The following is a 72,089-nucleotide window of genomic DNA, read 5'->3' on the forward strand; positions in this document are numbered from 1 at the left end:
TCAAAACAGTGTGAGTTCAGCTAATGTAAGTTCGTTCTATATACAAAACAGTGCGGGTTCAGCTAATGTAAGTTCGTTCTATATTCAAAACAGTGTGAGTTCAGCTAATGTAAGTTCGTTCTATATGCAAAACAGTGTGAGTTCAGCTAATGTAAGACCGTTCTATACACAAAACAGTGTGAGTTCAGCTAATGTAAGTTCGTTCTATATACAAAACAGTGTGAGTTCAGCTAATGTAAGTTCGTTCTATGTACAAAACAGTGTGAGTTCAGCTAATGTAAGTTCGTTCTATATACAAAACAGTGTGAGTTCAGCTAATATAAGTTCGTTCTATATACAAAACAGTGGGAGTTCAACTAATGTAAGTTCGTTCTATATACAAAACAGTGTGAGTTCAGCTAATGTAAGTTCGTTCTATATACAAAACAGTGTGAGTTCAGCTAATGTAAGTTCGTTCTATATACAAAACAGTGTGAGTTCAGCTAATGTAAGTTCGTTCTATATACAAAACAGTGTGGGTTCAGCTAAAATGGTTTGCAGCATTACTTCCACAATAGGATCCGCTTTCTACTGTTTCTCCGTTTCTATTCACTATAATGTAAGCATACGCTATGGCAAAGTGATGTCTCTTTACACCCATTCGAAGAAGGCTTTACGAGAATACTCTCAAAGACATAGAATGCTAAATAAGATGGCTCATATGCTTTAGCATTATTAATAAATTTCACAGTATATCCCGCAGGTGGGAATCTTAGTCTTGTGATCATCATTGGGTGCTCAGCAAGCGTTGTCTTGTTCTCACAGGCACACAAATTTCCATGCAGTTTTCCATGCTGCATGGTTCTTTTCATTTCCGCCGCAGGATAGTTTCCTTAAGCAGTTAATTAGAACACCACGAGGAAGAAAATATTTTGGATTTGTTGTTAACTAATAAAGAGGACACAATAAGCAACATTGAGGTTGGGGGTTCATTAGGTAACAGTGATCATAAGGAAATTATATTTAATATTAAATGGGAGGATAGAGTCAGCAGAAACAACACTTAATACCTGACTTCAGGAAGGCGGACTTCGAGGGTTTAAAAAAGCAGCTGCAAAGGCTTAAGAGAGTAAGATCAGAAGTAGCTGAGAGCTTAAACCATAGGGTTCGTTATGTTGGGAGTATAGAACGTGTAAGAATTCCTTTTTCCTGGAGTTCACCATTGGAATACGCGTTCACCTGGGAGGCTCTCCAACAATGTTTGATCCACACACCTCACGCCGCCGAGCAGCTCGTCACGCTGATAGCTGGGTCACGACACTTATTGGCTGGCTTACCTCACGCCGCCGAGCAGCTCGTCACGCTGATGGCTCGGTCGCGACACTTATTGGCTGGCTTACCTCACGCCGCCGACACTCGCCGCTCCATCCTAAGCGCAGATTACTCGCCACACACATGTACACACGCACACGCATAGCTGACTGACTGGTCACTGGAGGACGGGGACAGGCGGGGTGATGCGAGGTTTAACGTGATAGAAAATGCTCGCTTCTAATGGTTAACTTGCCTAAACAAATGATAACTTTCCCTCAGCACTGCATAGAGAAAAAACATTGAGGAATGTATACAGTGATACTTTGTAACGCGATGTGAAAGTATGAGTGAAGGAATATGATGGGATTATTAGTACTGTAAAGGCAGAATATTGAGTACGTCACATGAAACAAAAGCGAAACAGCCCAGCGTCGCTGTGGTGCTGTGCGCAGACGCGGCGGCTGCGTGGCGGGCGGCGGGGCAAGGCTAGGCTGAGTGGTTACCTGCTGACCAGACAGGTGCGAGGCGGGGGGCTTTACCAGCTAATCAATTTCCAATCAATAAGTCATGATACCTGCCACTCTTTACACACACCCGCCCCAGTGAGTCTGATCACTACTTAAACTTTGAATAAATGAGGGTAATTCAGTCTCCCTTGACAGTGAAAAGCAGCTGGCGAGTCACTCCGAACCCTTTTTCGGATCCTTGAGCGACGCGCGGGGCTGATCGAGCACCACGACCTCTCATGCCTTTTATTATTATCATCATTTTTTTAATTGGCACATTTTCTTTCAAAGCAGAAATACGCGTCACTATCCGCGTATAAATAAGTATCGACAAGTTACCCGGAATGAGGAGGCCCGAACCGCAGCCCTGTCAGACCGTGAAGCCTGGCAGCGCAGCGCTCTACCAGCTGCGCCACGGAGTGGTGTGTGTGTGTGTGTGTGTGTGTGTGTGTGTGTGTGTGTGTGTGTGTGTGTGACCTGAGTTGTCAGATGACTGTTGTGTGTATTTTATTGGTGTACGTATTTTAAACTTACTGTATAGTGCATTTCTAGCATTTCATCCTTCAATCTGGCGCCGACTCATTGGCACCGCCACCGTTGCCAGATTATCGTACTCAGAGCCTCATATTTACCGGTTTCTGAGCCATAGTTGTGCCAGAAAGCACGTAATAAACCATTTAACGCTAACTAACAGAGAGAGGCGGTTATTGGGGTCGGGGAGGCGGTTTTGGGTTGAAATCGGTAAATACTCAAAACTGATGACAATCTATGATTCGTGCTTAACCACCACTATCAGTCAACTGATCGGGGCAGGGCACGTGACTTTGCCAACAGAGGCCGCTCCGCCCATAACACTTCATACTAACTGCTCCACCACACACAGCACCGAGGGACAGAGAGTGCCACGAGAGCCACAGAGCCACCAGAGGCCAGTAGGTGCCACGAGAGCCACACAGGGCACCAGAGGGACAGTGAGTGCCACGAGGCCTGGGCCTGGAGGACCAGTGAGTGCCACAGGGAGCCACACAGAGCCAGAGGGACAGTGGGTGCCGAGGCCACACAGAGCCACTGGGGGACCGTCGGGAGCTACACGCACCAAATAATTGCGGGTGCCAGTGGGAAGCCCAGTGTGTGAGGGCAGTGTAGGGGCGGGGTGTGAGGCAAGGCTCGGCGAAGAGGAGTAGAGAATTAAGAAGAGAAGAGGAGAAGGAAAAACAAGAAGAGCAAAAAAGAGAAGAACGGAAAAATAAAAGGACCTGACACATACAGTAAAGACAGAGTACAGACAAACTGGGCTATTTTGACCCCCAATGAGTCCGTCTAGAGGGTAGGTCAAGTCCATCATGGGTGCCGACGCCATGCCCATAGCAGTGATAAGCTGGAGCTCTTCATGATTGAGTGGGTGCAGTGATCTCCCTTCATCGTGTGGGGTCCGAATAAGGGCTGAGTGATGACTAGACTCTCTCATCATCACCACCACCACAGTCATCATTACCGTATCATCACCACCACCACCACCACAGTCATCATCTTATCATCATCACCATTATCATCACCATTATCATCTGTCACCACCATTATTATCACCATTATCATCCGCTTTCATCATCACCATCATCTTCCATTTCATCGTACCACCACCATCACCACCATCAGTATCACCACTATTATCATCACTTTCATCATTTCCATTGTCATTACCACAATCATTATTTTCCATTATCATCACCACCACTATGACTATCATCACGTTATTATTATTATTATATTAATATGTATGGTGTCCAGCCTTTTTATTGATATTTCTCAGTCTTTTACCACTGCTCCCAGACTCATCAATGATCTGCAGGATAGATGGGCTCGTTACGTTCCTCAGTTTAGCCATTATACTTTTTACTGGGTAAAGGTTTAAATTGTGGTGGGGCTTCGTGGTGCAGTAGTTGCTTTTCTGACTCACAACCAGGGAGGCTCAGGTTTGATTCCCTGGGCGGAGTGAAAAATTTGGGCAACCCAGAGTTTTGTGTCGTCTTCCTGGATCCTGTTCCTTATATAATTCCTTCTCCTTCTGTCTCTCTCGGCATATGACCACAGATGTTGACTAAACCAAACTTTCAAGCGTTTCACCTTGTACACTTGCGAGATATATAGCACGCGTGCTCATGCCTGTTTAAGTATGTGCTCAAGTATGTGATCTTTGTGTTTTTCAACACCAGTAATCCTCGTTGTGCGGGGCTGGTTAGAACCCCCGCGATGAGCGAAAAATCCGCAAAGTAACGACCTTATATTTATTTTATTATTATGAATTTATATATTATGAAACATATTTGTACTTATATAATCCGCATATCTGTGAATTTCTCCTCAACCCATGTGAACAAGGTCACCTTTTCTAGTTTCTCCGAGAGATTCAAAAAGTCAGCCCATTTCACTGAAACTCATCAATTCTAGTCAAGAAACTCGTCAATCTTTTTCCCATATCAGTTATACTCGTGTGGTCGATAGAGTTTATGTGGTCACAAGAAAGAAGAAAGAGCGTATCAGCTGTTTGGATTTCAGTGCTCTCCACGTGTTTTATTCCAGCACCGCAAAGGTTCACGAGAACTAGATAAACCTGGAATACTTATTTTGAGGCAAGATAGTCTGGTTCAGTGCAGTCATTACTCATCATGTCTGGGTCCTCACTGCCAATTTCTCAGCGAGCATTCCCAACGGCAGCAAGCTGTAACACACTCTCCATTTGTCCTCGGAAGACTAACAGCTGACGAACCAAAATGCTATGGTTGCTGAGCCAATCAGCGCCCAGATTCCAGAGTGGTGCTCCTGGTTTGGTCGCCTCCATCCATCAGCCAATAATTATTGCCGTGTACCAATCACACGTGGGTAAACTAGCTCAAGCGGAAGGGCTTCCATGTAGCTGCGTTTACATACATGCGAATCTTTTCCTATGCATCTGCTGTGCACGCTACGTATTTTATTTCAATTTAGTATTATTTTTAACCCAGTAGCAGGGGATCATGATTCTTAATGAACCCTCTACAGCAGAAAGTGAGAAAAATCACCCCTCACACAAACCAATTTCATAATATATATATCAGAAGTATGTTGTGATCAGTTTATGCATCATCTATTTTGAGGTTAAAATCATGGACAAATTTCCATTCAACATACACAACTAAGCTTTCTTCTGACCACAAATTTGACCCGTCGCTACCACAGTAAAACCACAAATTTGGCCCGTTTAACCCGCTACACAAGCAATACAAACTTGGCCCCGTCACTGTTACACAGCAAAATACAAATTTACTGGCCCGTCAACTGCTACACAGCAAAGCCACAAATTTGGCCCGTCGCTGCTATTACAGCTAAGCCACAATTTGGCCCATCGCTGCTACAGCTAAGCCTGAAACTTATCACTGTTACCCCAGCAAAGCCACAAATTTGGCCCGTCCTTTGCTACACAGCAAAGCCTCAAATTTGGCCCGTCGCTGCTACACAGCAAAGCCACAAACTTGGCCCGTCACTGTTACACAGCAAAGCCACAGATGTGGCCCGTCGCTGCTACACAGCAATGCCACAAATGTGGCCCGTCGCTGCTACCACAGCAAAACCACAAATTTGAAGCCCGTCGCTGCTTACACAGCCAATACAAATTTGGCCGTCGCTGCTTTACATAAACCTGAAGCCAGGCCCGTCACTGTTACACAGCAAACCACAGATTTGGCCCGTCGCTGCTACACAGCACAAGCCACATTTATTTGGCCCGTCGCTGCTACACAACAAAGCCACAGATTTGGCCCGTCAGCTGCTACACTGTAAAGCCACAAATTTGTTACGTCATGCTGCTACTGTAAACCCTACAAATTTGGCCCATCGCTGCTACACAGCAAAGCCACAAATTTATTTGGCCCGTCAACTGCTACACAGCAAAGCCACAAATTTGGCCCGTCATGCCACACACACAGCAAAAGCCACAAATTTGGCCCGTCGCTGCTACCGCAGCAAAAGCCGAAATTTGGCCCGTCAACTGCTACACATAAAAGCCACAAAATTTGGCCCGTCCGCTGCTAGCGTAAAGCACACAAACTCAGCCCGTCACTGCTACCGGGTTAATATGTTCTTATTAATACTTTCTATTTTTTTATATTGTTTTACAATTTTTTAGGCTAGAAAATGCTTCTTTACTGCAAAATAAGTTAAATAATAAATATATTAAAATGCCTCTATACCGCAAAATCCCGCGATATAGCAAAAATCCATAAACTGATACTAAATATTTACAGTCTTAAAATCCACGATACAGCGAGACCGCGACAAGTGAACCACGCGATATGGCCTGTATATTATTACTATATTATTTTATAGAGTCATACCTCCGGTTTACAGAGGTTCAATTCGTTCGGAGATTTTGCTTGCAAACCAAAATGTAGTGCTGACTTGCTTGCCTGATGGGTGGAGCCTACACGCAACTCACTCTGCCAGGGGCACCTCTTTTTGTGCCGACTGGATTGGGTGGCTCTTCCGTCTCTCGCTGGTCGTGGGTTTGGTGATCGGTCTGACAAACTTCTTTCCTTGTCTGGATTAATTTCTCGTGTGTTTCGTTACACACGGTGGCCGTGTCAGGGAGTGTAGTAAAGAGAAAATTCTGGCATTTCAAAAACACTCATCAGCTTGAACAAATTTTCCCATTGAAATTAACCCAGGGTGGTGGTGGCAGCAGGGATATGATTCTTAATGAGTCCCTCTAAGCGAAAAATGAGAAAAAAATCACCCTCCACCAAAACCATTTCATAATATATATATCAAAGCATTTCTGATCAGTTTATGTATCATCTATTTTGGGGAGTTAAAATCATGGCTTTTCAAATTTGGCCCGTCGCTGCTACACGGTTAAAGTGAATCCAATTGATGCGTCCCATATCCCAAAAATATTAACGCAAAATCATAAATCATATTACTTGTTACTTGTTTGTTAATACATAATAAATAACATTTTCACCCACAAACAGCAATGATAAATAATATAAATGATATAGTATGATAATATGAATATAAATGATATAGTATAATATATAAATAATATAGTAATAATATAGTGCTGAAAACACAAAGATCACACACTAGACTGCCGAGTGGCTTAAAACTACCCATATGCTGTCCAGAAGACCACCTATCAACCCGGACTCTAGATTCTAGGATTAAAATGAGCTCCGGGGGGCAGCATGAGCCAGTGCATGATGGCGCCACTATAAACACTTGCCTGCGTCACAACGGGCTGGGCCATACCATCAGACCCCTCCAAACAAGCCTACCGGCATGGGGTGCTACCTTTGCGAGTGTACAATGCAGACTGAAAGGAACGCCACTGAGGCTTGCCCACCCGTTCCTGTTGTGAGCATAGTATCCGCCGTTCCTGTTTTCTCCTTTGCAGCACCATCCCTTTTAACCATCTTTCTGGGGGACATTGTTAACCTGGTAGCAGCGGGGATCATGTTTCTTAATGGTCCCTCTAAGTGAGAAAAATGAGAAAAAATCATCACTCACACAAACCATTTCATAATATATATCAATGCATTTGTGATCAGTTTATGCATCATCTATTTTTGGGGGTTTATATCATGGCACAAATTTGGCCCCTCGCTGCTACTGGGTCAAAGCACAAAGACTGCACACTGTAGGGCTGAAAACATTAAGATCGCACGCCAAAGCACAAATGCAATCGGACACGAGTGCACGGATATTATCTCTACGAGTTTACAACGCGGACTGAGACTAGGGTTGCCAACTTGCCACCCTTTCCTTAAAATACAGAATGCCATTTGTTCCGTATTTGGCTGTCTGAATGGTTAAGCAGATAAAATTCACTATTTTAAAACTAGTGAGTGCATTTTTGGGGGAACCACAAAACCAGTCCATAAAATTATGTCATGTGTCATCGGGGGGCTTCGTGGTGCAGTGGTTAGCACACTCGGCTCACAACCGAGAGAGCCCGGGTTCGAGTGGAAAAATTTGGGCGGCTTTTCCGATACCCTATGCCCCTGTCCACCCAGCAGTGAATGGGTACCAGGTATTAATCGGGGATTGTGTCCCGTCTCCTGGGATCTGTTTCCTTCTCCTATAATTCCTTCCCCTTCTGTCTCTCTGGCATGTGACCACGGATGTTGCGCCGACTAAACCAAACTTTCCAACTTTCAAGTGTCGTCCTGAAATACTTGTAAAATACACGTCATAACGTCCCTCCCCCTCTCCTCCTGCCTTCACCAGCAGCGGCTGTCAGTCATGGCAGGCTAGAGAAATTTTAGGGTTGCCACGCGTTCCTTAAAACATGGATTCGTTCTGTATTTGAGACTTGGATGTTGTGTTCCTCATTTTTCTGAGCTCAAGGTGGCAGCCCTGACTGAGACTATTCTCATTGTTCTCCTCTTTGAGCACTCTCGTCTTGCAGCGAGCAAAGGGAACACACGCTCATGTCTTCAACTTGTACGAAAAACCACGCCAGTCCTCGTTGAAAGACTGACTTAGTCGGTTAGGCTGACGTCACCAAATAGTCAGTCAATCGGCGTCCTCCCCTCCCCTTCATGAGCCGTCCACCGCCAAGGGTCTGTGGTACCCCCTCAGAGGGACGTACGCTCTTGACCCCAGCGGCCTCCATATAGCCTGTGTCTTCCAACACTTTCTAGCTTATTCTGGTCCTAAAATTTAGAATTCTGTGCCAAATCAGTTCAACTATTACCAACATTGCATACATTTAAGAAACAGTATAAACAGTATATTCTTGGTCAGTACTGATAATCTAATCTAATAGCTAATGTATATAAGTGGATTATTATGTTCTATGAGGGGTGAATATGTATTATGTAATGATTTTTTTTTACAAACATGCTGCCCAAAAAGCAAGATCTGCTTTAAATGGGCTGCTTACAAATTACTAAATTCATTTATCCTTATTAAAAACCATATTTTGTAGGCATAGTAAAGTGTTTCAAGTGTTTTGCCACCCTTGAGGTGTCGACAAATTTATATATATATAAAAAAAAAACAAAAAAAAAACGTACTAACAGGCTGCTCATATACCAAGTCACCGCCAAGTCAAGGCATGTTTTGTGATCTTTTTTGCCCATAAATCAACACTCGTTAAACCAAGGACTATTATTATTATTATTATTATTATTATTATTATTATTATTATTATTATTATTATTATTATTATTATTATTATTATTGTTGTTCAATGTTTGTTGACCGTTCTGTTTTGTTCCAGGGTGATCCAGGTGGTCTTGGTGATAACGGCCATCTCCTGCTGGCTATTGTAAGTGTGTGTGTGTGTGTGTGTGTGTGTGTGTGTGTGTGTGTGTGTGTGTGTGTGTGTGTGTGTATTTACCTAGTTGTAGTTTTATAGGCCTGGGGTTTACGCTGGTGTGGTCCCGTCTCCGTATCTACATTTATCCACCTTTTCCTTAGAGCTTTGCACACGCCTCACCGATACTACATCCTCACTTAGTCTGTTCCAAACCTCAATATTTCTTTGTGGGAAGTGATATTTCTTTATGTCTTTCAAGCATCTTCCCTTCCTCAATTTTTTACTATGTCCTTTTGTGTTCCTGGTCGTAATTTATTCTTTTAGTAGTAACATCGTATGGCGTATGCATCTCATGTGTGGGGGGGCGCCACTCACACAGCTCTTCTGGACAGAGTGGAGGCTAAGGCTCTTCGTCTCATCAGCTCTCCTCCTCATACTGATAGTCTTCTACCTCTTAAATTCCGCCGCAATGTTGCCTCTCTTTCTATCTTCTATCGATATTTCCACGCTGACTGCTCTTCTGAACTTGCTAACTGCAAGCCATCTTCACTCTTTCATCCCTCACGCTGTAAACTCTGGAACAATCTTCCTTCATCTGTATTTCCTCCTGAAACTCTTTCAAGAGGAGGGTATCAGGACACCTCTCCTCCCGAAACTGACCTATCTTTCGGCCACCTCTTTGGATTCGGCTTTTTTTTTATTAATGTTTGCTTTTTGTGTGCCCTTGAACTGTCTCCTTTGCTGTAAAAAAAAAAAAAAAAAAAAAAAAAACTCCTCGTTGTCTACTTCCATTTTGCTCAGTAATTTGTAGATTTGTATTAGGTCTCCCCTTTCTCCTCTTTGTTCTAGTGTTGGTAAGTCCATTTCCTTTAGTCTCTCCTCGTATGTTAATCCCACTAGCTCTGGAACCATTTTTGCTGCCATCCTTTGTATTCTTTCTAGCTTCTTTATGTGTTTCTTCTTATGGGGAGACCACACTGCCTCTGCATATTCCAACTTTGGTCTGATCATAGTGGTAATTAATTTTTCATCATATCCTTATCCATCTAATGAAATGCTAGTCCTATATTTCTCACCATGTTATACGTATCACCAAATATCCGGTTTACATGACTCTCTGGCTGTTTGTTATCTTGCATAATTATGTGTGTGTGTGTATATTTACCTAGTTATATTTACCTAGTTGTGACATACGGGAAAAGAGCTATGCTGGTGTTGTCCCGTCTCCATATCCTCTCTTATCCAACTTTTCCTTAAAATCATGAATGTTTCTTGCACAAACCACCTCCTCCTCCAGTCCATTCCACAGCTCAATGCTTCTGTTTGGGAAGCTAAACTTTTTCACATCTCACCTACACGTGGTCGCCCTCAACTTCTTTCCATGTCCTCTCGTTTCTCTCTCGCTCCTCACACGCAGGTCCTCTCTGTCCAGATTCTCCACCCCGCTCATCACCCTGTACACCGCTATCAGGTCTCCTCTTTCTCTTCTTCTCCATGCTATTGAGTCTGTGTGTCTGTGTCTGAGTCTGAGTGTGTGTGTGTGTGTGTGTGTGTGTGTGTGTGTGGCTGTGTTTACCTGGCTGTACTTACCAAGTTGTATTGACCTAGTGTTAGTATGCATGGCCTGAGTCTCTCTAGACCTCCCTTCATTTCTCTTCACTGTGATAAGTGTTTGTTCACACAGCTACGTTATACCAGGGGGGCTTCGTGGTGCAGTGGTTAGCACACTCGGCTCACAACCGAGAGAGCCCAAGTTCGATTCCCGGGCGGAGTAGAAAAATTTGGCCGGCTTTTCCGATACACTACGCCCCTGTCCACCCAGCAGTGAATGGTACCAGGTATTAATTGGGGGTTGTGTCCTGTCTCCTGGGGTCTGTTCCCTTCTCCTATAATTCCTTCCCCTTCTGTCTCTCTCCGACATTTGACCACAGATGTTGCGCCCACTAAACAAAACTTTCCAACTTTCTGTGTTGAACCAGCCAGCAATGGACACAAAACTACGAACAAGTTGCTTCAAATTGGAAACTGCTCTGGTTTCAATAATTTATAAAACTCAGATTTCCTTCTCTACATTTGTCTTTGAATCTGTCAGCTGCCTGGAGGTTGCGCCGACTAAACCAAACTTTCCAACTTTCCCCGTTTCGCTCTTCTTCTTTTCCTTCTTGCGTACTCTCTCCTCCCTGATGTCGGTGATTGCAATGAAAAACTAACAAAACACCTTCACTTTCAATCACACCATTCATCGACAGCCCCAAAACCTGCCCTCCTTGCCCTTCTCACCTTTACTCTCTATCACACCATTATATCGACAGCCCCAAAACCTGCCCTCCTTGACCCCTTCCCTGCTTCCTGCTCACCCCTGTCTCTGCCCCTCAGTTGGATGCTGGCGTATATGCACCAAATGAACCCGCTCATCGGGCCCCAGCTCCACAACACAACCATCCTCGCCATACAGTACATTTCGGTAAGTGACTGGATACCTGCCTTAGTCTGGTAACACTGGATGATGTAATTCCCCTCTTGGTTTGCTGCAGGATTTTGGGCATTTCCAGGAGTAGTTTAATGGTCCTGCTGGTAGTTTGACCCTTCCTCTGTACCATGAACCTAAGAAACACTCTTTTGACAAGGCTTTCGTAGGAGTTCTGGGCATTTCCAGGAGTAGTTTTATGGCCCTGCTGGTAGTTTGACCCTTCCTCCGTACCATGAACCTAAGAAACACTCATTTGACAAGGCTTTCATAGGAGTTCTGGGCATTTCCAGGAGTAGTTTTATGGCCCTGCTGGTAGTTTGACCCTTCCTCTGTACCATGAACCTAAGAAACACTCATTTGACAAAGCTTTCGAAGGAGTTCTGGGCATTTCCAGGAATAGTTTTATGGCCCTGGTGGTAGTTTGACCCTTCCTCTGTACCATGAACCTAAGAAACACTCTTTTGACAAGGCTTTCGTAGGAGTTCTGGGCATTTCCAGGAGTAGTTTTATGGCCCTGCTGGTAGTTTGACCCTTCCTCTGTACCATGAACCTAAGAAACACTCATTTGACAAGGCTTTCGTAGGAGTTCTGGGCATTTCCAGGAGTAGTTTTATGGCCCTGCTGGTAGTTTGACCCTTCTTCTGTACCATGGACCTAAGAAGCACTCATTTGACAAGGCTTTCGTAGGAGTTCTGGGCATTTCCAGGAGTAGTTTTATGGCCCTGCTGGTAGTTTGACCCTTCCTCTGTACCATGGACCTAAGAAGCACTCATTTGACAAGGCTTTCGTAGGAGTTCTGGGCATTTCCAGGAGTAGTTTCATGGCCCTGCTGGTAGTTTGACCCTTCCTCTGTACCATGAACCTAAGAAACACTCATTTGACAAGGCTTTCGTAGGAGTTCTGGGCATTTCCAGGAGTAGTTTCATGGCCCTGGTGGTAGTTTGCCCCTTCCTCTGTACCATGAACCTAAGAAACACTCTTTTGACAAGGCTTTCGTAGGAGTTCTGGGCATTTCCAGGAGTAGTTTTATGGCCCTGCTGGTAGTTTGACCCTTCCTCTGTACCATGAACCTAAGAAACACTCATTTGACAAGGCTTTCGTAGGAGTTCTGGGCATTTCCAGGAGTAGTTTCATGGCCCTGCTGGTAGTTTGACCCTTCCTCTGTACCATGAACCTAAGAAACACTCATTTGACAAGGCTTTCGTAGGAGTTCTGGGCATTTCCAGGAGTAGTTTCATGGCCCTGCTGGTAATTTGACCCTTCCTCTGTACCATGAACCTAAGAAATACTCATTTGACAAGGCTTTCGTAGGAGTTCTGGGCATTTCCAGGAGTAGTTTCATGGCCCTGCTGGTAATTTGACCCTTCCTCTGTGCCATGAAACTAAGAAACACTCATTAGAACCCAATTGAGCCCCTCTTTGACCTTTAGAAATAGCTGGTGTGAGAACCAAAAGTGTCTTATAATACTGACCTTAGAGTGTAAAGTTAACTGTTGTGTGCTGTTATGTGTGTTAAGGCGGCTTTGCACCTGGCAATTCCTGGCCGGCAATACAGCCGCCACGATCTAGCAGCTAGACCGGCTGTGTGCTCTCGGGAACAAGTACGTTCACACGTGGGAGGAGCCGCCATCAAGACGTAAACTGCTAGTAAATGCAAGGGCATGAATTCATCCCAGACACCCCAAAAGGCTACTACCATATATTAAAACCACAATGAGTTTGGTCCATTAGCCTAATATTGTAGAAATGCCTTAAGTAAACGAGTTTTACCTTCAGTAGTACTGATTGATTGATTGTTCATTGTTGCATTTAACAACAAAGGAGAAGGGAGGAACATGCCATCCCAGGCATTACATAGTGTGATTATATAATACACGGAAATAATCGTTCCTTAATTACCTCCTTCGATATCTCGCAAAGAGACAAACATTTCTCGGATGTTGCTGCCACTCTCTCAAAAGTTGTTTTGCGTAGACTCAGCTTCTCCTACAGCTTATCTTGTGGCTCCCACAAGTACCTATGCTGCCTCACTTCTTCTAGTAACGCCACCTCGGCCTCCCGGCTCCAAATCTTGTTGTCTGTATCTGTCATTTCTTGTTTTATTGGCGCCGACATGTTGTACTCAGCCGCCAGTCGGCAATACAAGACGGACGCGCTCAGCTGCAGAAACCTTGCCGCGAGAAGGGCTCCCAGACCCAGACCCAGACCCAGACCAAAAATGCAGCCGCGCCCGTATTGCCGACTAGGAATTGGCAGGTGTAAAGCCGCCTTTAGAGGAGGAGGATGTTCTGGATGGCCGAGAAAAAAAAATAGATAAAAATAATGCTTCAGAATTCATGAGTACATTAATTTTGGATGATACAAAACATAAAGTCCATATTAAGTAACACCAATGTGAAAGAAAAAAAAATCATTAAAAAGAATAACTAACTAACTAACTAAATAAATAAACAACAACACTACTCTATTTAGGAGCAGTAAGTAGCGGGCTTTTTTTCATTATTGTTTTCTTTTTCTTTTTATGCCCTTGCACTGTCTCCTCTGCTGTAAATATATATATATATATATATATATATATATATATATATATATATATATATATATATATATATATATATATATATATATATATATATATATATATATATATATATATATATATATATATATATATATATATATATATATATATATATATATATATATATATAGATATATATATACCTCGTCAAAGTTCACAGGCCAAGATAGTTTTCCAACCGCCGAAGTCGCTCATTCATTCTTTATTTACAGGATGAAACCCTAAAACGTCCCGCGCGTGAGTGACGACCCAGCCGTCCACACCCTGCCACCATCGCCAAGCCCTCGGGACACTAACTGCCATGTTGCGCGCGACGGTGTGGCTCTCAGGGCGGTGGCTGTGTTGAGGAGACGCTGCTGGTGGTGGTGGTGACCTGTTGGTGGGCATGGTCAGCTCTTTCCACAGCCCGTCAACTGGCTCTGGGTATTCATCTATTGTCTCCGTATGCTAAATTTATCCCGAGCCCAAATTACATGACGTCGTTTTCTATTTTTTTCTGCTGTATTAAATTCTATAGTGGAGGCGGTGGTGGTCTGGCACTCTCTAAATGGCCCATAAACTGGCTCTGGGCATTCATCTATAGGCTGCCCAAATTACATGACATCATTTTCTATTTTTTTCACTGTATTCACTTCCTATGTGATGGTGGTGGTCTGGCACTCTCTACATGGCCCATCAACTGGCTCTGGGCAATCATCTATAGGCACCATATGCTAAACAAATCCAGTGCCCAAATTACATGACATCATTTTCTATTTTTTTCTGCTGTATTCACTTCTATAGTGGTGATGGTGGTGGTCTGGCACTCTCTACATGGCCCATTAACTGGCTCTGGGCACTCATCTATAGGCACCGTATGCTAAACTAATCCGGAGCCTAAATTACATGACGTCGTTTTCTATTTTTTTCCGCTGTATTCGCTTCTATAGTGGTGGTGGTGATGGTCTGGCACTCTCTACATGGCCCACCAACTGGCTCTGGGCATTCATCTATAGGCGCCATATGCTAAACCCATTCAAGATGAGAGTTTCGAGACGCCTCTTCGCCTGAAATTGACCTCTCTTTTGCCCTCTTGATCGTTCTTTCTTCTTTTTCCCTTTATTTTCTTGTCATAAATAAATCCGTAAAAAAGAACAACAAGGTCATCTGCTTACCAAACTCTCACTCTGCCCAAAACTTATCCTTTCTGCCTTTCCTCTCTTCCTAAAGCTCCTCTTCCATTCCCTAAATTCATCATCATCATCATCATCATCTTCTTATAAATAAATCGGTTAAAAAGAACGGCAAGGTCGACTGCTTATCAGACCCTCACTCGATTCAAAACTTCATCCTTTCTGCCTTTCTTCTCTTCCTAAAACTCTTCCATTCACTAAATTACCCTAAAAATTGAAAAGAGGAAAAAAAACTCAGCCAGAAGTCTGTCCCCTCTTCCACTGCAGTAGGACATGTGGCCATATCCTCAAACCCTTTGGCTGCCCAGCATGTCTTTCCTAGGAGTTTTGGGCGTTTCCAGGGGTCGATTAATGGCCCTGGTGGTAGTTTGACCCTTCTTCTGTGTTATGATTGTGAAAAAGCACTCATGAAAACCCGACTGATCTCTTTTTTGACCCTTGGAAATAGTTGAATACCGACCCCGATTGCTTAGGTGACATAAGGGGGAGTAGCCGTGAACATTACCTTGGAGTGTGGGTGATGGAGGGGCCAGGCTCATGGGACAGTTTAGTGTATGGTGACTATGATAACTTAGTGTACAGTGACTGGCATTCCTGTAATGTAGAGATTGTGCGTGTGTGAAGTGTCTGTGTCTGGTAGTGTGTGGCGCTATACGAGGGTCCGAGGGAACATGTTTTTTTAAATGCCACCTTTCCAGCCAGACACGTGCCTTTCTTTGGGTTTTCAGAGGCTGTGTTATGTCAATTTTTGGGTATAACTTTTTAACAGTGAGTCGGATAAGGGTGTTGATTTGGCAAAGCGTGTGTCAGACCTTGCTCTATGCACAAAACAAGTCCCATTGGTCTCAAATTCATAAATCCATTGAAATAACGCCTCCATTCAGTGCATTTCTGTTTAGGGATCTCCTCATAATGTGCCCCTGAACTGACCCCTTCACCTCTCCAGCCAGACACGTGCCTCTGTGTGGGTTTTCAGAGGCTGTGTTATGTCAAGTTTTGGGTATAACTTCTGAACAGTGAGCCGGATAAGGGTGTGGATTTGACAAAGTGTGTGTCAGACCTTGCTCTGTGATGATTTAGTAACAAGATGAGGATAGTTCATGCACTTGTAAGGGGAAACACAGTCTTTCTAATGCCACTTCATCCAGAAACGTGCATTTTTGTATTATTGATTTTTTGGGTATAACCTCTTAACAGCGAGTCGGATAAGGGTGTGGATTGGGCAAAGCGTGTGTCAGACCCAACGTTGCCAGATTGTCGTACTCAGTCACTTATATTTCCCGACTTCCTACCCCAAAACTGTCTTCTGGGCTCCAATAACAAAACTCATTTATAGTTATCATTAAAAGAGTTAAATCCTGATGTTTCTTGGCAATAGTTAGGCGTCATAAACTGGCAAATGCCATGCTCTGAGTACAAAGACCTGGCAGAGCCTGTGTCAGACCTTGCTCTATGCACAAAACAAGTCCCATTGTCCCAAATCGATAAATCCCATTGAACTAACGCCTCCATTTACTGCATTTCTGTCTAGTGATCTCATAATGTGCCCCTGAACCCCCATCACAGACACGTACATATGCTCATAAACGTCCCATCGCCCCCAAGCTCATAAATCCCATTGAACTAAAGCCTCCATTTGGCTCAATTTTATTAGCTACTTGTCTGGCATTAAATAGAGGGTCTGCTAAGGGCCTTTGAGGAATACAGTCACAGGTTTTTGGGAAGAATTTCTAGGCGCGATTTCCTTGCTTAAATCCCTTGGCGTTGACCGGACCATGCCGCCGACAGCCTCTAGTATAGCATGTCCTCGTCCGGGTGTGATAATAGAGTATACTTAACCAGGCGTGGGGCGACAGGGGAGCGTACTTACAGATAGATTATGGCATTCGCGAGCCTCTCCGTCATCGCACGCCTCATATATATATATATATATATATATATATATATATATATATATATATATATATATATATATATATATATATATATATATATATATATATATATATATATATATATATATATATATATATATATATATATATATATATATATATATATATATATATATATATATATATATATATATATATATATATATATATATATATATATATATATATATATATATATATATATATATATATATATATATAGGTTTGAAAGACTTGTTCTATTGTGAATAGTTATTGTATAGTTGATTCATGTGCCTTCAAGATATGTGGGAAAATGATAGTTAGACATGCACTCTATTTTATGCAGTCGAAGAGTGGTGTTAGTAAGTATATATATATATATATATATATATATATATATATATATATATATATATATATATATATATATATATATATATATATATATATATATATATATATATATATATATATATATATATATATATATATATATATATATATATATATAAAGACCAGCTTTGTACTGTCCCTTCCCTTCCCTTCTCCTCCTCCTCTTCCTCTTCTGTTTCTTTCTGCTCTTCTTCTTTCTCCCTTCTCCTCTTCCTCTTCTTCTGTTTCTTTCTGCTCTTCTTCTTTCTCCCTTCTCCTCTTCCTCTTCTTCTGTTTCTTTCTGCTCTTCTTCTTTCTCCCTTCTCCTCTTCCTCTTCTTCTGTTTCTTTCTGCTCTTCTTCCTTCTCCCTTTTCCTCTTCCTCTTCCTTCAATTCCTCTTCCTTTCCCTTCCCTCCTCTTTCTCCCTTTTCTTCCTCCTCTTCCTGTTCTTCAGTCTTCCTCCTCCTCCTCCTTATTCCTTCCTCCTCCTCCTCCCTTTTCCTTCCTCCTCCTCCTCCCTTTTCCTCCTCCTCCTCTTCTTCAACTTCCTCCTCCTCCTCTTCCTTATTCCTCCCTCCCCCATCTCCCTTCTCCTCCTCCTCTTCCTCTTCTGTTTCTTCCTTCTCCCTTTTCCTCCTCCTCTTCCTCTTCTTCCTTAAATTCCTCTTCCTTTCCCTTCCCTCCCCTTTCTCCCTTTTCCTCCTCCTCCTCCTCCTCCTCCTCCCCCCTCTTTATCTCTCCCTCCCTTCTTCCTTCCGTCTCCTCCTCCTCTTCCAATCAACTTGTTTCCAATGACATTTAAAAGGTCACTGTCAAGGGTCATAGCCATATTTTTAAGCCGTGAACGGGAAGAAACACAAAGGACTTCAACGGTGTTTCCGTTCGTCGAGCTCCGTTGGTTCGACAGTGATTTTAATTATGCCGCGTTTACGTTCGTGTAGTACCGTCATCGCGTCTTTCAGTCTCTTGTAACATTAGAAGGACCAGAGTCATCACCGGCTCTTGTCTTGTCTCTTGAGCCCCACCCCATCTTCTTACCCTCCCACTCTCTCTCTATGCTAATATTAAACTCCCTTCCAACTTCCTCACTTGGCTCAGATTGTGTTGTCCCTTGAGCCCCACCCCACCGTCTTTCTCCCCCCCCCCCCCCCTCTCTCTCTCTCTCTCTCTCTCTCTCTCTCTCTCTCTCTCTCTCTCTCTCTCTCTCTCTCTCTCTCTTACTCCCCCTCTCTCTCTCTCTCTCTCTCTCTCTCTCTCTCTCTCTCTCTCTCTCTCTCTCTCTCTCTCTCTCTCTCTCTCTCTCTCTCTCTCTCTCTCTTTAAGAAAGGAGACAAAAAAATACCAGGTAACTACCGACCCATTAGTCTAAATTCAATTGTAGGTAAGCTACTCGAGAGCATAATTAGAGACAAAATTGTGAGTTACCTCGAAAGCCACTCATTAATTGGGGATTCACAACATGGCTTCCGTAACAAAAGATCCTGCCTGTCAAAGCTACTGACCTTTTATAACGATCTCTTCTCAATTTATGACGTAACCAAATCAGTGGACGTAGTCTATCTTGATTTCCAGAAAGCGTTTGATAAAGTCCCACATCATAAATTATTTTATAAATTAAAGCAAATAGGCATTGACGGTCAAGTAAACCAATGGATCGCAAATTGGTTGAGCAACAGACAACAAAGAGTAGTGATTGACGGATTTAACTCAGAGTGGGCGCCGGTCACTAGTGGCGTCCCTCAGGGCTCGGTTCTTTGCCCAGTGCTCTTTATTATTTACATCAACGATGTGGATGTTGGACTCAATAATCGCATTAGTAAATTTGCAGACGACACAAAGATTGGTAGCTCGGTTCTCACTGACGATGACAGGCAAAGCCTCCAAGAGGATTTGCACAAAATTTCAGCTTGGTCGGATAAATGGGAGATGCCCTTTAACGTAGACAAGTGCCAGGTCCTTCAAGTTGGAACAAAAAATAAGAAGTTCGATTACGAAATACGCGGCGTTAAACTCACAAGTGTTCAATGCGTTAAGGACCTGGGGATTAAAATTGCATCAAACCTCAAATTCTCACATCAATGCGTCGATGCAGCAAATAAAGCGAACAGAATGTTGGGCTTCATTAAAAGAAACTTTTTATTCAAAAATAAAGATGTAATACTTCCGCTCTACAATAGTTTAGTCAGACCCCACTTGGAATATGCGGTACAGTTTTGGTCTCCCCACCATGCAAAGGACATTGCTAAACTAGAAGGTGTTCAGCGTCGAGCAATAAAAATGATCCCTTCCTTGCGCAACAAATCCTACGAAGAAAGGCTTTCCACCCTTAACATGTTCTCTCTTGAGAAACGTCGCCTCCGAGGAAAACTGATCGAATGTTGTAAAATACTTAATGGTTTCACGAATGTAGGCAGAACAAAATTGTTTATGATCGATGACACTTTGCGCACGAGGAACAATGGCACAAAACTCAAATGTAGACAAGTAAATTCAGACTGCACCAAATTTTTCTTCACCACCGTTGTAGTGCGAGAAGGGAATAAGCTCCCACCATCAGTGGTCCAGTGTAACATGATTGACTCCTTTAAAAACAAGCTCGACCGTCACTTCCTTGAACTTGATATTAACTAGAGTAGAAAAGCAACGTTTTGGAGCCATCTGATTAATGTAAAATCACTTAGGTTTAAGGACAGACCAGTAGTCTGATTTTCTATGTAAATCTATGTATGTAAATTCTCTCTCTCTCTCTCTCTCTCTCTCTTTCTTTTATATACAGATTACACGTTTATATTACAGAGTTCAATGTAGTGCACATTACACACAGTTACAGTGTTTTCAGGCCAAAGGAAACATGTTTAGTGTTCCCTATCTGAAGGCCCAACTCTGATGCCTGGGCATTTCATGACGGCAGCCACGCGTTCACCAGCTCCTTGAAGCACTGCACAGTCGTGTTCTCCAGGCATTGCTGCAAGGCAAGCAGTCCATTCCACCAGGTTACATAGGTGTTGATGAACTGCCTCTGGTGATGCCACGTTCTGCAGCGGGGCTGTAGCAGCTCTGCGGGAACTCGGGAGGCTGACCTGGTGGCTACCTGGGCTCGCCGGAGGGGCTGCCTCAGAGCCTGGAGGTGATGGACCCGCTGATGATGTATTTTGTACATCACCGTTAGCCCCGCCATGTCATGGCAGTGCTGGAGGCTGCAGAGCCCCGGATGCTGCTGCATGCTGCCGCTGTCCCTGATCAGCCTCGCTGCACGGCCCTGTACCTTGTCGAGGAGGACGAGGTGTTTGTGAGCCGTGCCTCCCCACGCCAGGCACGCGTACTCCAAGGACGAGCGAACCTGCGCCTTGTAGAGGATCTGAAGCTCCTTGCTGTCAAGAAGCCATGACATCCTCCTCAGGGATGCCAGCTTCCCCGAGCCCTCTCTGGCGAGTCGCTCGATGTGGGATTTGAAGGTTAGCTTCCTGTCGTAAGTAACCCCCAAAATATCCACCTCTTCCTGGGACGCCAGTGCCTTTCCTTCGAAAGCCAGGGGCAGGGGCTCACTCGACCTGGAGACAGTGAGCAGCTGAGTTTTGTTGGAGGCGAATTTCACCTGCCCCAGGCCACGATGCGGCTCAGAGTGTAGTTGAGCTCAGCTGTGGTGCGAGCCTTCTCTGGATCGTAGCTGTGGGTCAGGGTGATGTCATCTGCATAGGCCTGTGTACTGGGTATTAAGTTTAATAGTTCATTTATATAAATGTTCCAGAGCAGAGGGCCTAGGCAGCTTCCCTGGGGAACACCTGCTCGGATTGGATGCACCTCCGACTCTCTGCCGTTGAGTACCACTCTCCCTCAGGTAGTCAGTGAAGAGTTGGAGGAGAGGCCCCTCGACACCTGCAGCGCGGAGTTTTTCGATGATGGCTTCATGCCACAATGGCAGTGGCCCTTCCATGATCCAGGGCAGCACTCCACTTTGAGGTCAGCAGCAGGTGCAGGTCAGAGGCCAACTTACCCTTTCTAAACCCGTATTCTCTCTCTCATCCCATAGTTAGTAGGTTAGTCAAGACCCATTTCCTATCAATATTATTACTTTCCCTTGCCTTGCCTTAAAGTCTCTCCCTTTTAATATCTCCCTCTTTTATCAGTAAATTTCTTCTGTTCTTTATTTCTTTTCCTTCTCTCATCTCTCTCCTTCCCTTACCTCCTCTCTCTCTTTCTCTCTCATAGGAATATAACTCACACATTACAAATTAACTTTTTATTAATAGAAAAACACACACACACATATACATACATACACATAGTAACATTGATAAGGCTATGTGGGCAGTATGTTAGCTAGGGGGGGCGGGGGGTCCTTCATGTGGCTGTGGGGGGTATGCGTCTGTGGGGGGGTTGTCAACATACCATGGGGGGTACATCCGTGGGGTCCTGTGAGCTGTGGAGAGAGAGAGAGAGAGAGAGAGAGAGAGAGAGAGAGAGAGAGAGAGAGAGAGAGAGAGAGAGAGAGAGAGAGAGAGAGAGAGAGAGAGAGAGAGAGAGAGAGAGAGAGAGAGAGAGAGAGAGAGAGAGAGAGAGAGAGAGAGAGAGAGGGGGGGGGCTCTCTTTCTCACCTTTCAAGTCTCTCACTCTCTATGATCAAATGTATAGAATTATGCATATGTTGTATAATATCATTATATGTATATAATGTATGTTATATGGACTAATAAAAATGGATAATATAAAAAAAATAGGTGTTTGTCTTATGTGCCTGTGTGTGTGTGTGTGTGTGTGCTTGTTTCTTCTTCTCTTCTTCCTCTTCCTCCTCTTGTTCTTCTTCTTCCATTCTTCCTCCTCCTCCTCTTCTTCTTTTCTTCATGTTGCCTCTATCATCATCATCTTCCTCCTCCTCCTCCTCTTCTTCGTCCCAGCATCAACACACACCTGAGGAAAATAACTTTATTAATGGGGAGAGAGAGACCAAATGAGGAACAAGATACAATAACAGGAGGAGGAGAAACTATGCTAAAGAAGAGAATTATGAAAGACAGAGGAAGAAGGAAGAGAAAGAAGAGGAGGATGTAGAGTGAGGAAGGAAGGAAGGGAGATAACCAAATGGAGGGAGGAAGGAGGTAAGTGGAGGAAAAGGGAGAAGAAATTGGAAGGAGAGAGAGAGAGAGAGAGAGAGAATGCTGAAGTTATGGAAGGAAGAAAGAGACAGACAGACAGAGAAAGAGAGAGAGAAAAGTTATGGAAGAGAGAGAGAGAGAGAGAGAGAGAGAGAGAGAGAGAGAGAGAGAGAGAGAGAGAGAGAGAGAGAGAGAGAGAGAGAGAGAGAGAGAGAGAGAGAGAGAGAGAGAGAGAGAGAGAGAGATAATAATATTACATAGAAAAACAACACACACACACACGGAACTGAGATTTGCCTGCCTGCCTATATATTGACAATGTATTATAGTGGTCTGGTGCTGGGCCAGTCCACAACACCACGGGCTGCCAGGCCTGGTAAGACCCACCGCTGTTATCATGCACTACACTACCAAGGTACAGCAGACCCTGGATATAATTGGCTAATTGGGGGGGGGACTTAGTCTGTTATAAGCGGAGGAAATTTAAAGATACAGGGCCGGTCTTACAGTCACCCGTTTTCGTTCGCTACGAAAGCCTTCCGCGTGCGATCAGGTCTTACAGTCGCTCTCAACGGCTGCTTTTCAGTCGCTCGCGAACGAAAAGTCGGCATTTTGGTTAGAAGATTTTGGGGAGCGGTTGAGGTGACAAAAACGAGATTTGTATCCAATAAATTCAGTAATGAGTAAATCTGCAGTGATACATATCATTGCAGATTTACTTTTTTTAATTTATTGGATACAAATCTCGTTTTCGTTCGCTGCCCAATAAAACACTTGTACAATAAAAATAAAGGTGTTTTGAATAATTATTTGCCTTATATATGCTTTCTGCATGCTAGGTATGTCATATGACATACCTAGCATGCTGAAAGCATATATGAGGCAAATAATTATTCAAAACACCTTCATTTTTATTGTACAAGCGTTTTAATGGGCAGCGTATTGTACACCGCCAGCACAACAGAGTCTGTCTTCTCAGCCGACGCAATGGATATTTTTGCTAAGTATATTTAGTGTTTTATTTATCTATTGACATTTCTATTTGAAAAAGTTGTGTAGTTGTCTTCATGGCTCATATGGGTGTGCTAATTTGGTTAACAAACCATTGCATATACCTGTGGATTAGTGGCACTCAGTCAACATGAATTATATTATGAGATATTAAGAATACTTAAGCCAGCCACCCAAAAAGCATTCAAGGTATAATGGAACTATTCATAATAGCTGCTCCCAGGCAGAGGGGGAGAAACAACACAGAACTATAGAATTACACCCATCACGGGTGGTCACCAGTTTACTTCTGATATATTTTTATGTACTAATCAGTACGACTCTCTGTGTTATGAATAATTAGATAAGAGGTGATAGGCTACTGTCTTTCAGTGAAAGGTAACTATTTTAATTCTGATAGATTATTAGTTAAAGGGCATTAGGTTACTAATTATGTACCTATTGTCATTGAGTGTAACAAGGCAGGGAGATGCTGAGGAGGGTGTGGGCCCCAGGAAGGCAGCACCGGGCTCCTCCAGCGTCCCCGCGGTGGTCACACGGACCCAGCAGCTTGGCCAGGCACCTCATTTTTACTTCAAGGGAGTTCAGTCTGTAGAAAGGAATGTGCTTTTGAGTCGTATTTTAACCTGGTAGCAGTGGGGATCATGTTTCTTAATGGTCCCTTCAAGCAAGAAAAAAAAAAGAGAAAAAATCATCATCCACTCAAACCATTTCATAATATATATCAGAGCATTTGTGATCAGTTTATGTATCATCTTTCATGGCACAAATTTGGCCCGTCGCTGTTACCGGGTTAAAACATTTCAGGTTCCCATTACGACTATTTCCCAAGGCTACAGAGAAGATTAACCAGGTTTTTGTGGTTGATTTTCCAGTCCAGCGTGCAGACCTGGGTGTGTAAAACCATCACCAGAATCACAAAACAACCCAGGACAAGCCCAGGAACTTTTACTGTCATGCCCCGAGAGCTTATTTTATCTTTTTTATTTCCTCCACATGACGTCTGTGTGTATCGAAACACACGAGAAATTAATCAAGCCAAGGAGAGGGTATTCGCCGGCTGCCTGGGATTGAACCCACGACCAGCATGACGGGAGAGCCACTCCCTACCGAGTCGGCCAAAGAGGTACACCCCGCTCGCCAAGTGGGTTATGGGAGGCTCCCTTATCAGGCCTAGTCACTGCACTACACTACGAGAGGCTTTTTAAACAGTGAATTGAGAACGTGAAAGAAATACCGGCTTTTGTTATGACTGAACCTTTTAATGGAAGAATATCACTTGGTATTTATCATTCTTGGCCTTGGTTGAAGACTAAAATATATACTGCCTTTCCTTATTTCTTTATAATTGGATTTAGTTCATGGTAACATCCACAAACTCCATGATTCAAACTTTCCTTGAGTTTCCATCTCACACAGAAGTCTGATCCGGCAGATGTGGACTTACAAATGCTGACATGAACAATATTTCCCGTGTACGTCAATGAAGACAGAAAGCAGTACTCATCATCACCATCATCACCATTGTTTAACATCCATTTATTCCCTATAGTGAGGTTGGACGGGATATGAGCCTCCTCCACTGTTGCCGGTCCATAGCCATTTCTTCCGTGATGTTCAGCCTCTTCGTATCTTCCTTCACCACCTTTCTCCATGTCTTCCTTGGCCTTCCTGGCGGTCTTCTGCCCTCTACCTCAAGTTCAGTGCACGTCTCAGTACCCACTCCTTTAATTTATCTGCTTTGATGGCGAAGAATTCCTCGGTGCAGTGACACGACCTCCACGACCTTCACCTTCACCTCGATCTTGGTTGAGTGTCAGCTTCTCTTGGCACAGTGCCGGGCCAGACAGAGAGCTTTTGATACAGGTTTTCTTTTCAGAGAAAGTTGTGTTAATCATCAGATTGTTTTCATTGTACATAAATGATACAAAAAAAATCTGTGTATATTTACGAAATGGAAAATAAAGTAAACTTCACTTCTAAGAAAACAGAATAATTAGGCTTTCAAAATGATAAACTCTTATTTAGCGACTGAAAAATTAAGTTACAAATAACATGGTCATATAGAAAGCTTCCCTCATTAAGTTTTGTTTATGATCAATTAACTTTTTCTTTATCTGCAAATGATGTTTATATTTCACTTGATGAGATACTTGCTGCTGACTGCTAGCAATGATGTTATCAATGCGTGGGGGTAGGCGGTGGCTGAGTGGTAGCGTGCTGGGCCCACATTCACCGCGTGATGGACGACGCGGGTCGGATCCCCACGCTATCATCTCGGATTTTTCAGCCACCGCCGAGTGGCTTAAAACTACCCACATGCTGTCCTGAAGACCACTCATCAACTTGGACTCTAGAAGAAACCGTCAAAGTGAGTCAAGAACGAGTTCCGGGGGGTAACATGAGCCAAGAGAAGACAGCGCCACTATAAACACTTGCCTGGGCCGTGACGGGCTGGGGCCGACTACCATCCAGGCCCCTGAAGAGAGCCTACCAGCGCAATAGGCGCACACGTAAAAAATAAAAAATAAATAAAAAAAACTTGATAAACTGACACGCATGTCATCTTCGATCCTTAATCTTGACCTGTATTTAATTTTCAGTACTGTCATGGCTGAAAAGGTTGATTCACATAGGTAGGTGGTGGTGAAAGGTAACAACCCTTTCATAGCTGCTCCATGAGAAATCGTGAACTCATGAAGACAATGAGCCCAGAAGGTTTCAAGTGGCATTGCACTGAATCGAGTCTTCATGGTACCATCAGATGATAGGCCAATGAGCTCCTCTAATAATTTTGACTGTGAGGCTTCTGGGAGCTTCATCTCAATATCCTCAATGAAGGGCTTTTCGATCCACTGGTAAGAAGCAGCCTGCTCCTCAGTTAGCTCAGGGAAATAGCTGTTGAAATTCCCCAACAACTTTGCCATATAGTGGCTGTGCAGGGCAGGGTAGGTGTTGGCGAGGTTAGTGCACGGGGCCCCAGCCTTGTCTCTGTACTGGGTGAGATGCACTATGTACCTTGAGGCACTGAGGCTCCTTTTGACCTTGAAAATCTCTTCAAAATCTTGGAATACGTTGAGGTACATCAGAGGTTTTTACCACATTTCCGTCCACCTGGCACTCACTAACACAACCTGCAGCTCCAGGTCTCGGTGGCCACATTTCCTTCGTGCCTTCTCCAGCACTATGAGGATTTCCTTAACTTCAGAGGGAACTGCTGCAGTGTGACATCTATATCATCAAACACTAGACAGCAGCACCTCTTCAGGGTGGTAGCTGCCCCCTGCGGGCTGCCCGTCAACAAGTGCAGGAGGCAGGGTGCTGTGGTGACCAAGACGTCACAACCACTGCAGAGTTGCCTGCCTGTGCTGACCTCCTCCTCGTGTTCACAGCCTCCTCAAGCTGTCATGATCTTGAAGGGTGCACTGGCTGGCAGGAGGGTGACCACATACTCTGCCACACACATGCCACTGCCAACCACTGCACACCACCACCATCACTGGGCCAATCCCTGGGCTGAGTCGCTCACTGATGAGCTTCCATATATCCAGAATGGTGGACAACAGAGGCACAACACAACCCATTGTCTTCCCATAAGACTCCTCACCAACAACAACAGCCGAGCGCCCCTTGGCAATGACTGGCCAGGTGTGGGCCTGGAGACCAATGGTTTTCATTCCCCTCTTGAGGAGTGCACTGACAATTTGATCATTAAGAGCTGTGGACACCATGTGTTTGTTTTTGATGACCTCTTCCTCTGAGACACTGTGCTCGCCAGCCATGAACACTTGGTACAGCTTGGTAATGTTGGGTGCCTCAGGGGGAGTGTCCTGCCTGACAAGGGCTAGGCTGGAGGAACACTGCTCAGTCTCAAAGCCCTCGTCAATCACCAGGAAGGATGTAAATAAAGGCTCACATACTGCATCACTGTTGACGGTAGCTTCCCAAGGGTGACTTTCCTCTGGGAGGTCTTCTTCTTCATGGTCCAACTCTTCCATTAAGTTCTTTGTGGCATCAGGTCCTGGTACTTTAAATTCATCACAGAGACCTGCAGCCACTGCTTTAATTTCTGCATATCTAACAAAGTCATTCATATAATCAAGTGGCTTCAAGTGGACTTTCTTGGGTCTGCTGCTTGATCCAGAATACGCTTTGCAAAGAGGCCTGGAGGACAACACTGAAGTCTTCTCCCCTGTACAAGCAGCATGACTGGTGAAGCTTTCCTCACCAGACAAACTACTAATGGTGTGTCTCTTCTCCAAGGAGTCGTGCTAACTACATTTTCACCTTTCAGCTCACCCCTGCAGGAAGGTTTGCATAGATATCACGCTTTCTCTTGAGCGTTTGTAATGCCAAAGTTTAGTTAAGTACGGGAAAATGTAAATTAGGGAGGAAAAGTAGTGTTAAGTATTATAAGTAGATATAAATTCCACCCAGCAACAGTCCTGGTGACACTTATATCTACTTATAATACTTAACACTACTTTTCTTCCCTAATTTACATTTTCCCGTACTTAACTAAATTTTGGCATTACACATTCCCCTCGGCTGCTGAAGTGTTTTCAAAATCACACAAAGAAGTAAAGAGAGCACCTTGCTGGAATCCTGCTGAAGCCTGATCTCCATTCTGGCCAGCAGCAGCAGTATTTTGTAGCCAGTTTTATGTAAAATGTCTCCTGGTGAGTGTAGTGCTGCTTGTGTGCATGACTCAGTTAACCCGGTGGTGGTAGCAGCGGGGATCATGTTTCTTAATGGTCCCTCTAAGCGAGAAAAATGAGAAAAAATCACCCCTCACACAAACCATTTCATAATATATATCAAAGCATTTGTGATCAGATTATGTATCATCTATTTTTGGGGGTTTATATCGTGGCACAAATTTGGCCCGGCGCTGCTAAACGGTACAGCCACAAATTTGGCCCGGCGCTGCTAAACGGTACAGCCACAAATTTGGCCCGGCGCTGCTAAACGGTACAGCCACAAATTTGGCCCATCGCTGCTACCGGGTTAAACATACCTCTTGGGAGATGGTCCAGGGGGGAGCATCAGTGTAAAAAACTGGTCCTGTCATTTCATCAAATCAGCAAAAAACTATCAATCCATCAAATTTTACAGATGTTTTCATTTTGTCAAAAACAGCTTTTTACCCTTATCCCATCAGTATGTCAACAGTTTCATATCATTTCAGTGCATCAAAAGTGAGAAGTCATCAATACATCAATAAATCCAGATGTTATCAAAGCATCAAATTGTCAAAAGTCATCAAAAAATACAAAAAAAAAAAATCAGAAGTTATCAAAGCATCAAAAGTCTAGTCCATGATGATACTATGCGGTATTACGACTTTGACAACAAGACACCATCACAACGTTGATAGGCTGACACCCTTGGAATAGTCTGTTTTGTTTATATTCCCTGCATGTTCGCGTATCAGTAATCTGTCAGCAGCAACACTAACCAGTCTCAGAGCCTTAATTAATTGGTTCTTCATTCCAGTTCTTGATTCTTGGTCCAGGCTGCTCTCCTCACCCACAATATAAGGCACGGGTGAATGGTCTTTTCTGGTGAGTCTCCTGAGTTTGGCCGCCAAGAAACATCTCCTTCATCCAGGGGTGAAGAGGTGATGCTGAACCCGGTGGTGGTAGCAGCGGGATCATGTTTCTTAATGGTCCCTCTAAGCGAGAAAAATTAGAAAAAATCACCCCTCACACAAACCATTTATAATATATATCAAAACATTTGTGATCAGTTTATGTATCATCCATTTTTGGGGGTTTATATCATGGCACAAATTTGGCCCGGCGCTGCAACACGGTAAAGCCACAAATTTGGCCCGTCGCTGCTACCGGGTTAAGGGTTTTGTTTCACCTCCACCTGCTGTATTGGCCCCAGCAGCCACTTCCCTCCTGGCTTGTGGTGGCTTGACATCCTCACACCTGCAACAGTCATCATCATCATCATCATCAGCCCAAGCTTCACCTCCTGCCAAAGTGTTGCCTCTCACCGGCTGTCACTAACAAGGATTGGAACTTACAAAGAGTCTGTTGGAGAAAATCCTGAGCTGCTTTTGCCTATTCGAGAATGCAAGAGGATTTTCAATAGTAGTTTTGATGAAAAATATGCATCTTTAACCCCTTGACTGCAAATTTCCTACCAGAAGACCTCACCAAGCCACAGGAATGGAACAAAAAGTGGCTGCTACAATTCAATGAAGAAAAATGTAAAGTCCTGCACCTTGGGAGGGGGTATCCAGCACACCAATACCACATGGGAAACACTCCACTATCCACCACAGAAGCAGAGAGAGACCTGGGAGTACATGTTTTCATGGTACCAGTGAAAGCCAAATCCGTGCCCATCGCAGCAGACAGGTTAAAGATGCTTTATATTATAAGTTTTCCCAAGGATAATTTCCAAAAAAGCTCAAGGCTTCTCACCTGGATAAGTTGGAAAGTTTGGTTTAGTGGGCGCAACATCTGTGGTCATATGCCGGAGAGAGACAGAAGGGGAAAGAATTATAGGAGAAGGGAACAGATTCCAGGAGATGGCTGGGACACAACCCCCGATTAATACCTGGTACCCATTCACTGCTGGGTGGACAGGGGCGTAGGGTATCGGAAAAGCCGCCCAAATTTTTCCACTCCGCCCGGGAATCGAACCCGGGCTCTCTCGGTTGTGAGCCAAGTGTTCTAACCACTGCACCACGAAGCCCCCGCTTCTCACCTGGACATTGAAGTGTTCCTCGGGATACTCTCGGTGCTCCCGATGACAAGGGTGACGGTGGCCTGCTGCTGTGCCTTGAGGGAGAGCTTTCAGGGAGACTCCTCGTCACTGCTGAGGGCGCCGGCCTCTGTGAGTCTGCTCCCAGACAGGCGGCAACCTTGGAAACATTTATAGAAAATAAGAAGATGCAGAAGAGGCACTACTGGCCATACTTACAAGTACCATGTCTGTTTTGTTTATATTCCCTGCCTGTTCCCTTATCAGTAATCTGTCAGCAGCAACACTCACCAGCATCAGAGCCTTGCTCCACCTGGGCACTCTGAGCCTGTGTCTGCACCACTGCACAGCCTTCAGACACCAGTACCACCACAAGACCTTCTGTCAGCCAGTCTTTGGGTGTCTCAGGGAGGCCGCTTGCCTTCAGCCGGGGCACCAGGCCGCCCAGCACTCCCTGGCAAGGCTCACGGCCAGCCTGTCGCTCACACAGCCCGAGAATAAGGAAATAATCAGAATAAAAATATAATAACATGGAAACAAATACCTCACATACACAGTTTCTTAGTTTGCTCACTAACTAAGAGTGAATTTTCATATTCTTGTCAAAACATTCAATCATCATACTTTAGGAACACTTTGTGGATATCCATGTCATGCACAATGATGTAAAATGATACAACTAAATATTTACTGCAATATCATAGTGAGACGTCAACCAAACATGAATCAATCAAGAGGTTATCAACGGAACATGACAATGGATCTGTAGTGACCCTCTAAATCTTCCCGTTTTCTTCACCTTCATTTCTTCAGTCTGCCCTTTAACTCACCACGTTCTCTTTCTCTTCCGACTTCTATTACACACACGCCTATCTCATCCTCCACATTTCATCGGGTCGTGGATCACTACATCGTACACATATACCAAATCATCACCTATATTATAACAAACTCACCGATGTACATAATTACACCAGGCTGCCGCTACAGATCCATGCGCACCCTCATGGTTGAGGCCGACCGCCTCAAACTCCATCTCGGTGACTTCCCACATGCTGACCCAACAAGGCTTGCAGCGGCCGGGCCCAGCGCTGGAAGTCTCCGCAGAAGAAAGTCGAAAACAGTGTTTGTAGAAAGAAGAAACATATGCTGCAACACCCACAAGCTTACCTCTTTATGTTTCCATGAATATACTGGAAACAAGAATGGAAACTAATTCAATCTTGCTAAATAACTGTTGAGCAAGCCCTTCAGTTCGGCAGAGAATGCTGCAACAACCACAAGCTTACCGCTTTATGTGTCCATGAATATACTGGAAACAAGAATGGAAACTAATTCAATCTTGCTAAATAACTACTGATCAAGCCCTTCGATCGGCAAAGAATTGGAAAAAAGAAAAAATACACTCCCAAACCCCAGTGCTTGGTCTGCTGGAGGATCCTGCTGATCACTGTACTGCTGAACAACAACCAAACATGACAACCTTTCATTCCTCTCAAACGACAAATTTCACATCAGGGTCACACACTAATGCACATCCCATGCAAGAAAATGCCATTACATTACTATGTTTAACTCTTGACCTCACCAAGCTACAGGAATGGAACAAAGTGTCTGCTATAATTAAATGAATAAAAATGTTAAGTCCTGCACCTTTGGAGGGGATATTCAGCACACCAATACCACATGGCAAACACTCCACTATCCACCACAAAGGCAGAGAAAGCCTTGGGAGTGTAAGTTACCAGGCTACCAGTGAAGGGATATCCAGCACACCAATACCACATGGCAAACACTCCACTATCCACCACAAAGGCAGAGAAAGCCTTGGGAGTGTATGTTACCAGGCTACCAGTGAAGGGATATCCAGCATACCAATACCACATGGGAAACACTCCACTATCCACCACAGAGGCAGAGAAAGACCTGGGAGTGTATGTTACCAGGCTACCAGTGAAGGGATATCCAGCACACCAATACCACATGGGAAACACTGCACTATCCACCACAGAGGCAGAGAAAGACCTGGGAGTGTATGTTATCAGGCTACCAGTGAAGGGATATCCAGCACACCAATACCACATGGGAAACACTCCACTATCCACCACAGAGGCAGAGGAAACCTGGGACTATAAGTTGCCAGGCTACCAGTGAAGGGATATCCAGCACACCAATACCACATAGGAAACACTCCACTATCCACCACAGAGGCAGAGGAAACATGGGACTGTAAGTTACCAGGCTACCAGTGAAGGGATATCTAGCACACCAATACCACATGGGAAACACTCCACTATCCACCACAGAGGCAGAGGAAGACTTGGGAGTGTATGTTACCAGGCTACCAGTGAAGGGATATCCAGCACACCAATACATGGGAAACACTCCACTATCCACCACAGAGGCAGAGGAAGACTTGGTAGTGTATGTTACCAGGCTACCAGTGAAGGGATATCCAGTACACCAATACCACATGGGACACACTCCACTATCCACCACAGAGGCAGAGGAAACATGGGACTATAAGTTACCAGGCTACCAGTGAAGGGATATCCAGCATACCAATACCACATGGGAAACACTCCACTATCCACCACAGAGGCAGAGAAAGACCTGGGAGTGTATGTTACCAGGCTACCAGTGAAGGGATATCCAGCACACCAATACCACATGGGAAACACTGCACTATCCACCACAGAGGCAGAGAAAGACCTGGGAGTGTATGTTATCAGGCTACCAGTGAAGGGATATCCAGCACACCAATACCACATGGGAAACACTCCACTATCCACCACAGAGGCAGAGGAAACCTGGGACTATAAGTTACCAGGCTACCAGTGAAGGGATATCTAGCACACCAATACCACATGGGAAACACTCCACTATCCACCACAGAGGCAGAGGAAGACTTGGGAGTGTATGTTACCAGGCTACCAGTGAAGGGATATCCAGCACACCAATACATGGGAAACACTCCACTATCCACCACAGAGGCAGAGGAAGACTTGGGAGTGTATGTTACCAGGCTACCAGTGAAGGGATATCCAACACACCAATACCACATGGGACACACTCCACTATCCACCACAGAGGCAGAGGAAACCTGGGACTATAAGTTGCCAGGCTACCAGTGACGGGATATCTAGCACACCAATACCACATGGGAAACACTGCACTATCCACCACAGAGGCAGAGAAAGACCTGGGAGTGTATGTTATCAGGCTACCAGTGAAGGGATATCCAGCACACCAATACCACATGGGAAACACTCCACTATCCACCACAGAGGCAGAGAAAGACCTGGGAGTGTATGTTACCAGGCTACCAGTGAAGGGATATCCAGCACACCAATACCACATGGGAAACACTCCACTATCCACCATAGAGGCAGAGGAAACCTGGGACTATAAGTTACCAGGCTACCAGAGAAGGACAAATCCCTGACAGTTGCAGTGGACAGGTTAACCATCAACAGTCCACTACAGGATTATGGCCTTTCCTAGGATGCTCTAACTCTCCTGTCATGTTAGTATATTCCTCCTTGTTCAGGCTAATGCTCTGATTCCACCTCTCCGCCTAGCTCTCTGTCTGGTGTTAGTGTGCTCCATCCCGCCCTGGCAAAGGTTATAATTCCATCTGTCCACCTGGTTCTCTGTCTGGTGTTAGTGTGCTCCATCCTACCCCGACAAAGGTTATAATTCCACCTCTGCACCTGGTTCTCTGTCTGGTGTTAGTGTGCTCCATCCTGCCCCGGCAAAGGTTATAACTCCACCTCTCCACCTGGTTCTATGTCTGGTGTAAAGTGTGCTCCATCCTGCCCTGGCAAAGGTTATAACTCCACCTCTCCACCTGGTTCTCTGTCTGGTGATAAGTGTGCTCCATCCTGCCCTGGCAAAGGTTATAACTCCACCTCTCCACCTGGTTCTCTGTCTGGTGTTAGTGTGCTCCATCCTGCCCTGGCAAGGGTTATAACTCCACCTCTCCACCTGGTTCTCTGTCTGGTGATAAGTGTGCTCCATCCTGCCCTGGCAAAGGTTATAACTCCACCTCTCCACCTGGTTCTCTGTCTGGTGATAAGTGTGCTCTATCCCGCCCAGCAAAGGTTAAAAAAAACTTATAATTTCACCTCCCACCCTGGTTCTGTCGGCCCTGGCATCTATAATTCCTAGCAAGTCACTCTCTTAGAGTCAACAACAACAACAGGTATAACACACACAAAAAAGTATGGGGTGAGGGGAACAATCCATGCTGTGCTGCATATAATATCAATTAAAACAGCCATAAACATGTACACTTCCATATTTGTAACTTTTGGGGGCTAAATTTGCTCAGCATAAATGCAGCTTGCCATTTCTCCTTCCCTTGCTCCAGACCATGTTGCACTGACTTGTTTTTTTGTTCCTTTGAATAATGAATATGTAGGGAGTTACTGTGGGCCAAACTGTTGGTGGACTGCAACAACTACCGTGGTATTACACCGCTCAGTGTGCCAGGCAAGGGGCTTGCCCACCTATTGCTGGTGCATTCGCAGCCAGCTGCTGAAGCTGCAGAGACCTGAACAGTGTGGGTTCACGCCTGCTAAGTCAACAACTGACCGTATCCTAGCGTACTGGTGGAGCACCAATGTGAGTTTGAACAGGGGATGCTTGCAGCTTATGTCCATCTCAAGAAAGCGTTTGACTCAGTGCATCGCGAGGCACTCTGGGATCTTCTGCGACTCCGTGGGATTCCTGCGAGGACTATTGGTCTGCTGACTGGCCTGTATTATGGGACAGAGTGCTAAGAAGTGTGTGTGTGTGTGTGGGGGGGGGGGGGGCTTATACATTGGCAATACCAGGGTCCTTGTTTTTGTTGATGATGCAGTAATCCTGGCGGAGTCGCTGGAGGTTTTGGTGATGGCTCTTGAGGCACTGCACAAGGAGGCAAAGTCCATGGGACTTCAGGTCTCCTGGGCCAAGACCAAGGTACAGGTGTTTGGAGGCTTGCTGGATGACACAGTACTGTCTATTCATGTGTGTGGCGAGGACGTAGAGATCTCAGAAAGTTTCACGTATCTTGAAAACGTAGTTTGTAACAACGGTGAGTCTCGCCAGGAAGTCTAACGGCGGATTGGTCTGGCCCATGGTGTTATGGACTCGCTCAGCACGAGTATATGGCGTTGTCGGTACCTGTGCAGAAGGACAAAGATTCGGATCTTCAAGTCCCTTGTGCTCCCTGTCTTACTCTATGGTTGTGAGACATTGACAATAAATGGGGACTTGGAGAGGCAGCTTGATGCCTTTGGTAATAAGTGTCTACGCAGAATCATGGGATATCGCTGGAATGACTTTGTGTCAAACCAGCAACTACTCCGCGAGACTGATTTGACATATATTACCTTACCTGCATAGCTATAGTTCGTCAATGCCAACTCCGGCTATACGGGCATGTGGCACGTTACCCTGAAGCTGCTCCTGCTCATCGGGTTGTCTCTGTAAGAAACAATCTTGAGTGGAGGAGGCCAAGGGGACGCCCACGGAGTTCATGGATTTGTTGGGACCCAGAATATGGACAAACAGAAGACGACCATAGCAGCACAGTTAATTAATAGAGACCCCAATCAGAGGCAAATACCGAGTGGAGATATGGAGACAGAAAATGTAAATATGATAGGAGAGGGAAGGAAAGCAATTAGTCAGATATACAAAGTTGTAAACATCTGATAAGCACTAACACTACTGAGAGGTTATGGAAAATACCCAGACCCACATACAGAAAACAGATACCCAGTAGGCGTGGTCAGGAAGTGTGGATAACCATTCAAGAGGACTCTAACATGTCACGTGCGGTGTGACGAAATGCTATAAGCGAATAACTGAAAAGAGAAGTCACTGTGGGAGTGTCTTAAGAGTGAAATCACAAATAGTAGGAGAAGTAAACAATATAACATAATGAGCGAGCCAATGGTTGTTGACAGGAGGTATTGGCTACTGGTTATGTAGAAAATGAAGGCGTGTCAAAGATGTAGTTCCGCCTCAAGCAAGGAAAAATGTGACCTAGACAACAGTGATATGGGCAGACCGAGCCTTGCACTCGCTTCAAGCAGACTTGCTACTCACTCAGCTGAGAATGGCTGTTGTAGGAGATGTGTTGTAGGATTGTGAGTGGGACAGGATTGTGATTATTTGTTTGCGATGTAAAGCAAAGGTATAAACCACTGGGTGTGGTATAATTTGGTGCTTCCGTGAAATTGTAGTAGATTATACTATAGGAATGTTTTATTAGGATGTGAGGAGAGTACTTAAATATTGTGATGTATGTACAGAGAAACAAACCACTGCCTGTGGAATGACGAGTGTTATTAATTATTATTGGCAACAACTGAGCACAAATTGTAGTATTATGTTTAACGACATGTCATTTGTCATATGTTTTATCCATTGCTGAATATGCCAGCGTTATGATCGTCTGAGCATAGAATATTGCGTAAGGCAATTACTTTCATTTAATTTTAAATAAATGTATATTTTCTTTTTCCCTTGTTTATCCCCGAACACCAGTCTCCAATAACAACTTAAGCCGGATCATGCTACCAGGGATACGAGACGGTGAGATCATTTATGGAGTAATTAATGAGTGATAAAAGAGTTGTTTTAATACAAGCTAATGCAAATGAAATAAAAAAGTAAAAATTAAAATACAGGAAAAGAAGGATCCAAAGGCTTGAGCAAGTCAATAGATCTTTCCAGGAGGTACTCATTTTTTTTTTTTTTTTACAGCAAAGGAGACAGATCGAGGGCTTAAAATAAAAAAAATAAAAAAAACACGCAACTAACTGCCCCTAAAAAGATTGGAGAGGAGTGGCTGAAAGAGAAGTCAACTTCAGGAGGAGAGGTGTCCTGATACCCTCCTCTTGAAAGAGTTCAAGTCATAGGCAGGAGGAAATACAGATGAAGGAAGATTGTTCCAGAGTTTACCAGCGTGAGGGACGAAAGAATGAAGATGCTGGTTAACTCTTGCATAAGGGGTTTGGACAGTGTAGGGATGAGCTTGAGTAGAAAGTCGTGTGTGGCGAGGCCGCTGGAGGGGGGGAGGCATGCAGTTAGCAAGTTCAGAAGAGCAGTCAGCATGAAAATATCAATAGAAGATAGAAAGAGAGGCAACATGGCGGCGGAATTTAAGAGGTAGAAGACTATCAGTAAGAGGAGGAGAGCTGATGAGACGAAGAGCCTTTGACTCCACTCTGTCCAGAAAAGCTGTGCGAGTGCATGGAGCCCCCCCACACGTGAGATGCATACTCCATACGAGGGCGGAGAATGCCCTTGTATATGGATAGCAACTGTGCAGGGGAGAAGAACTGGCGGAGACGATACAGAACGCCCAACCTCGAGGAAGCTGATTCAGTAAGAGAGAAGATATGAGGTTTCTAGTTAAGATTTTGAGTTAAGGATAGACCGAGGATGTTTAGTGTTGAAGAAGGTGACAGCTGAGTGTTGTCGAAGAATAGGGGATAGGTGTTTGGAAGATTGTGTCGAGTTGATAGGGAAGGGGGCCTGCATGGAGACTCGCCAGGGGGGACCTGGGCTTGGCGTCATAAGGTGGGCGCAGCGACGTGCCCCCCAGCGTATGCCCCCACTGATTGATTGATTATAGTTACAGCAAGTGTGTAGCATTGGGAAAATGAACCTTATGCACAGGGGTTCCAATCCCCAATACCCGCCCATGAAATTTCAAGTGGCCGTTGGGGTCAGTAGGTATAGTCTTTCGACTCTTCTCGGGCTTGGATGGCAAGTGGGGGCTCCCTCACCCCCCTTCTCAGAACGCATGGGATTGGCTTTGGGTGGGTGTGGCTTGGCCAATGGGAATACCATAAGAAAGGAATTCACTTTTCCTACCCTGGCTACCTTATTCCTTTTCCCACTGGTATTGTGCTTTCTTTGCTCATATATATATATATATATATCTATATATATATATATATATATATATATATATATATATATATATATATATATATATATATATATATATATATATATATATCCCCCCCCCCTCCCCTTGGTTTCAGTATAGACCTACACAAGTGTACATGTATTTACAGTCTGAGTCAGCGTGAGGAATCGCCTGATGACCGATGGCACCAATCACGAGGCCACGCGCCCCGCCTCCAGCCTCCTGTAGCTGGCTCTCCTCCTGCTCCGTGTCTACCAAGCATGGCGGTCACCTCAACCAAAGTCCCCCAGCTGTTGCCACCCACAACAGCCAGAGCTTCGCCCACACACGGTGGTGCCACACAGAGCTTGTGTTGCAACATGTGCATTTCTTTCATTTCTGCTTTAAAAATTTGATCATATTTTGATAAAAAATGTTCAGAAAAATTCATTGAATAAAGGTTACACTTCCTAATCTGGTGTTTGCAATAGCCTGAACAGGCATTAACAGGGCCCTGAAAAGGTATGGGAATGTCCTGAAAAGGTAGCACACACACTGCAATGAGGCAGCAAGAAGGTCCTGCAAAGGTCACAGATACATTGCTCCACAACCTTTCTTGGAGTGGACAAAAATCTGTTCCCACAACGCTTCACAGAGTCCCAAACAACATACTGGAACCATTCATAACGTTCTGACAACGCTGCGGCAACGTGATGTTGTTTGCCGAGTGTTCTCAGACGCTTTTGGCCCACAGCAACCATTTCTGAAGGCCACAAAGGAGATCCGTCGGGTCTTCACGTTCATTTTTTTTTTTTTTTTTTTTTTTTTTTTTTTTACAGCAAAAGAGACAGCTCAAGGGCACAAAAAAGTAAACATTAATAAAAAAAAAAAGCCCGCTACTCGCTGCTCCTAAAAAGAATCCAAAGAGGTGGCCGAAAGATAAGTCAGTTTCGGGAGGAGAGGTGTCCTGATACCCTCCTCTTGAAAGAGTTCAAGTCGTAGGCAGGAGGAAATACAGATGAAGGAAGATTGTTCCAGAGTTTACCAGCGTGAGGGATGAAAGAGTGAAGATGCTGGTTAACTCTTGCATAAGGGGTTTGGACAGTATAGGGATGAGCATGAGTAGAAAGTCGAGTGCAGCGGGGCCGCGGGAGGGGGAGGCATGCAGTTAGCAAGTTCAGAAGAGCAGTCAGCGTGGAAATATCGATAGAAGATAGAAAGAGAGGCAACATTGCGGCGGAATTTAAGAGGTAGAAGACTATCAGTATGAGGAGGAGAGCTGATGAGACGAAGAGCCTTTGCCTCCACTCTGTCCAGAAGAGCTGTGTGAGTGGAGCCCCCCCACACATGAGATGCATACTCCATACGAGGGCGGACAAGGCCCCTGTATATGGACAGCAACTGTGCAGGGGAGAAGAACTGGCGGAGACGGTACAGAACGCCCAGCCTCGAGGAAGCTGATTTAGTAAGAGATGAGATATGAAGTTTCCAGTTGAGATTTTGAGTTAAGGATAGACCGAGGATGTTTAGTGTTGAGGAAGGTGATAGCTGGGTGTTGTCAAAGAATAGGGGATAGTTGTTTGGAAGATTGTGTCGAGTGGATAGGTGGAGAAACTGTGTTTTTGAGGCGTTGAAGGACACCAGGTTCTTGCCCCAATCGGAAATAATAGTAAGGTCTGAGGCTAAGCGTTCTGCAGCCTCCAGCCTTGAGTCGTTAAGTTCCTGAAGGGTGGGTCTTCTATTAAAAGAAGTTGAATAATGCAGAGTGGAGTCATCGGCGTAGGAATGGATAGGACAGTTCGTTTTGGAAAGAAGATCATCAATGAACAACAGAAAAGAGTGGGAGATAGGACAGAACCTGTGGGACACCACTGTTAATAGATTTAGGGAAGAACAGTGACCGTCTACCACGGCAGAAATAGAACGGTCAGAAAGGAAACTGGAGATAAAGGTACAGAGAAGGATAGAAACCGTAGGAGGGTAGTTTAGAAAGCAAAGATTTGTGCCAGACCCTATCAAAAGCTTTTGATATGTCCAGCGCAATAGCAAAAGTTTCACCGAAACGGCTAAGAGAGGATGACCAAGAGTCAGTTAAGAAGGCTAGGAGATCACCAGTAGAACGCCCCTTGCGGAACCCATACTGGCGATCAGATAGAAGGTCAGAAGTGGAAAGGTGCTTTTGAATCTTACGGTTAAGGATTGATTCAAAAGCTTTAGATAGACAAGAAAGTAAAGCAATAGGACGGTAGTTTGAGGGATTGAGCGGTCACCCTTCTTAGGTACAGGCTGTGTGAAGGCATACTTCCAGCAAGAAGGAAAGGTAGATGTTGACAGGCAGAGGCGAAAGAGTTTGACCAGGCAGGGTGACAGCACGGAGGCACAGTTTTAAGGACAATAGGAGGCACTCCATCAGGTCCATAAGCCTTCTGAGGATTGAGGCCAGAGAGGGCATAGAAAACATCATTTTGAAGAATCTTTATAACAGGCATAAAGGAGTCAGAGGGGGAATATGCCCAGAATCGTCCAGAGTGGAGTTTTTAGAAAAACTTTGAGAGAAGAGTTCAGCCTTAGACAAAGATGAGACGGAAGCGTTGCCGTCAGGACTGATGACTGGAGGTAAAGATGAAAAAGTCAAGTTGGAGGAGATGTTTTGGCTAGATGCCAGAAGTCACGGGAAGAGTTAGAGAAAGCAAGGTTTTGACATTTTCTATTAATGAAAGAATTTTGGTTAGTCGGAGAAGCGATTTGGCACGATTTCGGGCAGAAATGTAAAGTTCATAATTAGCATTAGTTTGAAGGCTCTGGTATCTTTTGTGAGCTACCTCTCTATCATTGACAGCACGAGAACAAGCGTGATTAAACCAAGGCTTTTTAGCGTGAGGCGGAGAGAAAGAACGAGGAATGTATGCCTCCATTCCAGAGACAATCACCTCTGTGATGCGCTGAGCACACACAGAGGGGTCTCTATCCTGGAAGCAATAATCATTCCACGGGACATCGGACAAGTACATCCTCAGGTCGTCCCACCGAGCTGAAGCAAAATGCCAGAAGCATCGCCTCTTCGGTGGGTCCAGAGGATGTACAGGAGCGATAGGACAGGATGCAGAAATAAGATTGTGATCGGAGGAGCCCAACGGAGAGAACAGTTTGACAGAATAAGCAGAAGGGTTTGAGGTAAGGAAGAGGTCTAGAATGTTGGGCCGATCTCCAAGACGGTCAGGAATACGTGTAGGGTGCTGGACCAACTGCTCTAGGTCGTTGAGGATAGCAAAGTTGTAGGCTTGTTCACCAGGATGGTCAGTGAAAGAGGATGAAAGCCAAAGCTGGTGGTGAACATTGAAATCTCCTAGGATGGAGATTTCAGCGAAGGGAGAGTGGGTCAAGATGTGCTCCACTTTAGAATTCAAATAGTCAAAGAATTTTACATAGTTGGTAGAGTTAGGTGAGAGATAAACAGCACAGATGTATTTAGTAATAGAATGACAGTGAAGTCTTAACCAGATGGTGGAAAATTCAGAAGAGTCAAGGTCAAGGAGCAGAAGCCTTGTCAAACTATCACTGGGCTCATAAAGCTGCCCATGGCAATACAAACACAGCCTCTACGAAAGCCTTTTGTCAGTGGGAGTGTGAGCCCCAAATGTTTGAGAATGTGGAACACCCCCCCTGGCAGTCCCTCCCAGCAGGCCTTCATGCAGGCCCCTTCCCATCTTAAATACCTTGCGGCAGGGTCCATGGAGACGCGGAATCTGTGAGCTTCGTGGGCATTCCCTCAGCCTCTTCCACTCTGAAACAGCCCGGTGCGCAGGGTGGGTAGCGTGCCACATGCCCGTACAGCTGGAGTTGGCACTGCCTGACCATGCAGGAGATATCTGAGGAAAGACAACCTGTAAGGAGGAGGAACTTGGAAGCTGCCACATGTCTGAATAACTACGTCTTGGTCTGAAGTGGCATTGCTTGGTGAGGGAGAGCTTGGAACACACATGCAAAGCACAGAAGGTCTCAAATTCTCCACCAGACAACGAGGAGAGGACAGGAGAGGATGAGTCAGATGGACAGATGAAAAAGGTGACAAACAGTTTAGAAGCTGCCATAGATCTGAACTGACGTGAAGGAGAGCTTGGAAAGGAGAGAGGAAGAGGTGAAGGAGGAGGAAGAAGGTAAGTACAAAGTTGAGGAATAGTAATAACATGGAGAGAGAAAGGAGGAAAATAATGGAAATAGAGTAAAAAAGAAATACATACGATAGATGAAAGCAAAGAGATAATAAGGAAAGAGTAAAGCATTGATGAGAGAGAGAGAGAGAGAGAGAGAGAGAGAGAGAGAGAGAGAGAGAGAGAGAGAGAGAGAGAGAGAGAGAGAGAGAGAGAGAGAGAGAGAGAGAGAGAGAGAGAGAGAGAGAGAGAGAGAGAGAGAGAGAGAAACCACAACACAATACCTGATACACTACCAATAAATCACTGTATAATCTATTCTAAGGTGAGAGTAATCAAAAAGTCATCGGTTACTAATCCGTTACTGGCCACAATAGTAATGGAAATAATCGATTACTGAAGAAAAATTATCGCCCATCACTAGTTATCACTGCATCTGTTTTCACCCCGGAGATGAGCACTGAGGCCGCGCGCACCTCTAGACTACTCCCCCTAATCAACACAGGCTATACACGTGAACAAGGTAACCACTATCTATTATTACCCCAGAGATGAGCACTGAGGCCTCGCGCACCTAATCAACACAGGCTATACACGTGAACACTATCTATTATTACCCCGGAGATGAGCACTGAGGCCTCGCGCACCTAATCAACACAGGCTATACACGTGAACACTATCTATTATTACCCCGGAGATGAGCACTGAGGCCTCGCGCACCTAACCAACACAGGCTATACACGTGAACAAGGTAACCACTATCTATTATTACCCCGGAGATGAGCACTGAGGCCTCGCGCACCTAATCAACACAGGCCATACACGTGAATAAGGTAACCACGTGTAACTATTTTCCCCTCAAGTCAACTATTTCCAAAGGGCAAAATAGAGCCCAATCGGGTTTTCGTTAGTGATTTTTCAGGCTCAAAGTACAGAGGAAGGGTCACACTGCCACCAGGGTCACAACACAACCCCTGGAAATGCCCACAACTCCTACGAAAGCTTTGTCAAATATATCTTTTTAGGTTCACGGTACAGAGAAGGAGTCAAACTACCACCAGGGTCACAAAACTACCCCTGGAAATGCCCACAACTCCTAGGAAAGCCTTGTCTAATGTGTGCTTTTTTGTTTCACGGTACAGAGAAGGAGTCAAACTACCACCAGGGTCACAAAACTACCCCTGGAAATGCCCACAACTCCTAGGAAAGCCTTGTCTAATGTGTGCTTTTTTGTTTCACGGTACAGAGAAGGAGTCAAACTACCACCAGGGTCTCAAAACTACCCCTGGAAATGCCCAAAATCCCAACGAAAGCCTTGTCAAATATATCTTTTTAGGTTCACGGTACAGAGGAGGGGTCAAACTGCCACCGAGGTCACAACACTACCCCTGGAAATGCCCATGACTCCTAGGAAAGTCTCGTCAAATGTGTATTTCTTTAGGTTCACAGTACAGAGGAAGGGTCAAACTACCACCAGTGTCACAAAACAACCCCTGGAAATGTTTACTACTACTAGGGAAGCCTTGTCAATGTGTGTTTTCTTCTTGCACGGTACAGAGGAAAGATCAAGCTGTCACCAGGGTCACAAAACTACCCCTGGAAATGCTTACTACTACTAGGGAAGCCTTGCCAATGTGTGTTTTCTTATTGCACGGTATAGAGGAAAGATCAAGCTGTCACCAGGGTCACAAAACTACCCCTGGAAATGCCCAAAATCCCTACGAAAGCCTTGTCAAGTGTGTGTTTCCTTAGGTTCACGGTACAGAGGAGTCAAACTGCCACCAGGGTCACAAAACTACACCATACCTTAACGTTCCAATACTTACTACTGACAGGTACTACTTACGTCTTCCCTCACACGACTCCTAAACCAATCAATACGTTCTTAATGACACAAAGACTGACAGGTGATTCAATTTTACCTCAAACCACTAAAAAGATCATTGCACTGTTCATTAACTTCATACTGACAGGTGTTGAAATCTTAATTACCTCACACGACGATCAGCGCAGGTAACACACACACACACACGCACACACACACGTACCTTCCCTCCTCCTCTCTTTACGTCCAGATAGCAAATAGCCAGTCCTTCTTCCGCTCTCTGCCTCCTCCCCCTCCCTTCCTCCTCGTCCTCCCTCCTTTCCTTCTCCTCTTCCTCCCTCCCTTCCTCCTCCTCCCCCTCCCTCCATTCCCTTGTTTCCTCCCCTTTTTATCCGTTCATAGTTAATTAGTTAGGTAGTTAGAGAGTTAAGAAGTTAAGTAGTAGTAGTAATAATGGAGGTGGTAGTCTGTATGTGTGTGTGTGTGTGTGTGTGTGTAATTCACCTCTTGGTCTGCTGCGAGTCTCTCTCGAGACAGCCAGCCGTTCCCCTACGGAAGAGCACAGAGCTCGTAGTACCGATCTTTGGGTAGAACTGAGACCACTCACACAACACCGTGACAACGAGGTCACAACTCCTTGCCTGACGTCGCGTACCTACTCACTGCTAGGTGAAAAGGAGCTACACGTGAAAGAAGATAAACCCAACTTATCTTACTCCGGCCGGGGAATCGAACCCCGGTCCTTACGGTTGTGAGCCAGACGCTCTACCCCTGAGCTACCGGGCCATGTGTGTTTGTGTGTGTGTACATGGGTAAATTGTTATGTGCGTAAGTGTATGTGCGTATATTTTCATGTGCATGAATTTCATGTCCGTTAATATTAAATATTTTATGGGCATAAATCTGAAAGAGAGAGAGAGAGAGAGAGAGAGAGAGAGAGAGAGAGAGAGAGAGAGAGAGAGAGAGAGAGAGAGAGAGAGAGAGTGCGTGCGTGCGTGCGTGCGTGTGTGTGTGTGTGTGTGTATGTGTGTGTGTGTGTTGATGTGCTGAATTAGTCTTATCTCTTTTAATTATTTTTCGCATATTTTATTTAGCCCTTCATATAAATCCTCTGTTCCTTTAAATTTGAGTTATTTATCTTTTTATCTTGTTATATTTTCCCCTAAGGTCCATATAATTAATTTTTTCCTCTTAGTCTGATGCAAAATTTTCTGAGGTTCTTTCTCAGACATTTGCATGAAGCACAAATGATTTCCCTTCCAAATATTCTTCTATTTCCTACATTTTTTTCTAATTTTGCGTTGGTTTTCATGTTTTCTTTTTCATCTTAAATTTCACTTGATCTTTTTTTCTTTAATCTGCTTTTTGTCTTAGATTGACTCTCTCTCTCTCTCTCTCTCTCTTTTTTAAAATGAAATCAAGATTCCCTCTTTACACTGAATTTAAATTACGGACATTTTTTCCTCATATATTTAATTCATCACTTTTTCCTCCCACTTTTCCTCCTGCTCAGACGGTCGCAACACCCTCCCCGCCCGCGTCTCGTCCGTCCTTCTTTGCATTGAATTTAAATTACGGATATTTTTTCCTCATATATATATCATCACTCTTTTCTTTCCACTTGTCCTCCTGATCAGATTGTCGCAACCCCCCCCACCCCCCCCCCGAACCCGCGTCCCGCCCTTCCTGCGCTTGTCCCGTTACAACACCGCGGGGTGGGACTTTCTGTATGTGATAAGTATGCCGGGATGAGTGTCAGGCCTCTTAATTATTCTTACCTTTACAGTTCAAGTATGTTTAATAACGATACGAGCCACGCGATCCACGTTAAGGACCGCTACCACGGAGCACGATGGGAAGTCAGGAGTGGGTCCAGCTAATATGTTATGAACGCTACGAATCATGCGTTAGTGACCGCTACCACGGACCACGATGGGAAGTCAGGGGTGGGTCCAGCTAATATGTTTATGAACGCTACGAATCATGCGTTAGTGACCGCTACCACGGGGCACGATGGGAAGTCAGGAGTGGTTCCAGCTAATATGTTTATGAACGCTACGAATCATGCGTTAGTGACCGCTACCACGGGGCACGATGGGAAGTCAGGGGTGGGTCCAGCTAATATGTTTATGAACGCTACGAATCATGCGTTAGTGGCCACGGAGCACGATAGGAAGTCAACAAACAGTGTCGCGGGACCATGCTGGCGAGTGGCGCTATCAGTATCAATGGAGGGGAGACTGTTTCACGCCTCAACTTCCTGTGTGATGGAAGCCGCCGCCCCGTTATGCTCTTGGAGGAAGAATGGTTAATGATAAGCCGGAGTTACTTATAATAATGATAATAATAATAATAATAATAATAATAATAATAATAATAATAATAATAATAATAATAATAATAATAATAATAATAATAATAATAATAATCATAATAATAATCAGTGTGTGTGTGTGTGTGTGTGTTTTTGTGTGGGTGTGTGTGCGTGTGGGTTTGTACTTGCTTAAATTGTTACGTGCGTAAGTGAATGTGCGTATATTTTCATTCATTCTGAGAGAGAGAGAGAGACTAATATTGGAGAACTCTTATCATTTGTTCTCTCTCTCTCTCTCTCTCTCTCTCTCTCTCTCTCTGTCATGCGTATATTCATTTAAATTTTTTTTCTCGTTATTTTTATTTTTTGTTTTCTCTCTTCTTTTAGTTTCCTCCTTTCCTCTCTTCCTTCTCTCCCCCTTTCCCTCCGTCTCTTCTCTCTTCTCCTCTTCTCTATTTCTTTCCTCCTTCTCCCTCCTTCATATTATTCCTTCCTTTCTCTTCCCTTAATATTTCTCCCTCCTCTCCCTTCCCTTTTTCCTTCATATTTCTACTTCCTCACTAATCTTTTCACACACACACACACACACACACACACACACACACACACACACACACACACACACACAGTCACCCTTTCAATCTCAGCGGCATTTTTTCCCTTCTCTGAATATGCCGATTTTCATTTTCTGCCCTGATGACCTCTAGTATTGACCTGACCTGTTCACGATTGCACCAAGAGTAATGGGGACTGGAAGGCGACGCGTTCTACTGGGATCTGATATATTTTTTTTTTTTTTTTTTTTTTTTTAGTGAGTCCAAAGGTTAGATTATGAGATGGATGGCCGAGTCTTTTTAGCTTCCTCTTCTTCTTCAGCTTCTTCTCTTTCCTCTTTATATTTTTATCTTTATTTCTTCTTTTCATCTTCTAATCTTCTTCTTCTTCATATTTTTCTGCTTCTTCTTCTTCCTCTCCTTTTTCCTTTTTATTTTATTTTCGTTTCTTCTTCTTCTTCTTTTTCTTCTTCTGCTTCCTCTTCGTTTTTCTTTTTATTTTATTCTCATTTCTTCTTCTCCTTCTCCTTCTTTTTCTTCTTCTTCTCTTCTTCTTCTCTTTCCTCTTATTTTTCCTCTTTTTTATTTTTTTATTTTTTTTTTCGTCTTATTTGTTTTTTTTCCCTTTTATCATTTTCTTTTCTTTTTCGTTTTCGTTTTCCTCTTTTTTTCTCTTTCCTCTTTCTTTTTTCTTTTTCTTTCTTCTTCTCTTTCCTCTTTTTTCCTTTCCTTCTTTTTCTTTCTCTTTCTTTTCCTTTTCCCTTTTTTCTTTTTTTCCTCTGTTTTTTCTCTTCCTTTCTTTCTTTTCATTTTTTCTTCTTTCTTCCTCTTTATTCCTCTAATGTACTCTTTCTATTCCTTTCTTCTATTTCTTCACCTTCTTCATCTTCATCTTCTTCTCTTTCTTGTCGTAGTAAAAGGTGTCACGTGTACTCATGTTATCAGCAGCGGAAACGATATCCTGTCACCAGCAAGCCTTTGTTGTCTCCAGACTCTCTCACACACACACACACACACACACACTTCTCATGTCAACTATTTGCAAGAGTTGAAAAGGATATCACTCGGGTTTTCATGAGGTTTTTTTTCACTTTCAGGGTACAGAAGAAGGGTCCAACCATCACCAGGGTTTTTCAACTAGCCCTGAAAATGACCCAAACTCCTACGAAAACGGTATCAAATATGGGTTCCCTGGGCGCCGCATCGCTTGAGTGTATGGCCTGCAGGGAAAGGTTACCCGACCCCTTCTTGGAAGTTCACGAATACACACTGAAGCAGATTAACCGAACGAATATTAAAGGGATTGGGACGTGAAATTAATCATATGAGAACCGAAAGGGAGTTCACGAAGAGACTGAAGCAGATTAACCGAACGAAGATTAAAGGGATTGGGACGTGAAATTAATCATAATAGAACCGAAAGGGAGTTCACGAAGAGACTGAAGCAGATTAACCGAACGAAGATTAAAGGGATTCGGACGTGAAATTAATCATAATAGAACCGAAAGGGAGTTCACGAATACACACTGAAGCAGATTAACCGAACGAAACTTAAAGGGAATGGGACGTGAAATTAGTCATGGGAAAACCGAAAGGGAGTTTAAGAATAATACCTGCTGATGCAACCTGGACGAAGACAAACTGACCACTGAGGCACAAAAATATGGGAAACACAAACGAGAGAAGAGAAAAAATAAACAAATAAAGAAACACGATCAACAAACTTACTGAACGAAAGCATAAGGGAATAAGACGGGTCATTAATTATATGAAGACGGAAAAGGCTGGAGAGAGAGAGAGAGAGAGAGAGAGAGAGAGAGAGAGAGAGAGAGAGAGATTTACATTGATTTACATAGAAAATCAGACCACACAGACCCCATGGTCCAGACTTGGTGGTCTGTCCTTAAACCTAAGTGATTTTACATTAATCAGTAGACTCCAAAACGTTGCATTTCTACTCTAGTTGATATTAAGTTGAAGGAAGTGAAGGTCGAGCTTATTTTTGAAGGAGTCAATCGTGTTACACTGGACCACTGACGGTGGAAGCTTATTCCATTCTCGCACTACAACGTTGGTGAAGAAAAATTTGGTGCAGTCTGAATTTACTTGTCTACATCTGAGTTTTACGCCATTGTTCCTCGTGCGCAAAGTGTCATCGATCATAAACAATGTTGATCTGTCTACATTCGTGAAACCATTAAGTATTTTAAAACATTCGATCAGTTTTCCTCTGAGGCGACGTTTCTCAAGAGAGAACATGTTAAGGGTAGAAAGCCTTTCTTCGTAGGATTTGTTGCGCAAGGAAGGGATCATTTTCGTTGCCCGACGCTGAACACCTTCTAATTTAGCAATATCCTTTGCATGGTGAGGAGACCAAAACTGTACCGCATATTCCAAGTGGGGTCTGACTAAACTGTTGTAGAGCGGGAGTATTACATCTCTATTCTTAAATACAAAGTTTCTTTTAATGAAGCCCAACATTCTGTTCGCTTTATTTGCTGCATCGATGCATTGCTGTGAGAATTTGAGGTTTGACGCGATTTTGACCCCCAAGTCTTTGACGCATTGAACGCTTTTGAGTTTAACGCCGCGCATTTCGTATTCGAACTTCTTATTCCTCGTTCCAACTTGAAGGACCTGGCACTTGTCTACGTTAAAGGGCATCTCCCATCTATCCGACCAAGCTGAAATTTTGTGCAAATCCTCTTGGAGGCTTTGCCTGTCTTCGTCAGTGAGGACCGAGTTGCCAATCTTTGTGTCGTCTGCAAATTTACTAATGCGGTTATTGAGTCCAACATCCACGTCGTTGATGTAAATAATGAAGAGCACTGGGCCAAGGACCGAGCCCTGAGGGACGCCACTAGTGACAGGCGCCCACTCTGAGTTAAATCCGTCGATCACTACTCTGTTGTCTGTTGCTCAACCAATTCGCGATCCATTGGTTTACTTGACCGTCAATACCTATTTGCTTTAATTTGTAAAGTAATTTATGATGCGGGACTTTATCAAACGCTTTCTGGAAATCAAGATAGACTACGTCCAGTGATTTGGTTACGTCATAAACAGTGAAGAGGTCGTTATAAAAGGTTAATAGGTTTGATAGGCAGGATCTTTTGTTTCGGAAGCCATGTTGTGAGTCCCCAATCAATGAGTGGCTTTCAAGGTAATTCACAATTTTGTCTCTAATTATGCCCTCAAGTAGCTTACCTACAACCGAAGTTAGACTAATGGGCCTGTAATTACCTGGTACTTTTTGTCTCCTTTCTTGAAAATCGGTGTCACGTTAGCCTTTTCCAATCTGAAGGGACGATGCCTTGTCGCAAGGACATATTGAATACGGTTGTGAGGGAGGAGAGTATTTCGCTCTTCGTTTCTTTCAGCAGAGTTGGATATACTTTGTTAGGTCCAGGACTTTTATTTGTTTTAAGTGAATGGAGAGCTTTAAGGACTTCATCGGTTGTTATTTCAAAATTAGGCAATGCATGCTCGAGATTTACAATAGTACTGGTGTTGGTGGTAGCGAGAGGAAGACTGTTAGTATTAAACACCGAGGAAAAGTAATTGTTTAAGAGGTTTGCAATGTGTTGGCTGTCAGTCACTAGTGCACCGTCGCTGTTTGTTAAAGGTCCAATACCACTTTTGATCGCCTTTCTGTTGTTTATGTAACACAAGAAAGATTTCAGATTATTTTAACAGTTGGCTGCAATATTTTCTTCGTATCTACGCTTTGCCTGACCTACTAGTCTTTTTACTCGTCGCCTGGCATCATTATAAAGTCTAATGTTTTCGGGCGTGCTTTGTTCTTTCTTTAACCTGTAAAACAATTTTCTCTCATTGACTGATTGTTTAATTTCGCTATTAAACCACGGTGGGCTTTTTATTACTGTTAATTCGCTTCTCGCACAAGGGGACGAATGTGTTCTGCTGAGTGAGTAAGTGATTTTAAGGCTTAGCCAGGCTTCCTCTACGTTGCCGTCATCTGATAGTTGTATTTCTGTTAGTTTTGTCGGATTTTCACGAAGTTAGCTCTTTTGAAATTGGGCACCTTTACTTTATTTTCAGTCACTGATGATTGAGCTTTAATGTCGACGCGCACTAATTTATGATCGCAAGAACCGAGGTGTTCTCCTACCGTGACACTACTGACTAGGTTATCTTGGGTCGTTATAACAAGGTCGAGTATATTATTTTGTCGAGTTGGCTCAGAAACCATTTGGCTTAGATAATTTTCTTCTAGAAATTCGATCATTCTATGTGACTCGCCTTCTGTACCTGACAGTGTCGCCCAGTCGATATGGGGGAGGTTAAAGTCTCCTAATATCAGTGAGTCTGTTATTAAGTGACTGCCTTAAAACGCTGTACATTTCAAGGTCGTCATCGAGTGATTGCCCGGGAGGTCTGTAGGTGACAGATATAACTAAGTTGACTTTTGCAATGTTTACTCGCACGCACAAATGTTCAACGTTACTGTTTCCCGGTGTTTTGTCAGTGGGCTGCAAATAGCTTTTGACATAAAGGGCGACGCCACCGCCTCTACAGTTTACACGATCTTTGTTGAAGAGTCTGTAGCCATCTATGTTGTACTCAGAACTTAAATCAATATTTGTGGTGTCGATAAATGTTTCGGTTATAGCAATTATTTCAAAATTTTCTGTTAGAGCAAGACATCTCAGTTCATCAAATTTGTTTCTTAGGCTACGTGCATTGAAACTAAGGATTTTTAATTTATCTAGAGGCTTGGTAATAGAGGTGGTGGTACTTGCGGGATCACGGTTACGGGTTTGTTGTGATGCACGGCGTCTATTTACACGGGCGGGGTGGAGGGACGTGCCGTGACTCGTTTTTGTTCGGATGACACGCACTGCTTCGTTGAGGAGCCTTCGAGTCTGGCAGCCCTGATGGGAGAAAAGTGCAATCCGTCCCTGTGAAAGAGCTCATTTGTCCATAGAAATTGTCCCATGCGTTTAGGAACTCCACGTCAAGCTCCCTACAAAGAGTCTGTAAGCGGTTGTTTAGGCTGAAGGCCTTACTGAAAAAGTCGCTCCGCCCAAGTCCGTGGTAGAACTCCTGAAATCAAAATGTTAGGGATTTAGTCTTATACTGCTGGATGAGCCTACGGTACTTCTCCAGGAGTTCCTCAGACCGGGTCGTGGTGACGTCGTTCGTACCTGTGTGAATAACAAACAGTGAATCATTAGTAGCCTGGGGGGAGATCTCCTTAAGAGCAGCAGTTATGTCGTCGATCCCAGCACCAGGATAGCAATGGTTCCGTCTTCGACGAGGAACTCTGCCGCAGAACTCAACGACCTGCTGGCGAATCATGGAGTCACCCACCAGGAAGGTGCTCTCCTGCTCGTCCTCCTCCTCCAGAATGGCAAACCTGTTGAAGCAATGAACAGGATAAATCGCTTGTCTGGCTGGCTTGGCTCCTCCATTCACGACGGTGAAGCCATCATGGTCAGTGCCACTAGCATCCTCCGTTGCGTGGTGTTGTCCGCTGGTGTCGACGGTACCGCTGAGGCAAGGGGCGGTTGGAGAAGGGTTTGCACCACAGCAACGTTAGCCTGGATGAATTCCTGCAAGGAGGCAACAGTGCGAGAAAGCTCTATTATTTTATTCTGACCTGCTTCCATCTTCTCTTCTTGTTCCTGCAGTCTTGTCTCGAGATGCTGCCTGGTGAGAGAAAGCTCTATTATTTTATTCTGGCCTTCTTCCATCTTCTCTCTTCCTGCTCCTGCAGTCTTGTCTCGAGATGCTGCCTGGACAGACACAGTCGACAGACAGCAGAACGCCCTGTAAAAAGTGAGCTGAGAAGCTACCGTTACAAGTACTGCACTTCTTAGGTGCCATCTTAGCTGAAATGAAAGAGATAAAACACAGAGTGAAGGGATTAGGAAAGGGGTGAGGTGTGAGCGGTAGTTTAGTAATGGAGGAAAAGTGAGAGAGAGGAGGAGTAAGAAGGGATGTGAGGTGAGTAAAGAAGGGGAAAGAGAGGTGTGTGAGATCAAGGAGGGTTAGGAAATAGGTGAGGTGGGAGAGGGGAGGAGTAGGGAGCGGGATGGAGGTGAGAAAGAAGGGAAAGGAGCGAGGAAGGGATGTGAGGTGAGTAAAAAGGGAAAAAGGAGGCGGTGAGTGGTGTGTGAGATCAAGGAGGGTTAGGAAATAGGTGAGGTGGGAGAGAGGAGTAGGAAGAGATGTGAGGTGAGTAAAGAGGGGAAAGAGAGGCGGTGAGTGAGGTGTGTGATATCAAGGAGGGTTAGGAAATAGGTGAGGTAGGAGAGAGGAGGGTAGGAAGGATGTGAGGTGAGTAAAGAGGGGAAAGGGAGGCGGTGAGTGAGGTGTGTGAGATCAAGGAGGGTTAGGGAAAGGTGAGATGAGTGAGAGGGAGTTTGGGAAAGGAGGTAAGTGGGAGAGAGAGGAGGAGTAGGAAGGGATGTGAGGTGTGAGGTGTGTGAGAACAATAAAGGTTAAGAAAGAGGCGAGGTAAGGTGGGTGAAAGGATGGGTAAATAGGATGTGAGGTAAGGTGAGTGAGGGGGAAGGGCTTAGAAATATGTGGAGGTGAGGGAGGAGTAGAAGGGCTAATCCTCTAGGGGATGAGGAGGAGCAAAGGGATGTAAGGTGAGCGAGGGTGAGGGGGGCTTAGGTGAGGTGAGGGAAAGGGGTGGAAGTGTTAATCCTCTAGGGGATTTAAAGAGGGTGTAATGAGGAGGAGCAAATTGAATCCTCAGGGAATTCAAAGGGTGGGTTGTCGACACACCCAAGTCACGCGTGAGACACTCGGGAACACAAAGTCACACTCGGGAACACAAAGTCACACTCGGGACACACGAAACACTCAGAAACCCAAGCACAAGCACGACTAAACACCCTCAAGTCACTCGCAAAAACACCGGAAGTACAACAGCACACTCAAAACACTCTGAAACCCACGCAGAGCACTATAAACATCCAAATCACACGTAAAAGCACTGGAAACACAACACACTCGAAACGCAGAACACTCGAAAACAGCCAAATCACACGCAAAAACACCGGAAACAAAACAGCACACTCAAAACGCTCTGAAACCCACGCAGTACACTTAGAAGCAGCCAAATCACACGCAAAAACACCGGAAAAACAACACACTTGAATCACTCTGAAACCCACGCAGAACACCCGGAAACAGCCAGATCACACGCAAAAACACCGGAAACACAACACACTTGAATCACTCTGAAACCCACGCAGAACACCCGGAAACAGCCAGATCACACGCAAAACACCGGAAACACAACACACTTGAATCACTCTGAAACCCACGCAGAACACCCGGAAACAGCCAGATCACACGCAAAAACACCGGAAACACAACACACTTGAATCACTCTGAAACACACTTGAATCACTCTGAAACCCACGCAGAACACCCGGAAACAGCCAGATCACACGACAAACACAGAACACAACACACTTGAATCACTCTGAAACCCACGCAGAACACCGAAACAGCCAGATCACACGCAAAACACCGGAAACACAACACACTTGAATCACTTTGAAACCACGCAGAACACCGGAGACAGCCAGATCACACGCAAAAACACCGGAAACACAAATCACAGAGGCAACCACAGGCAGAAACCACAAGCGAACACACACCAAACACGTGTCGGGAAATCACAGGCAACACACAAGGTCCACAAGCGAGAACACACAAACGCCCAAGAGCACGACGAATACACAGGGCAAGCGATGTTGTGGGGCGCAGCAGGAGGTCACGACCTTCTCAACAGAGGTCGGGTGTGAATGGAAGAGAGAGGAGAGAGAATTGATTAGCTTGACAAGTGTTAGTAAAGTCTCGGAAGTGACATCCAAATTTCACTATTCCATTATATACAATTAAAGGAGGAGCAGGAGGAGAAGGAGGAGGAGGAGGAGGAGGAGGAGGAAAAGAAGGAGGAGGAGGAGGTGGAGGAGGGAGAGTCATAACTTCGTATTACATACACTCAGACTCAGACTTCCTTTCTCTCTCTCTCTCTCTCTCTGCTTTCTTTCTTCTCTTTGGTATTTTCTATTTTTTCCCTTCTTTTGTTAACCTTTTATTCTTCTTCTTTAATTTAATCTTGTTATTGTTGTTGTTCTTCGTCCCTTGTTCTTCTTTTTTTTTTTTTGTATTCCTTTTCTTCTTTCTTCCCTTTCGTGTCCATCCTTCTCTGATCATTTCCCTTCCTTTCGTGTCCATCCTTCCCTGATCATTTCCCTTCCTTTCGTGTCCATTCTTCTCTGATCATTTCCCTTCCTTTCGTGTCCATCCTTCCCTGATCATTTCCCTTCCTTTCGTGTCCATTCTTCCCTGATCATTTCCCTTCCTTTCGTGTCCATCCTTCTCTGATCATTTCCCTTCCTTTCGTGTCCATTCTTCTCTGATCATTTCCCTTCCTTTCGTGTCCATTCTTCTCTGATCATTTCCTTCCTTTCGTGTCCATTCTTCTCTGATCATTTACTTTCCTTTCGTGTCCATTCTTCTCTGATCATTTCCCTTCCTTTCGTGTCCATTCTTCTCTGATCATTTCCCTTCCTTTCGTATCCATTCTTGGCTGATCATTTCCCTTCCTGTCGTGTCCATCCTTCCCTGATCATTTCCGTTCCTTTTGTGTCCATCCTTCTGTGATCATTTACCTTCCTTTCGTGTCCATTCTTCTCTGATCATTTCCCTTCCTTTCGTGTCCATCCTTCCCTGATCATTTCCCTTCCTTTCGTGTCCATCCTTCTCTGATCATTTCCCTTCCTTTCGTGTCCATTCTTCTCTGATCATTTCCCTTCCTTTCGTGTCCATTCTTCTCTGATCATTTCCCTTCCTTTCGTGTCCATTCTTCTCTGATCATTTCCCTTCCTTTCGTGTCCATTCTTCTCTGATCATTTCCTTTACTTTCGTGACCATTCTTCTCTGATCATTTCCCTTCCTTTCGTGTCCATTCTTCTCTGATCATTTCCCTTCCTTTCGTGTCCATTCTTCTCTGATCATTTCCCTTCCTTTCGTGTCCATTCTTCTCTGATCATTTCCCTTCCTTTCGTGTCCATCCTTCTCTGATCATTTCCCTTCCTTTCCTGTCCATTCTTCTCTGATCATTTCCCTTCCTTTCGTGTCCATTCTTCTCTGATCATTTCCCTTCCTTCCGTCGGCTGCAAGGGAGACAAAAAGCCGCATTTTCAATCGTCTCGGCGCCTCACTTCGCCTGTTTGAAAAGCCTCTATTGAAAGGTGCTGAGACTTTCCAGCATGGACTGTTCTGTGATCCTCGCGATAGTTTTACTCAGCTTCTGCACCTTGAACAGAGAAAGTCACCCGTGAGATCCCGGTTGATGTTCTCTGTGGCGCTGAGTAATAGTCGTACTTTGAGCCCGGAGTAAGTTGTGTCGAGGCGTCAAGTAGTACACAGCAAGCCACGCACGAAACATCCTGTCCCAGATCAGGAAACTGTAGGAAAATTATCTAAAAGGCGCCCAGTATATAATCACAAGCACAGCCATTTCTCCCCAGTGTCTCTTTCGTCCTGCCGGGAGTGGTCGCTGCACGCTGAATTGCCTCTCCAAGGAAAGGGAGGCCACGAGTCGCTGCGAAGATACGAAAGTGAACGCCTCAGCAGTCTTTAGAAGCTCAATACTCAAGACTCAACACTCTTCCCCTGCACACACACACACACACACACACACACACACACACACACACACACACACACACACACACACACACACACACACACACACACACACACACACACACACACACACGGTGAGCCACGATGAAGGCCAGGCTGCCCTTACTCTTGGTGTTTATTGAATCATCGTTGCTTGCGGCCGGAAATTCCTTCAGACCCTACTGGAACCCACACTGCCCTGCCCAAATTGCCATCTCGGGGGATGAGGAATGGAAGAACTTTACCACCAGGGAACGTAAAAGGGGCGCCTGGAGCACCACCTTATACGTGCACCCCGATCCAGGGTTCAAAGGCATCAGGCTCGTGGCGGCGGGCGATGGCTTGCTGAGTGACGCCTGGTTCACGCTGGACGCCACTTGCTTCCCTGGGGACGCACAGTGGTGGAGGTTGTGGGCACGTGTGTTGAACTATGGCAGCATCAATGGCTACGGTCTTCAGTTTGAAGTACAGGCTGGTGACTGTGCTCTTGGGTGCCTCAGAACAGGCTACTTCCCTGATTACCGGGCTGTTACTGTTGAGGCTCACGGGCCCTCAAGGTGGAGATCACAGTAGCCGAATCGACCATGCACTGTAAAAGGATACACAAGTCAAAGCCTCTCATGGATAAACTGCACCTACATTACCATTACCACCACCACCACCACCACCACCACCACCACCACCACCCCTACGACCACCACCACCACCACCACCCCTACAACCACCATCACCACCACCACCACCACCACCACCACCCCTACGATCACCACCACCACCACCCCTACAACCAACATCACCATAACCACCATCACCATCATCGTTGTGTCGGCAATGATAGGTGTTGGTGTTGTTGTTGTTCTTGTCGCGGTGATGTGGCGTTTCCGGCAGCGAAGGATATCCAAAGAAGGTAAATCTCTCTCTCTCTCTCTCTCTCTCTCTCTCTCTCTCTCTCTCTCTCTCTCTCTCTCTCTCTCTCTCTCTCTCTCTCTCTCTCTCTCTCTCTCTCTCTCTCTCTCTCTCTACAGCAGAGTAAGCAGATCAAGGGAAAAAGATGGAAAAAAAAAGAGGCCCGCTAAGCAATGCTATTACAGTAGTGTGTGTGTGTGTGTGTGTGTGTGTGTGTGTGTGTGTGAAAGAGAGAAAGAGAAAAAAAAAGTTAAATGCAATAATAATAATAATGGTAGTAGTAGTAGTAGTAGCAGTAGTAGTAGTGCTAGCACTTCCCCCAAGACTGGGTGGAATGGGAATCACCAACCCTGAGAAGCTGGCAGATAAGGAGAACCAAAACTCCATCAGCCTTACCAGGTCACTCATCAACAGGCTCATCACTCAGGAGGCAGAGGGAGAGATAGAACAAACAGAAATTAGAGATATTAAAAGAAAAATCTCAGAAGAAAGGCAACAGGCCCAAAAAGACGAGCTGGTCTTACACACCACCTGTCAACAGAAATGGGAAGAAAAATACACACAGCACAGGAGGCAGGCGCCTTTAACTGGCTAACGTCATTACCAATCAGAGCAAAGGGCTTCAGCCCCAACAAACAAGAATTTGTCGACGCCATTGCTCTGAGATATGGCTGACCGATTGAGGGACTGCCTGATCTCTGTGCATGTGGATCATCAAATGATGTCACCCACACCATGACATGTAAAAAAGGAGGCTTCGCCTGTATTCGACACGATGAAGTGAGGGATCTGACAGCCAGCATGCTCGGGGAGGTATGCCAAGACGTCACTACCGAGCCGGCACTGCTTCCCCTGGACGGCGAACACCTTCGGTACAGGACAGCCAATACCTCACAGGAGGCACGGGTTGATGTAAGTGCCCGCGGATTCTGGGTGCGCGGACAGCGGGCGTTCATGGACATCCGCATATTCGACCCGATGGCTGCCTGTCACCGTGAGCTGCCCCTGCAAGCTGCCCACCACAGGAACGAGCAAGAGAAGACAAGGGCATACGGTGAAAGAATCCAACATGTGGATCAGGGCAGCTTCACCCCTCGTCTTCACCATCCGGTGGATGGGTCCCAGGGCCCAATGCTTCTACGCACGCCTCGCGGAACTAATCTCAGAAAAGAAGCAACAGCCAAGGAGTCACGTTGTCGCCTGGATGAGGTGTCGCCTCTCGTTCTCCCTGCTCAGGTCGGCCATCCTATGTCTCAGGGGCACCAGACACTCTGGCCCAAAAGCCACCAACATCTCCAATATGGACTATGAAGCCACAGTGGTGGAGAGTGACATTAGGGTGGGTCGGGAGTGTCTTGAGTAGGGAAGGAAAGGGGGATCTAGACGTAATAGATGATAGGTGATTTAGTGTCAGGTAGTGTTAGTGATATGGTTGGATGCCACAGTCATTAGCGAACAGAGTTGGGGCTAATGACCTCCAAGCTATGGAGCCCTCCATGATTATGTGTCGGGAAAATAAACATGGGTGGAGGTATCATTTATGTAGTAGTAGTAAAAAAGTAGTAGTAGTAGTAGTAGTAGTAGCAGCAGCAGTAATAGTAGTAGTAGTAGTAGTAGTAGTAGTAGTAGTAGTAGTAGTAGTAGTAGTAGTAGTAGTAACAGTAGTAGTAGTAGTAATAGTAATAGTAGTAGTAGTAGTAGTAGTAGTAGTAGTAGTAGTAGTAATAGTAGTAGTAGTAGTAGTAGTAGTAGTAGTAGTAGTAGTAGTAGTAGTAGTAGCAACAGTAGTAGTAGTAGTAGTAATGAAGTAATAGTAGTAGTAGTAGTGGAGGTAAGTAGTAGTAGTAGTAGTAGTAGTAGTAGTAGTAATAGAAGTAATAGTAGTAGTAGTAGGAGGAGTAGCAGCAGAAGTAGTAGTAGTAGTAGTAGTCGTAGTAGTAGTAGTAGTAATAGTAGTAATAATAAAAGTTGTAGTAGTAATAGTAGTAGGAGTAGTAGCAGCGGAAGTAGTAGTAGTAGTAGTAGTAGTAGTAGTAGTAGTAGTAGAGATAGTAACAATAGTAATACAGATGAAGATAGTAATAATAATGCTTATAATAATAGTTACAATAATAATAACGTAATAATCTTTGGGTTTTTTAACACACTCATTCCTAATCATTTCTCATCATTCCACACTACTCACGTCTTTCTTATTCTTCACGTTCCTCTCTTTTTCTCTTTTTCTTCTCTCTTCTCTCTTCTTATTCTTTATCTTTCGTCACCATCTTCTCTCTTTTTCTTCTTCTCTCTCTTCTTATTCCTCACCTGGTCATCCTCATATCCTCTATACAAAGACTTCCATCGTATATACTCCATTGCAAGATCTCTTTTTTCATCATGACACGCAACACCTACACGAGGAATGACTCAGACAACACACACACACACACACACACACACACACACACACACACACACACACACACACACACACACACACACAGACACACACAGACACACACACACACACACACACACACACACACACACACACACACACACACACACACACACACACACACACACACACACAGCACACTGCAACTTTTTTTCTCTTCCTTCCTCTCTTCCTTCATCCTCCTTCCATCGTTAACTCTTTCCTTCCATCCTCAACTATTTCTTACCTTCCTTTCTTCCTGCAACACTCAGCACTCAAATATACACACGCACAACACACTGTAACCCTTTCTTACTTTCTTTTCCTACCTGCAACACTCAAGACTCATACAACACACATACGTTCCCTCCACAACACTTCCCTTCCTCACATACATTCCCTCCACAACACTTCCCCTTTCTTTCCTTCCTTCATTCCTGCAACACTCAAGAGAGAAATCGCCTTGTATTGAAGTAGATTAAGGTCTCCGAGATGACAAATAGTAAACATCTTTAACAACAACAACAACTATCTCGAGTAAGGGGGTTCGAAGTCATCTATATACAGTTCAAAGAGGTTCCAAGGCTCTTATACACATGTCACTCGGAGCTTATGTCTTAAAGGTCAGGTAAATAGCGACGTTGTTTGGCCCCTTACACACGGGACACTTAGAGCGCTGCAGCAGCGCTACTCAAGCGCGACTCAGTTTTAGCAGCGCTGCTGTGAAGCGCAGCTTATCTTTCTAGAAAGTGTTGTGGGGTGAGTGTCGAATTAGCGGCGCTTCTCAGCATCGCTACTAGAATTGAGTAGGGCGTTAGCAGCGCTACAATCGCGCCACGCACGCACTGCTAAAAAAGTGGCGCTGCTGCAGCTACGTGTGAAAACTCCCATTGAATGCCATGTATCGTGACGAGCAGCGCTACTTTTTGTGGTCGCCACCGGCAGCGAAGCCAACCACGCAAATCTGTTTGTAGCGCTACTTTTTGTGGTCGTGAGTGCGTGTGAAAGCATCCATTCATCTCCATTATTCATCAGCAAATATGCTGAGCTGCGCTGCAAAGAGTCCGCGTGTGAAAGGGGCGTTAGGCTCGTATTCCCAGACGCTATCGGCCCACAGCAACGATTTCCAAAGTCCGTAGAGGAGATTAGGTTCTCAGGGTGCTTTTCACTTTCATGGTGCAGAAGCCTTGTCAAACTATCAATAGGCTCTTAAAACTACTCATGAAAGAACCCACAACAACCTCTATGAATCCCCTGTCAGGTGTGGCAGGGTGGGCGAACCGAAATGTTTCAGAATATGGCCCTTAGTTTTTTCTTTTTAGACGCCTCCTCACCCTCTTTTCCTTCTTTTCTCCAATGATAAAAATATTTCGTCAGTTTCTTTATTTTCCTCCTTCAAAGGCCTCCCGTTTACCTATCCTAGCTTTTACTACTTATTTTAGTCGGTATAAGTTATCTATACCGTATTATCTATTCTTATCGTGTTCTTCAAGTTTTCATTCCGTTTGAGCTTTTGTTATACTTTTATTTTCGTGTGTGTATGTATCACCTCTAAATTTACCCCCGTTTTTATCGATTCTTTCTATTATATATTTTATCTTCCTATATTTTTTTTTCTTCAGTATGTCGTATAATCTATTTCCTATCGCATTCCTTAAGTTTTCATTCTGTCTGAGCTTGTATTATGCCTCCATTCTCGTTTTATCCATTTATATTATCCTTCTGTTCGTCCCATCACTCCCTAAAATACTTCTTAAATTCCTATCCTTTATTCTGTTCCATATAAAATCTTCATATTCTCTATTAAAAGACTTCCATCGTTTATATATTCCAGTCATCTTTTTATTTTCCTTTTGTTTATCGACACAAAATTCCCTTACAAATGCTTCCTATATCCTTATCCAATATTTTGTTCCATTAAAAATCTGCATATTCTCTGTACAAAGCCTTCCATCGTTTATATATTTCACATATCTTCTTATTTTTCTTCTATTTATCGTCCTATCATTTCCCCTACAAATACTTCTTAAATTCCTATTCTGTATTTTGTTCCATATAAAATCTTAATATTCTCTATACAAAGACTTCCATCATTTATATATTCCACCTTTCTTTTCTTTTTTCCTTTAGTTTCTCGTCTAAATACTCCCTTACAAATGCTTCTTGAACGCTTATCCTATATTTGGTTCCATTAAAACTCGTCATGTCCTCTATTCAAAGACTTCCATCGTTTATATATTACACTTACATCTTTACAGAGTGGAGTCTAAGGCTCTTCGTCTCATCAGCTCTCCTCATCCTACTGATAGTCTTCTACCTCTTAAATTCCGCCGCGATGTTGCCTCTCTTTCTATTTTCTATCGATATTTCCACGCTGACTGCTCTTCTGAACTTGCTAACTGCATGCCTCCCCCACTCCACGGCCCCGCTGCACACGACTTTCTACTCATGCTCATCCCTATACTGTCCAAACCCCTTATGCAAGAGAAACCAGCATCTTCACTCTTTCATCCCTCACGCTGGTCAACTCTGGTAAAATCTTCCTTCATCTGTATTTCCTCCTGCCTACGACTTGAACTCTTTCAAAAGGAGGGTATCGGGACACCTCTCCTCCCGAAATTGACCTTTCTTTCGACCACCTCTTTTGATTCTTTTTGGGAGCAGCAGTAGCGGGCCTTTTTTTTATTGTTTTCTTTTTTGTGTGCCCTTGAGCTGTCTCCTTTGTTGTAAAAAAAAAAATTCCTTTTGTTTTTCGTCCAAATATTCCATTACACATATTTGCTATACGCTTATCCTATCTTTGGTTCCATTAAAAATCATCATTATCCTCTATACAAAGACTTGTATCGTTTATATATTCCAGTCATCTTTTTATTTTCCTTATGTTTGTTGTCCTAAAATTCCCTACAAATGCTTCTTATATGCTTCTTAAATGCTTCTTCTATTTTGTTCCATTAAAAATCATCATTATCCTCTATACAAAGACTTCAAACGTTTATATATTCCTCTGTAACATCTCTTTATTTCCTCTCTGCCGCTTATAAAGGTCTGCCTACCTACTGTTATCACCTGCTGTACAAAGGTTCTTACTATACTGTATAATACGATATTTTACAGTACAAAGATCCGAGTTGGGTACTGCCTGTTCTGTCTACAAAGAGTTATCTATGGGTTAGGCTGTACAAAGGTCTTTATAGTTTATCTCTTACTAGGAAGAGATACGCATTGTTTCTTTTGTTTCTCTTTACTTCCTTTGTCTTTAGAATCTATATTTTACTAGGAAGAGATAGCGATTATTTTGTTTATAGCTTACAGAGGCCTCAGGTTGTAGTTTTTCTAGTTTTCTTCCTCTCGTATAAACAGCACACTTCGTTTCACATAAGACATATCCTTCTCTTGTTTTCTTTACTTTCAGAGGACTCGGTATTAGTTTTCTTCTCCTTGTATGTACAAACTTCACTTCTTTCGGCTTCACTGTTCCTCGTAGCTCCGTGAGGCCTTGGTTTTCTTGTTTTAGTCCTACTGTAGAGCTCACTTCGTTATGCTGTTTGTCTAGCCTCGTCAGCCCTTGGTGTTTGGTTTTAGTCCTGTTATAGAGAGCTCACCTCGTTATGCTGTTCCTCGTAGCTTCGTGAGGCCTTGGTTTTCTTGTTTTAGTGCTGTTGTAGAGAGCTCATTTCGTTTTGGTGTTTGCCTAGCTTCGTGAGGCCTTGGTCTTATGTTTTCTTTCTCTTATAGAAACCTCACTTGCATGTCTTTCACTGTTCCTCGTATCTTATCTCACCTGAGGCCTCAGGTCTAGGTTTCAGTCCTCTTGTAGAAACCTCGCCTTAATTTGTTTCATTGTTCTTCGTCCTTTATCTTTCCTCTTACAGAAACCTCCCTTCCACTTGTTTCACCGTTCCTCTTAGCTGTCTCACGTGCTTGTGGAATTTCTTCAGTTAAGTTTTCCTGCAGCCTTAGGAGTGTCACCTCTATTCCTCGCCTTAATTTGTTTCATTGTTCTTCGTCCTTATCTTTCTTCCCTTCCACTTGTTTCAGCGTTCCTCTTAGCTCTGTCTCACGTGCTTGCAGAGGTCTCGTCGGTTTAGTTTCCCAGCAGCCTCAAGTGTGTCACCTCTATTCCTCCTGCCGTACATAGAACTGCTTGGCGGCGGCTATCTCATATCGAGCATCTCACACCTGTTGGCTTCACCTGACACTTAGCGCTGCAGGTATATTGACAGGTAAATTGCCTCCTTGTGTTCTGCTAGAGAGTTTCGTTCGGGGTAGACATCGCCCTCGTTCTCGATTTCTTTCTATCGCGTACAAATTGGCGCACACAATACTGATCCTATACCTTCCTTATCGCGTACAAAGTGGCACACAATACTGATCCTATACCTTCCTTATCGCGTACAAATTGGCGCACACAATACTGATCCTATACCTTCCTTATCGCGTACAAACTGGCGCACACAATACTGATCCTATACCTTCCTTATCGCGTACAAATTGGCACACAATACTGATCCTATACCTTCCTTATCGCGTACAAATTGGCACACAATACTGATCCTATACCTTCCTTATCGCGTACAAAGTGGCGCACAAAATACTGATCCTATACCTTCCTTACCGCGTAAAAATTGGCACAAAATACTGATCCTATACATTCATTATCGCTTACAAATTGGCACAAAATACTGATCCTATACCTTCCTTATCGCGTACAAATTGGCACACAAAATACTGATCCTATACCTTCCTTATCGCGTACAAATTGGCACACAAAATACTGATCCTATACCTTCCTTATCGCGTACAAATTGGCACAAAATACTGATCCTATACCTTCCTTATCGCGTACAAATTGGCGCACAAAATACTGATCCTATACCTTCCTTATCGCGTACAAATTGGCACAAAATACTGATCCTATACCTTCCTTATCGCGTACAAATTGGCGCACAAAATACTGATCCTATACCTTCCTTATCGCGTACAAATTGGCGCACACAATACTGATCCTATACCTTCCTTATCGCGTACAAATTGGCGCACACAAAATACTGATCCTATACCTTCCTTATCGCGTACAAATTGGCGCACACAAAATACTGATCCTATACCTTCCTTATCGCGTACAAATTGGCGCACACAATACTGATCCTATACCTTCCTTATCGCGTACAAATTGGCGCAAACAATACTGATCCTATACCTTCCTTATCGCGTACAAATTGGCTCACACAATACTGATCCTATACCTTCCTTATCGCGTACAAATTGGAGCACACAATACTGATCCTATACCTTCCTTATCGCGTACAAATTGGCACACAAAATACTGATCCTATACCTTCCTTATCGCGTACAAATTGGCACACAAAATACTGATCCTATACCTTCCTTATCGCGTACAAATTGGCGCACAAAATACTGATCCTATACCTTCCTTATCGCGTACAAATTGGCACATAAAATACTGATCCTATACCTTCCTTATCGCGTACAAATTGGCACACAAAATACTGATCCTATTCCATCCTTATCGCGTACAAATTGGCACATAAAATACTGATCCTATACCTTCCTTATCGCGTACATATTGGCACATAAAATACTGATCCTCGTTTAACATTTTTCTTACCGCGTACAAATTGGCACACGTATTACTGATCCTATACCTTCCTTATCGCGTGCAAATTGGCACACGTAATACTGATCCTATACCTTCCTTATCGCGTGCAAATTGGCACACGTTATCCTCACCCTTGTTAAACATACATTATATTCATATACCGCGTACATATTGGTACAAGTTATGCTGACCCTCTTTCTACAACATTCTTAGCGTACAAATTTGCACACATAATACTGACCATCATATTAATACCTTCCTTACCGCGTACAAATTGGCACAAGTAATGCTCACCTAGTTTTACACATTCCTTACTGCGTACAAATTGGCACAGGGCATAATCCTCCTCGTTCACTCTATACTTTTGGTCTAAATCTTTCTTACTTGTCTAACTCCTTACACTTTTCTTAGTTTTGTTTTACTCCCTACTTTCTTATTTTCCTTATTTCTTATTCTTTACTCCTCCTTTCACATTCTTTCATACTTTCTCACTCTTTACTCTTTTCCCCACTCTATAATTTTCAGTATAGTTCCTTCTAAATTGTCTAACTCTTTACACTTTTCCTATTTTTGTTTTACTCTTTACCCTTTCTTATTTTTCCTTATTTCCTATTCTTTACTCTTCCTTTCTCATTCTTTCATAATTTCTCACTCTTTGCTCTCTTCCCCACTCCATCACATCCCTAGCAGCGACCAGGCCTAACAGGACCAGCTAGCACACACCCACACACCCACACCCTAGTTCCCTCACGTCACTCTTCATTAACACCGCTAACGGTCACGCACTGTCTTATTCCCTCGCGGCCTTGACCCGGCAACACCTCGGAGAGACGGACCATCGCCAGGGAGAGAGGGCGGGGCAGAGACTAACATGGGCAAGGCTCTCGGCAAGGCTTATGCTTACTAGATTCTTGGATGAGCTTACGGAGTCTCATTTAGTGTCATGGGGATCGTTGGAGGCGTAGGATTGGGGTTTTTCTTTCTTTTTTTTTTTCTCTTTCTTCCCGCTAACACATCAACAAGGCTCTCGGAATGGTTTATATTTACTGTTTTACTTTTACAGGACTCTTGCGTGAGCTTACGGTGTCCCTTTTACTGTATGAGAGGCGTGGGAGGCTTAGGGTTGGGTTTTATCTTTCTTTCTATATTTCTTTCTGCTCTTTCTTCCCTCTAACACATGGGCAAGGCTCTGTACAAGGCCTATGTTTAGCGTCTTGGATGAGCTTATGGAGTCCCTTTTACTGTATGAGAGGCGTGGGAGGCTTAGGGTTGGGTTTTATCTTTTATCCCGAGCTGCTTCGTCTTCATCACTTTGAGCCTCGAGACCCCAAAACGATTAATGGCACCAAGACATCTGACTAACATAAACATAAACGCTTTAATACTATGAATCACTGGTGTCCCGGCACGCACACACACACACACGGTGATGCTGCTGCCTTGTTGCTGCGTCCGTGTGGCACCCGCGGCGGACAGGGAGAGAGAGGAGAGGGAAGGAAGGGAGAGAGAAATAAGTCAGGTGAGGTCGGCGCGGGCTCCCAAAGTACAGTCCCGTGTCGAGGCAGGCAGGATCCATAATGCCAGTTAGCGGCGAGGGAGGAGCCGAGGCAGAAACTGACTCCTTCCTCTCCTTAAGGGCGTGGGAGGGGCAGGGGCGGTGAGGGCGGGCCGGGGGTCAGTGCCAGGCAGGAGACGTGGTGGGGTCAGCCGGGGAGGGTGAGCGGGGGACTGGCAGCGTGTCTGGGGTGATACCGGTGGCCGTGTCCCTCTGCAGCAGGAGGTAGAGGCGGTTGTTGAGGCCGCGGTGGGTGTCCGTCACCACGCCCACGGTCCCCTCGGAATCCGTAAGCGGCCCCTCGTCCTCCTCGCTGCTGCCGCCCACCGCCATCACCACGTCCTCGTCCGCTCCCACACGCCTCCCACATGGGCCTGGTTTTGCTACGCCCTCGGGCAGGAGAAACCCACACCAGCAAGGCCACGCCCACTGAAGAGCCACAACGCCCGCCACTACCGCCCAGTCGTTGACGTGGCAGCAGCTGAGACGACCGAGAGGCAGCGGCTGGCCGGGACTCAGGCCGTGGTTGCCAGCGCCGCAGAACACCCAGAGGTCCTTGGTGTGCTCCAGGATGTTGGAGGCCGCGCGGAGGGTCTTGATGCGTGGCGCTTCTTCTCTGTGACTTTATTACGATTTATTCTGCGTGGCTTGTGCCTTGAGCGTCGCCTTCTCCGGACCGTCTCACCGTGCAGTGCCACCCCAGGCGAGCTTTGCGCTCCTCCGTGGGGCCGCTGGGGGGTGCACGGTGGCATGGTGGTCAAAGGGCGGCATGCGGTTGTGTATGATCCAGTATGGCAGCGTGGTGGGCGTGGGGGCGTTCGTGGGAGTCGTTGTAGGCGTGGGTTGGCGTGGATAAGGCGTGGGTGCCCTTTGGGAGGATGTCGCAGTCGTCGGGGTGGTGCTGTGTCCCTCTGGTGTTGTCTGTGGGTGGATGTCTGTCGTGGCCGCTGTCTCCACGTCCACGTAACTCACTGAAGCGTTGACTGGCGGGGGTTCGTGACGTGGGGCGCTGGTCACGGCTGCATCATCCTCATCATCCATTATAGAATTACTCTCTTCCGTCATCCTCATCGTAGCGTTACTCTCCTCACTGCTGTTGTGTGTGTCCGTGATGATGTCCAGAGTCGCAGAGATGCTAGTGGTAGTGGTGGTGGTAGTGGTGGTTGTCGTAGTGGGGATCGTGGTGGTAAGGAGGTGGGAGGCGATGGTAGTTGTGGTCGGGAAGTCGCTGTCCTCAAGAAGCATGACTGGTTTGTAGCCGAGAGTGGTGGGAATGGCGCACCTGAGGAGAGAGAGAGAGAGAGAGAGAGAGAGAGAGAGAGAGAAAGTTAGTGAAATAGAACTGATTGTCCGTAGAGTAACATATGTGGCAAAATAAAACCAGATCACCTAATGGAAATGAAAGATATGTAAAGAAAGGTTAATTTAGTGAAAAGAAAGACAGGTGAAAGCTATATTAGTGAGAACTGGAACCGACTATTCGTAGAGTAAACAAAATAGGCAAAATACAACCTGCGCAGAAGATATATAAGATAGATAAAGGAAAAAGGTTAGATTAGTGGAAAATGGAACCGATTATTAGAAGAAAATAATATAAAAGAAAGATACAGAAAATAAGGTAAGATTAGTGAGAAGTCTAACCGAATATCCAAAGTAACATAAATGGCAAAATACAACCTGTGCATTTAGATGTAAAAAAAAAAAAGTAGAGGTAGAAGAGATAGAAAAGAGATAGAAAAAGTTAAGTTTCTGAAAAGTAGAACCCGTAGAGTAAGCAGAATCGTCAAAATACAACCTGCGCATCAAAAGGAAAAGAAATGATGAAAAGGTTAGATTAGTGAAACGTGGAACCGAGAATCCGTAGAGTAACACAATAAGCAATATGCATCCTGCTCAGAAGATACAGAGGGAAGCTATGTAAGAAAGGTTAAAGTAGTGAAAAAACAGAACCGATTTAACTTAGAGTGACACAAATGGCAAAATAAAACCTGATCATCTAAAGGAAAAGAAATATGTATATAAAAAAGTTAAGTTAGTGAAAAGAAAGATAGGTAGAAAGATACAATAGTGAAAAGTGAAACCGATTATCCGTAAAGTAACAGAATCGCCAAAATACAAACTGCGCAGAAGATATAAAATATCCATATAGAAATAAAAAGAAAAAGTAGTGAACAGTGAAATCAATTATACAAAGAATAACACAATTGGTAAACTAAAAGTAAACTAAAACGTGGGAACCAAAGGGAAAAGAATGACATAGAGAAGAAAGGTCAGATTAGTGAAAGATAGAACCGATTATTACGTAGTAGAAAGAGAAAGGGACGAATTCGTTACGCACAGAGATAGTAACGAAATAGCAACAAAACGACAACAAAAAACTGCGCATCTGAAGAAAAAAAGTAATAGTGGGATAGAAGAAAACAAGGTAAATATGAGTAAAAAAATCGAAGAGGCTTTTAGTAGAGCGAAAAAAATGGAAATAATTAGGAATAAAACAACTGCGCATCTGAAAAAAAAGTGATAGTGGGACTGAAGAAAAAAAGGTAAATATGAGTAAAAAATCGAAGAGGCTTTTAGTGAAATGAAAATATAGAATTGATAACCTTTTGATCGAGTAACAAAATAGGAACAGAACAACAACCAAAATTACGCATCTGAAGAGAAAAAGAGATAGAAGGATAGAAAAAAAAGATAGAGTAGTAAAAAATAGAAGAGGCTTTTAGTAGAATGAAAAAAAAAATGGAAATAATTATCCGACGGTCGAGTAACAAAATAGGAACAAAATAACAACTGCGCATCTGAAGGAAAAAAAGTGATAGTGGGCTAGAAGAAAAAAAGATAAATATGAATAAAAGATCGAAGAGGCTTTTAGTAGGATGAAAAAAAGGAAATAATTAGGAATAAAACAACACCTACGCATCTGATGAAAAAAGTGAGAGAGGGATAGAAGAAAAAAAGGTATATATGAGTAAAAAAACGAAGAGGCTTTTTAGTTGAATGAAAAAAAATGGATGTAATTAGCCGTGAATCGAATAACAAAATAAACGAAACAACAAAAAATACGAGACTGGAAGGGAAAAGAGATAGAGGGATATAAAAAAAAGATAAATTAGTAAAACCTAGAAGAGGCTTTTAGTAGAATGAAGAAATGGAAATAATTATCCGTTGATCAAGAATAAAAACAACACAAAAACTACGCATTTGAAGGGAAACACAGATAGAGAAATAGAAAAAAGGAAATTAGAGTGAAAAGTAGAAAAGCTTAACAGTATAATGAAAAAAATGGAACTCGCAAAAAACACCAAAAACTGAAATGAAAAAAACGATGGAGTAATAGAATAAAAAAAAAAAGATAAATTAGAGTGAAATGTATAACAGTTTATCAGCAGAAAGAGGAAGCAAAAAAATGAAAAAAGATAGAGAAAGGAAAAATGGTGAAAATAATAAAAGACAAAACCGATTATACTTAGAGAGAAGGAATACTGGCGAGAGTGGATAAAGTGCAGTTACGGATTATAACAGAACACTTACGGACATATGAAAAATGGAAAGGGAGAGAGAGAGAGAGAAATGAAAACACTGAATAAACAAGACTTACACAAAGTAAGAGAATTGAAGTCTAGAGAACAATGAACAATTGGAAGATGAAGGGAAAGGAAGGGAAAGAGAGAAAGAAAAACAAGACTAAAATCTGTCAAGAGAATACAGGAAGATAAGGAAAGGGAGGAAGGAGGAAGAGAAGAGGAAGGGAGGAAGGAGGAAGAGAAGAGGAAGGGAGATGAAAGAGAGATGGAGAAAGGGAAGGGAGGAAAGGAAGGAAGGAGGGAGAGAAGAGGAAGGAAAAGAAGGAAGGAGAGAGGGAGGTAAGGCCGAGGAGGGACGGGAAGGGCAGGTGTAGGAAGGGAGTATGGGATTAGAAGATGGGAAGATGGTGTGAAAGAAAATGGGAGGATGATGTGAAAGAAGATGGGAAGATAATGGGAAAGAAAATGCGGAGATGGTATGAAAGAAAATGGGAGGATGATGTGAAAGAAAATGGGAAGATGATGTGAAAGAAGATGGGAAGATGGTGTGAAAGAAGATGGGAAGATGGTGTGAAAGAAAATGGGAAGATGATGGAAAAGAAAATGGGAAGATGTGAAAGAAAATGGGAAGATGATGTGAAAGAAAATGGGAGGATGATGTAAAAGAAAATGGGAAGATGGTGTGAAAGAAGATGGGAAGATGGTGTGAAAGAAAATGGGAAGATGATAGAAAAGAAAATGGGGAGATGGTGTGAAAGAAAATGGGAAGATGTGAAAGAAAATGGGAAGATGTGAAAGAAAATGGGATGATGATGTGAAAGAAAATGGGAAGATGTGAAAGAAAATGGGAAGATGTGAAAGAAAATGGGAATATGATGGAAAAGAAGATGGGAAGATGGTGTGAAAGAAAATGGGAAGATGATGGAAAAAAAGATGATAAGATGTGAAAGAAAATGGGAATATGATGGAAAAAAAGATGATAAGATGTGAAAGAAAATGGGAAGATGTGAAAGAAAATGGGGAGATGGTGTGAAAGAAAATGTTTTGTTTTTTGTAGTTTTTTCATTTTCTTTATTTTAGATCACTTTCATTTTTACTTTTCACTTTCTTTTTTTTTCTCTCTCTCTCTCTCTCTCTCTCTCTCTCTCTCTCTCTCTCTCTCTCTCTCTCTCTCTCTCTCTCTCTCTCTCTCT

General features: G+C 44.1%; 2 long non-coding RNA genes across 3 annotated transcripts; both read right to left on the bottom strand.

Annotated features, from left to right (window-relative positions):
* Nucleotides 1-21,833: 21,833 nt before the first annotated feature.
* LOC126994254 (uncharacterized) lies at nucleotides 21,834-42,208 on the bottom strand. 2 transcript variants are annotated; one of them, XR_007748918.1, is made up of 8 exons: nucleotides 42,061-42,208; nucleotides 31,389-31,531; nucleotides 30,724-30,907; nucleotides 30,436-30,592; nucleotides 29,581-29,648; nucleotides 29,171-29,386; nucleotides 24,151-24,301; nucleotides 21,834-22,516 (listed from the first exon to the last, which is right to left on the bottom strand). It is a non-coding gene; the product is annotated as an uncharacterized LOC126994254 (long non-coding RNA). The 2 variants fall into 2 exon arrangements; XR_007748919.1 differs by lacking the exons at nucleotides 29,171-29,386; nucleotides 29,581-29,648.
* LOC126994256 (uncharacterized) lies at nucleotides 31,538-35,254 on the bottom strand. The gene is made up of 3 exons (XR_007748920.1): nucleotides 33,734-35,254; nucleotides 33,046-33,144; nucleotides 31,538-32,457 (listed from the first exon to the last, which is right to left on the bottom strand). It is a non-coding gene; the product is annotated as an uncharacterized LOC126994256 (long non-coding RNA).
* Nucleotides 42,209-72,089: the final 29,881 nt, after the last annotated feature.

The sequence above is a fragment of the Eriocheir sinensis genome, unplaced genomic scaffold, assembly GCF_024679095.1.
Source record: "Eriocheir sinensis breed Jianghai 21 unplaced genomic scaffold, ASM2467909v1 Scaffold759, whole genome shotgun sequence".
Lineage (NCBI taxonomy): Eukaryota > Metazoa > Arthropoda > Malacostraca > Decapoda > Varunidae > Eriocheir > Eriocheir sinensis.